Source organism: Phalacrocorax carbo, chromosome 7 (assembly GCF_963921805.1).
Source record: "Phalacrocorax carbo chromosome 7, bPhaCar2.1, whole genome shotgun sequence".
NCBI lineage: Eukaryota > Metazoa > Chordata > Aves > Suliformes > Phalacrocoracidae > Phalacrocorax > Phalacrocorax carbo.
The window spans coordinates 35,589,429-35,661,517 of NC_087519.1; positions in this window are offsets into that span (position 1 = coordinate 35,589,429).

Genomic DNA, 72,089 nt, shown 5'->3' on the forward strand with positions numbered 1-72,089 from the left:
CCCTTTGAGCACTACATTATGGGATGTGAAAGAATCACGTAGAGTTTACTTATAAGTAAAAGTTACCTTCAGTTCTCTAGTAGAAGTATAAAGCCTGTCTGATGCAAGTGTACCTCAGAATAAGACAGAAGAGGATGCTGGAAATGATCGCCCACTGTTCTGCAAGTACACCTATACCTATAAACATTTGTGTCAGTCAGTATCAGTAGGTTCATTTCCTTTGGGTGGGCAGAACTGTATGTCCCAGTCTCAGGGTCAGAGTCACAAAACTCTGAGATGTACGGGAATGCCGTGTGTGCCATGTGACGCAACAGCTGACTATGGTGAGGTACTGTTTGACTAGATGAGTTCTCATGAAGTTGTTGTACAGTTTTGTTACAAAGAAAAGAGAAACAAATAAAAAAAATCATGGAGTTAGTGGGAAAACACCGAGTAACAATGTGAAGAACAAGTATTATATTTATCCACTAAAGCAGAGAGCAACTGGCATCAGAGATAGAGATCACAAGATGTTAGATGATTGTGGACACTTCTATCTCCCTATCTCCCCTCTTGCCAGCTTGGCATATTGATTAGAAGTCCATCCTATGACTACATACTGTCCCAAGCTTTCCTAAGTAACACACACCAATTTTTAAAATCACTGACTGGTGCCCCGCTTCATAAAATTAACCCCTGGTTTGTGCTGGGGTAGAGTTAATTTTCTTCACAGTAGCTAGTATGGGGCTATGTTTTGGATTTGTGCTGAAAAAATAGGGTTGATAACACAGGGATGTTTTCATTACTGCTGAGCAGTGCTGACAGAGTCAAGGCCTCTTCTGCCTCTCAGCCAACCCCACCAGTGAGTGCGCTGGGGGTGCACAAGGAATTGGGAGGGCACACAGCTGGGACAGCTGACCCCAAGTGACCAGAGGGATATTCCACACCATATGATGTCGTGCTCAGCATATAGAGCTGGGGGAAGGAGGTGGAAGAGGGGACATTTGGAGTGATGGTGTTTGTCTTCCTAAGTAACCCTTATGCGCGATGGTATGCTGCTTTCCCGGGGATGGCTGAACACCTGCCTGCTGGTGGGAAAGAGTGCATGAATTCCTTCGTTTACTTTCCTTGCCATGTGGCTTTTGCTTTACCTATTAAACTGTCTTTATCTCAACCCACACGTTTTCTCACTTTTACCTTTCCAATTCTCTGCCCCATCCCACTGGGCAAGGAATGAGCAAGCAGTGGTGTGGGGCTTAGTTGCCAGCTGAGGTTAAACCATGACAGGTAGGAGTCTGAAAAAAAGGATAGAATTGCACATCAGTGTTCTGCTCCTCTCCTCTTCCCCTAATCCCCTTCACCAGCCCAACAGCAATGCTGACGCTGAGTGCAGATCAAGCTCCAGGGATGGGGTTTTTTTCTGTTTTGTTTCGGGGTTTTTTAATATCCAAGCAAGTATGAAGCAATTTTGCCTTTGTCAGATGTGCATCTAGTCTTTTAAGCCTAAGAAAACACAACCCAGAGCTTTACAGGTTGTTTTACTCCAATTGGAATGAACTTCTAATAAGCCAGTGAGAAGTCCAGTTTGCTTCAGAATGTTACATCAGATGACACCTTTGCACTCTTTTGGATCTGTTGCTTTAATGAGACATTTGCAAATATCTTCATGAAAAGTGTAAAGCAAGCAATAGCTAATAAACAAGTAAATTTTTCTCACCAAAACACTATTTCTTCAACAAGCAAGTAGTCGCCATTTGAGTGGGAACTTTTTTAGAAGCCAAAGTTATAGGTACTGTATACAGAAGTCAAGATTAAAGTCCAAAAATAAATCACATGTGTTTATATAGAAACACACTTCTTAAAAAAAAAAAACTTGTTTACTCAGAATTCCTCAGAAAATGCATGCTTATGCAGACAATATCCTGAAAAATGTGTGGTAGATGCTCTGATTCTCATACCAAAGCCAAATCTTCCCAGAAGATGACCTCCTGCTGTGCAAGCAAATAATATTCAGCCTTTATGGTGACATTTCCGTGCCTCCAACAGTATATCCAAGTATGTATATAAGATGTTCCTCTTGTTCTCTGAAAAAAGTTCAGTGTTTTTTATATCATTTTTGGTTCTTTCTAAAAATATTGCCAATAAAGAATCTAGCATATCAACAGCACAATAATCTTCCAAACTTCTCTTCTTGAAACAGAAATAACACTGAAAAGATGATTGGGTCACCTGATTCATTGCATTAGAGATGAAGTTGCAAAATTGGAAAAGCCTTAATCAATTTAAGTGGCTCAATAAAGTTTGACCAGCAGGCAAGACTGAAAAGACTATGAAAACACTGTAGTTGCAGAAAACAAGACAGCATTGATTAAGGTATTAAAAGTGGTGATTTCTTTCTCATAAGGGCAAAACTTGTTTAAAACTAAAGGCAAAAACAATATGGGATGTCAATTTCTCAGTTTTCTGCTTTGAACTGAATTAGGTATGTGTAACTTCTCTTTCTGCCCATAACACCTGCCCTTCCCCCTAACCTGGCCCTCTGCATACTGCTTCTCTTTTTGTAATTTCTAAAATACTTTGTCCTCCACACCTACTGAAGGTTCCCACTCTAGAAATCCAAACTTGCTCTCAATTCTCTTAATCTTTCTATAAAACCTATTTCTCTAAGGAAAATGCCTCACAGCAGAAATTGCACCTCGCTAATTCCCCTCTTTATTATATAACTGTCTTAATCCTGAATCTGCTTAGCTTTCCTCATTTAGGTGAATGGGAATCAGTTCAGTACAAAAAGTTTGTCATGCATGAAGCAGGACTATAAAGCAGCTCTTCATTCACAGATTGCGTTATTTCAGAAATGAAACATAAGTTTGTACTATGTAAGAGTGACCTATAAAAATATAATTTAACAAGACACCTTGGTATACACTTAATCTGAAGTAAGAATGGCCACACAGAACTACATCAAATGAAGGGGTGTATTAAAACAGATTTCATTATTTCTGTTCAAATGTTGACAAATACTCATTTTGGAACACTATTAGGTACATTTACAATGTTACAAAAACACTACTTGCCACCAAAAATTTGTATAAAAAGTCTAACTTTCTCAAAATTTAATTAAATTTTGTTATCGATTTTTCATAAGCATGTGTGAAGTTGCTTTCGGTCTAACAGATAAAGTGTACTGTTTCCTCACTCTTATTTCAAAAGCTAAAACCTATCGGAATGTACTTAGAGCTTAGATGTAGTGAATCCATGTTTATGAAAAACATACTATTTCAGATTTGAGAAGCCTACAAAAGCAGGTTTCTGAAAGTAAATAAGGAGTATATTAACTAGCTCAAAATCCATCAATATACATGTGATATTTTTAATCTTCTTCACATGGCAAGTCATAGTTAAAATTTAGCACATTTATTACACTTCACATGGCTGGTTATTCCACAGTTAATAGCAAATTCATATTTGTGCTTTTGGAATGCCAACATCTATCATAAGAAAAAGCTACATTACAAATTACTCTAACCACAGGGTTTTACAATAGATGAACATGGGAGTCATTTATAATGCATTTGCTGCTATTAAAAAACAAATAAACATTTACAGTCTGTGCTAATTAACTTTGCTGCTGAATTAGTAGTATTCCTTACTCTTCTTAAATGGAAGAAATATTGCAAGTATGGCAGTAAAGTCAAACACTTCAATGCAGTAAAAGCTGACACATTTTAAAACCTCCCTCTTGTCCTCCAAAACACATGGAGTTTTTGGACACCTAGAGACCTGCATGCACTGGGTTCAGTACTGATGCCCTCCCCAATGCATGAACATGTGACAGAGCAGTTTAAGAAGGACATTCTTATGTCAGAAATAAGTTACCATGGTTTGAGCATGGCACCTAAGTACAGCACCTTAGTAGACCTGCCTCAGCAACAGACAGCATGTATTCTCCAGAGTTTACAAATTATCTCCTTGTACAAGGCTAGGAAGTGAATATACTTAAATAGCAGAGCACATTCTGCCAGTCATCTGTCCATGTAAGTGGAAATTCAGCTTGGCCATGACTACAATCTTCATGAGTCGTCACAAAGTACACAAAGCATTTACATTTTGTATCAATAAATATTTCGCTGTTTGTGTTGATTTTTTTTACCTTGTCTTGCTGCTGCCAATCCCAGTAGTACTCTGTGGCTGGCAAATATAAGTACATGCCCAGTTTGATCTCATGAGAAAAAAACCAAAGCAACAAATCTAATGTCTTACCTTTACTGAAGTCAACAGTAACTTCAGCATCAAGCCTGTGTGAAAGCAGAAAAGCATCTGACACCAGAATCTCTGAAAGACCCATCAGAAAGGTTCTTTTTCCTCATCTTAGTAAAAAGACTATTTGAAGATGTGGGCTGTGCTCAGCATCTCAGAAAGTGCCTGTCAAAAGAAAGAGAAAAATGTGTAACAGTTAACTGAATGAGCTCTGTTCACCCTGCTCATTAAAGAAAGGGTTCCTTAACTTCTTGAATTCATTCAGCTCTCATAAATGCCACCTAAGTCATTAGTTAAGATATACAATGAGATTCTTTCCTGTTCTTTTCTAGGCAGAGTTATAGTCTCAATCTCTTGACATGAGAAGTCTCAGTTATTCATTAAAAAATTGTTACTTAGCTCTCAACTTAATCATACAGTAGTAAGACTTGCTTATAATGCCTCATCCACAGGTCAGCACAACTGTGGGTAATACTCAAGTTTGGCTTAAAAGTTGATTTAAAATACAAAACAAAACAGTTTCTATTACAGCCATGAAGTATTGGCTGGTAACCTTATCTGGCAGAAATCTGAAGTTTAGATCCCCACACCGTATCGTGTATTTGTTTTTAATTTTATGATTTAAAGGCCTCCAGTCAACCTCCTCCAAGATAACCATATTTCTGTTGTGCTACAAGGTAGAATGACATCCTAAGGTAAACACAAATACCACTGCTTATCATGTCGTCAAAACATTCCATGACTGGATTCCAGTCATTTTCTTTAATCAAATTATAATATTATAAATTCTCTCATTTGCAATTTTTCCAATTTTTTTTCAGCCTGTCTATCAGTACCTTTTTCAAACTCTGTCAAGATCACTGAATATTTTCAAGAGTTCTTTCTAGATGAGAAAAAGCATTTAATCCCAGCTTGCTGAGTGCATGATTCCGTAACTACCATTTCATGAGCACTGAAGACCACGACAGACCTCATCACAGGTTCAGAACCTTGGAGTCAACCTCTTGCTTGCGCTTTTCTGCTCAGTGTCATGCCTTGTAGAAGTATGTTATATTACAACTCTAACACTAAAGTTTGTTCCATTTACTTTTGACATAATGGTTCTAGGCAGAGCACCACAAGTTTTGAGGGCTTAAGTGGGACCTCAGGCCTTGTATTGGCCCTAAACACATAGATCAAGTACTTCAGAACTGCACCTGTATACATATTGCATAAATCCTTGTAAACGTTGACGGAAATAGACCTAGGTTTGCTTCCAAACCAAGCAAAGATGTTGCTATTACCAACACAAATACATTGCATTGAATATATACAAATGTGAGCACACACAAGCATGAGACAATCATCAGCTTACAAAATATTCTGTATATTGTGTTTTCTAGCAGCTTGACTGCAACATATACTGCCTGAGGAGACCTCCTGTTAAAAAGGGATACACACAATTGCCACTACTATTAGTCAGTGAAATGCTAGGAGAAACTGAAATTGGGCAATTTGCTGTGATCTTGTTTCTGAGCTAACCATGGTTATAAGCCAATGTAACTAAACTAGTATTTGCCACATTACTTCTGATTTACTCAAGTGTGAATAAATCTAGAGTCCTCTCCATGCGCCTAGAAGACTGATACAAAAATACCCCATGGACCACAAGACAGAGTGAATTGAGTCCCTTCTAGTGTTCAACATCACAGTTATACAGATGTAGATCGTGACTTGCTGCAAAGAAGCTGATCAATCCTTTAACTATGGTTAACAAACCAGAGGCAGATGGGTGACAGTGCAATAGAAACGTTCAAAATGCCCAGGCACAGTAAGCTGGCACCACTTGATCCTTCTAGAAGGTGGTAATCAATGCAAATCTATGCATTAGTTATGAGGTGTTTTAATTCCAATAATAAACATTCTGTGATTGATGAATTTTTCACAGCTGTTCTCTATATAGTTGTTTAATTAGAGCATGCTGGCAGAGTCTGTTAATTCTTCATCAAGTCGCCGACTTCAGTGCATTCCACTTTCTGCAAGGGAGGATGACAGTTGGTAGAGTGACTTGGGCGGCTGGTCAGGGGACCTGACATTTGGCAAAGGATCAACGCATTAGATGACAAGCCAAATTCCATCAGCTTCCTAAAAATACTAGCAGACTGACAAACAGAAAGAGCTTTAATTGCTGGTGATACTGTCTTTGATTTTCTGTTATTGATGGGCACTGGATCTAACTTCACAGGAATGTCTCCTTCATTATACTGTTGTTCCCAGAGAAAAGGAAAGCCATCCAACCATAACCTACCAGGAAGGAAACAAAATCAGCTGCCTTAAAAAAAAGCTGCCAAAAGTTCTGGCATTTGCTTTAAGTATTCAACCTTCTGAATACATGCAAATCCCTTGCTGGAATCTTCCATTTGGGAAAGGGAATCCCTATCTTAGGTAAGTATCGTGTGACATATGCCGAACTGGGGCCTTAGAGATGGAGAATCCCAAATGGGTACAAAATAGGGCGAGCCAACATTACTCCCTCATTGAGGCATCTAAGACCTGACTCAAAGAATTACATCCAGGGGTCAGCAGGATGTTTATTTTCATTCACCCTGTGTCTGCATCAAAAGTGCCAACAGGACTGCCAGTTGTGAGTGCAGCTCCTTTACCACAGATATCTGTCTGTTAAAAGCTGGGATTTCCAAACTTACTCCACACATGCCACCAAATAGTTTTTAGATGCTGTCAAGTTCAGCAATATTCACACTGATCACCTACAGACGGAGGGAGCCTATTAACAATTCCCAGAGCCAATTGAACATCTAGGATACTGACCTAAACAGAAAAGACAGCCACATTTAATCTACAGAACAGATAGTTACAATGCTTTCTACCATTAACCTTGGTTTTGCTTTATAGGGCCTGTTAGAAACTCTAAACTCTTCACAGTACCAAGAGGTTCAGAATGCAGTCACAAAACTGGGTCCCTGAAATCAGTCAAAATTCTTGTGACAAAAAAAAAAATCCCTTATTGTATTGCAGCTGCAGGGAAAATTTACCTTGCCAGTAGCAAAATCTTTGATACCAAACACCATGTTCATGTTCATCTGTTCATAATTACAATCATGCTGAAAAGTTTATTAAAAGTTTATGAAAAATAAAGTATATGTTTAATACCAAGCCATTTTTAACTTTTCAGTTCTGAGTGTTTAAATCACAATTTGACACTGCACAAAGTTTTTGATTTCAATTAAAACGGCAAAAAATAGCCAAAAACTTTTCCCACTTAAAAAAATATAAATTTCTTATTCCCTTTTTCAACAGGAAAATTACTTGATAAAAAAGTCATTATTACTGCTCATGGAGTCATGCCAATATAAAGAAAAATACTTGTTTAAAAGAATACCGGTTTGTCACAAAAGGCTTAAGAATGAATATCCGAACTGTTGAAAATATAATTTGAAACGCCACTGGTTCAGTATAACAATACACAAGAAGTAAAGGCGTTTACAAAAACTGAACCATTTAAAGTAAACTCAGACAACCTAGTGTCAGTCTTTTGATGTGATTTGCTCTAAGCCTCCATAAAATGTGTCCTCTAGCCTGGCATTCCAATACAGAAAGGTTACCACAAGTCAGCCTGCCACATTGAGGTTTTGGTTTTTTTCATTCTCCGTGAGAGTTTCCCTCATCAGGCCAGGTGATCTTTGTCACTTCTAGAGGCAAGAGTCCCTGTTCTACTCAATTGCAAAAGCCTCCCACTCCCAGCCAGTGTGAAATTACCCTATGACTCTGTGTACCCTACTTCACACAAAACGCCAGAATTACCCTCAATGGGTTAAGGTGATGCTTCAGTATAATGAATTAAATGACATACAAATCTCACCAAATCCTTACCCACCCAGGTATTAGACATTTTGTCCAAGGTAGTGACATAATACCCTCATTTTAAAGGAAAATAAATAATAAATGCAGAGTAGATGGTTGTCAGGAGGGGGTAAGGCGTCTCTGTGTGTGTCCTTCTCTCTCTTCTTCCCTCACCCCTAAATTTAAAACAAACAAGACAAAAAACCCCAATCCTAGATTCTAATCCTTGTGATTATTATTTTTAAAAAGGGATTTACAGCAAAAGGTCTTTTGGTTGCTTAGAGGTTCAGTAATCTAAAGGCAGCTAAAACAACTTTGCTCACTACTCTTCCAGTTTTCTATGAGTTTCTAACAGAGTTGTGGAAAACAAAATTCATATGATATGAAGAAAAGCCACAGAAGAACCTAGCAAAACCTGCAGAAACTGACAGTGGCAAGTCTTACACCATGCTATTCAGCAGCTCTGCTGGATGCCTTGCTTACAGCAATTAAGATTTTGCAAGGAGAGGCATGGAGCTTAACTTTTGATTTGTCATAATCCTTTCCTAAAAGGCAAATGATTGAGCTCACAAGCTTAGCAGAGTGGTTTTCTGCAGTTGAATTCTCTGGTGAACACTTTAGTGAACTTCCTACCAGAAAGTTAAAAAGAAAGAGGCTTACGACAACACAATTTTATAACCAAAAAAAGAGATAGCAAAACTTTCCCTGGTTTTAGCAATAGCAGGATTCTTAGGCAAAGTCCTTTAGCGTTTCATACCTGAATATGAATTGTACATATACATGAAAGCAGAAAGCCTGATCCTGTAAACAGTTATTCCAGAAGTTTAGCATCTACTCAGTGCCATCTGTTTACATACTTCATGCTTTTTGTTTTCTGAACCGTTGAGAAAAAAAGAAAAAGGAGAGAAAAGAAAGCTGGAAAAAAGACTCCATCAGGAATAAAAACCCATATAAGGAAAATGAAGGGGATAATTTATTTGCTAGGAACTGATCCCCAACAGGCAGCAGAAACCAGTTTCCTTGGTCACCAGGTATCCATTACAATATAAAGCATAACAAAGGAAACCTGTGAGTACAATGTTGTACATGCTTCACAATTTTTCCATTAAGATCACAGGCTACTTAGAGTTCATCCTCATGATCCCCATATTGTCCTACACATCATGTAATACATGCCAGTATCTTCATATCACAACTAGTTGTGCTGCATTGTTTTGCACTTCTCCCTACATAAACTTGGAGAATACATACATCTCCTGGCTTATTTAAATGACTTAGTAGACAGTACACTATATTTAAATTGAGTCTTGCTACCAAAGAAACCACTACTTAAAAATTAAAATCTATACTAGATAGATAATTCAAAGGATCATAACACTTCATACTACCTCTGCTGTTTTAAACATCCTCCACGAACACAGGTTTTAGAACTCCCACAGAAAATTTTAGGGTGGTGATTATTCAGAAGATATTGAAACACAGATCTCCCATCTGTCCACTGTTGCCTTTTAAATCTACATACTGATCACCTGTCCTGAAAAAAATGATTTTGCCAGAACACCAAATTTTCTGCATAAATAGGTGGGTGGGTGTAAAGTGTTTCTAGTAATTATTGCTGTATGAGTATGTCTTGATGTCTTTTATTTTTCTAACTAGAGAAGCATGAGAGTATTACCGATAGGGTTAGCTCTCAAGCAACAGCCCCACTTCCGAGATATACAAGTTACTGCTATGCATCACCAGCCCCAAAGGAGCCTGGGGACTGGCACCTGCCTGCACCCGCATCCCCCTCTTCATCCACTGGCCATCATCCCTCACCTTCCCCAGGCCAGAGCTGGGAGCAGCAGCAACATTGGCTTTCCCCAGGGTAGGATTGCTCATGCTGCCTAGGGCCATTTTGTCACCCTGCTCCATAGCATAAGCCAGAATCCTGTTACTTGCTACAAACTGTTCAAAAGCATGTCATTCCTCATATCCTTGTATCTCATTTATGTTATATTTTCACTATTCATCTAAGCCAAAGTTAGTGCTGATGAAAAACAGGAGAGAAAAAAAAGTTTGAGTATGGTATGTAACATTACAGAATTGTTAGGTGTTGATATTAGCTTCACAGATGAGGAAAGGGATAATACATGAAGAAGTCACTCTTGATTAACTTCATTTTCTATGTCTATCAAGATAAATAAAGGCCACAACAGTTTAGTTTTTAATGTAGTCAGGCCCTTCCCTACCTAGTAGCTTTGTCTCCATTGAAATATGAACTTTCTCCTCACAAAGCACAAGATTATAGCATTGCATAACATTGGCAGAGAACTTCAGGAGAGGAAAAAACACACAACAACAAAAACACCCCCAAAAAAGAACAAAACCACAAACAAACAGAAAAAGCCACCATTCTTGCACATCTCCTGCAACACACCAGGACAAGACACAGAATTTTTTAGAGAGTCTTCTTACTGCAGCCATTGAAAAGCAGAGCTGAAGCCAGTTTTGGTGCTCTGAACTGGCCTGTTTTTTCTTTTTTCTTTTTTTTTCTCTCCTCATTTCTGCCAGAACTATCCAGCTTTTTGCCCTCTCTCAACCCAATTCAGCGCATTTGTTAGGCAGGCTCAGATGACAGAAGATGTTCATCCATCTCAGTGTCTGTACAGCCATGTTTTCAGAGAAAACCCCATGGGACTACCAGTACAGCTGTTCCCTCAAGAAGTACCCTTCTGTTTTCAGTTTCCTTCCCTCTTTCAGAATCAGAAAGGAAACATCCAATAATCATCCCAAATTCTGATTTCCCACAGGAGGGTAAAACAGCCTCCGAGCTAAATTTATTAAGAATCTTATTTAAACACTCATAGATCCAGAAACATGTTAGTAACATTTGTGAGGAAAATAATTTCTGACTTAAAGATAGATTTTGCACTAGCACAAGATTTAGAAAATTACTGTTTGCAAACACCAGACAACAAAAATTCAAGGCAAAACCAAAAGCATGAGTTGATCCATTGAGGTTAATGCACATCAAAACATTATGGGAAATCACAATTCATATTTTTAACACCTTGAGACTCAGATTCTAAACCCTCTTGCTGGACAGAGAGGGCGAGACAAATTATTTTCAGTCGCACTTGTGAAAGACTCCACAGATTTCAAGCAACTTGCACTCTGCTGTGGGCCAAGAACCCTCTCCAGTTGCTATAATATATTAGGTATCACTCCCTCGCTTATAATAAAACATTGGTGCTCTGACAAGCAGTGCTTAAAAACCATAGATAACCAGTTTGGCCCTGGATGCCCTCTTTTATATTCTCAAAGCTTAGAAGATCCCTCTTTTCCCATTGGCATTGCTTGAAGTCACTGAGCTTTGTGAAGAAATCACCAAAAGTGTGTAAAGAAAGGCAACAGTGAAAAGGTGGTCACCATATAAATCTTGAGTACTTCCTTTTGCTTCAGTGGAGCTGCTACAGACTTAATTCAGTGCAAATTTGCTGTTCTAGAATTGTCATTAAACTAAAGCAGCCATTCCTATTATTCTCTTTTTTCTTCGGAAGGAGGCAGTGTTATTATTTTGAAATTTTTCTATACACAAGTCTCCTTTCCATAGCCAAAATATTGTTGTTCTAAGAAATCATCATTATAATTTCTGCTTAATTGAATTCTTCAAGTTCATGGCTTCTAACATTATCTAAAGTTACCTAACATATAAAAAAAAAGCCACTGGATTTTCTTGGTGGAATACAGAAGCATTCAACTGAGAAAATGATGATCACAGCATCTAAAGATGTCATAGTAAAAAAGAAAAAGGGACATATAAACAAAAGCCAGCAAGAAAGAAGAAAGCAACAGTTACTTCTCACAATTCACTATTATAATGGAACCTCAGTTCTAACCACTACCAGATGGGTATTACAAGCTGCACAAATTGGCAAAGTTGACACCCAAACATTCTCTACATTAGAGAAAAATGTTAACAGACTGGCATTCTTTCACATGTATTAAAGACTTCCAAAAAATGCTACTCTTCTCTAAGGAATTTATAACACAAAATAAATATATATTTGCAGGTTTTATTTAATGTAAATATATTTATGTAGGGTTATTAACATACAAAGGAGAAATAGAGCATTTACAAACGCTCATATGCACACATGCACGTATACAGACTTTTTATTTTTTTAAGTATCTTTTCTTCATCACTTTCCGCTGAAAGCCCCCTCTTCTTATATCTGGTTACAAGAGTTTAGTCTGAACTGTAGGCTTTCACCCATGCCATATAAACTACAAAGGCCACAAGCCAAATTCCACTCTCAGTTACACAGATTCAACCTTTAACGTCAGAAGATTTGCACCAGTGTAAACCAATAATAGATTTTGGCTGCCCTTATGGACCTGATTTTGGCAGGTGGATGGAAAGTTGTACTTATTTACTTCAGGAAACTAGAATTCACATCAGTTTAGAAGAGATTTGAAAGTTTTATGGTCCAAAAATGTAATCTCTAATGGAATTCCCCACAGCGTAAAATCACTATAAAGAAGAGTCTTGCACAATTCATTTTTATGCCCTTAATCTCTGCTCAGAAGAGGTCCAGGAACAAACAAGCAGGATATTGCAGAGCAGAGCTAAGGTGTAATTGTAGCAAAGGCACTGGGGTAGGACTTCAAGCCAGCACTACTTGTTGCTGGCCTCCCTGCTTGTGGAGGGTTGCCATTCCCCTGTGGCTTCTGACAGCACTGAATTACAGATACAATGGCAGGGAAAGGGAAGGGAGGTAAAAATAAAGTGCCCTTTGAGAGTTTTTAATAAGCCTGACAAAGAAATCATGCAACTTGGGAAGATGTAAATCATTACTCAGCTGCAAAGCTTGTTATGTATGCAATATATACAGCTATTTCAAAATCGCCATGGAAGTCACTGAGAATACAATTTTTAATCTGATAACAAATGCAATATATGATGTATATAAATAAAACATATAAAATTGGAGTGAAGACAGAATTTCAATGCCAACACGCCATCAAACTGCAAGTAACAGTCAAGTTCTATATTATCATCAGAAGGTGGGCTGCTTCTTCAAATTAGTGTTCCTGGGAAAGAAAATAACAAATATTCAAAAAGGAAGCTGCTACCCAGTGCATCCTAAAGGGTTTAAGATCAACCAATGTAGGCTCACTGCAGTGAGGCAGAGTTACAGCATTAGTGGAAACATAACATTACTTCACCAAAACAGATATTTAATACTTGATAGCCAGGGCCCCCTATGAAAATTGATATGTTAGGCAGAATAAATAATAAGCCTGTATTTTATGATACGAGCAGCAGAGCAGAAGGTATCTGTAGGACAGCAACACAGAAAATGTGCCTAAAAGGAGCATGTGGAATTAACAGGAGCACTTCAGAGCTTTGCTCTGAGTTGCAATTGGCAAGAATGCCATGCTCACAAAAGTTTAGTGTCTGGACTCATTTAAATAAAAAGCTAATTAGTAGTACTTGGATAGTGACTGTCACCCACTAGGCAGTGATGCATTGAGATTCAATGTTTAAGTTAAGAGATTCATGCAGATTATGCAGACTCAATTCTATTGAGAAGATGGTGCAAAGTTGTTTAAATGAGCTTCTGTAAGACACCTCCTTCACACCACAGGTAAGATTGGAAGCAGGTTTGCTTGGCAGGGTTGGGCACCAAGTGAAAGATGTTTAGCTTGTCAGCATCAGGGAACCTTAGTGTGATATGTCAGAGCTGTTTCAACAAGTGATCACAATGGAGCTTTTGAATTCATTTCCATATAGTAAGGAAATGCCAGTAGCTTCAAGCCACATAACTTACTAGACCCAGGCAAACAAGAACACTTGACAGCAGAGCCAAGCCAGAGAGCTTAGCTGGGATCAACGAGCCATTAGAGCTGACTATACAGATTTGAAAAAAATATTACATAAAGTGATCTGTATCTAAGGTCACTATGGGAGCCAGGAAGTAGTGCCAAGACATTCTTCCAGGCTTCTCCCTTCCTTGGCTTGCCCTAATTCACGGACAGGGAGCCCAGCCTGAGCCAGGGCTCAGTGCAAGCTTTAACTGGCTTATACACCTCTGATGACTAGTAGGTCATGTTGCAGAGTCACTTATATTTAGAAGAACAGGTGGGCAGCCCCCTTCCAAATTTAATCAAGTTAACACTTTGTATTTCTTCATGGCTTTTGTAATTCTAATTAGCTTACTGTTGCAAACAAGGGGATGGACTACCCCAACCTGCTAGAAGTTACAAACATAATTTATTTACAAATATTAACATTTTCTTCTCATTCCAGGCAGAATTTTTAATGCACAAGTTTTAATGCGCTTGGCTTTTCTTACACCACACATGATGATTTATCAGTGAAGAAAGCCCAAATTCATTTTAAAATTGACCTTTGTGGGACACAGGAGACAAGATTAGCATTCTTCTATGCAGAACAATGTCTTAACACCATCCCAAACACTGTCATTTTCCCACTTCAAAAGGTTCAATCCTTAGAATACTAGGGACACCATGCCCTCCATTAGACATCTCCACAAAGGCTAGGGAACCATCCTTGGCCTCCCAGCTCCCTGTATCCGGAGACACTCCCTGGAGATTCTCCCCATAGCACATGAAGAATAGACCAGCATTCCTCAACATATCATGCCACCAGGCTGGCAAAGGCTGAGGACCTCTGCACCCCCAGGCTGCCAGCACAACACCTTTCACTAGCAGAGCTCCTCCAACCCTTATGTCTTTCTAAGAGGTCCAGAGACAGATAGCATAGCCAGAAAGGTGGCAGACATGCTCCTCTCACCTGAGTGCATGACAGCAGAGCCACTGGCCAGCTCTGCTTGTCAGCATAGTCTAGGTCCTGGTTTCTGTTAGTGCAGTCCAGCACTAGGGGTAAATATTTACCTCACTCTAATTATTGGAACAGATTAATGGAGACAAAAGTGAAGCTAGAGTAGCCTTTTCACATGAAACTCACCATTTAAACATCCTACTCCCTATGGTACGCCAGTATTTCTTCCTGCCCCTGTTTGAGCAACATCTCTATAGAAAACAGAACTGATGGTTACAGCCAAGACTACCTTTCTGGTCTCACAGGTCTTTGTAATGACACCATCTCAGGTTCACTGTGGTAAATCACTTACAAGGGTTTCTAAGGCATATAAGGCTTGTGGGAACTGTGAGGTCTAACTGATGGCTACTAACATTTTTCTATCTGCATTTTAAAATCTGAGAGATATGATCTTCCTAAAGTGTTGATAGAAAACCACAGGTGATAGTGTCCATTTTGACTCATTATGTTTCATGATAATTTAAAATAACATACTGGTAGTAAATGTGTTCACAAAATGACCTGATGAGGGGGTAACTCTTCCCACAGCCCAGATGACAAGTAGGGTTAATGTCAGGAATGTAAAGGATAATTTATCTTATCTGTCAGTGCAGCTGCTTCACATAATTTTACCCTAATAGTGAATATCACATATCTTTGCCAAGTTAATTTAAAGGAGTAGAAACAGAATACTGCATTCAGATGTAGTTTGCTGTGATCATTTCCACCCTCAATACAGTGAATCCTCTAAATTAATAAATTTAGAGCTTTCTGGTCCTTTTTGGTTCCTGTGAAAGTCTGAATAAAGTTGGTAAATTTACTGCCTCTGGCGACAGGAGCCTCCTCTGGGCCTTCTAATAAAGGACATGGCCTTTGGAAATCAGGGTGAAGAATCTAAGTTTTCATTTGAGGTCTTTGCAGAAGATTTTTAAAGCAACACCCACATGGCATCCAGCTTGTTCATACACTCTGTGACACAGGAACTCTCGAAATCTCCTACTTTCGCTGGACAATAGAGCTGGACACTAATGTAGCCAGTGAAACTGATTTCTAGCATGAAGAAGAACAATCTCTAACTGCTCCCACCATCCTGACTGAGCTTCTCCTCAAGCGAGAGGAAGTTGCTCCTCTATAAAACACCTCCATGAATGGCAAAAGGGACTCATCCTCCTTTTTACCATACCAGCATTTATTAAGAGAAAGCTGTAAGAAAAAAAAGTAGAACCCTTGGAAAAAAAGCCTTTGAGATACAAACTTCATAGACCATCCTAAAAGGAGCCTGAAACTGCAGGATTCCTGATGACTGCTGCTGTTGCTGTTTTGCAGGAAGGCAGATACAGAGGATCCCGATCCCCATGTTCTCTGGGCCATCCATGGAGCCAGCTGCATATCACTTGGCAGCATATTTCTTTTCTGTTGCATAAGTTTGCAAAAGACTGTGGCTAAGTAAAAAGGAGAAAAATTCAGTGTCTAGGGATGCAGAGTAGAAAGAAAAAGTTTAGAAAGATCCAGACATGAGGAATATAGAGGAGGAGAAGCTAATGAGGATTTAACCTATGCAACTAAAGTAGCTCTGCACAGAACTACAGAAGTAGATGAGAAAGCAAGAAATTACCATCCAGGAGCCAGAAATAGAGCAGCACGGAAAACTGCACCAAATGCAAATCTATGACTGGGTGGCCTGCATCCAAGTTCATGGAAAGCGGCAATCAATCAGCTTTTGACAGTGGCATTTAATATTACTTAGCTAAGTGGCAGATTCATAAGCAAAACTAGCTTACCAAAAAAGTAACAAACTCAGACTTTGAAGATATATTAATTAAGAACAAATCTGGGAAGAATTTTCAGGGCAAGTCATGTTCAAAGTTGCAGCTTTGGGCATTGATCCTGCAGGATTTAATGCTGAGCCCATGAAGAACAATTCTATGACAATAATAAGTTTTCCCATAGGTATATACAGGTGCTGATGGGTCCAGGTCCAGGTGGGGACATGAAGCCATGTTCCCAGTGTGGTATTACTTCCACAATTGAATATAAGCTTGACAATTCTACCAAGTTATTTTGCTGAAACATGAAATTTTTTCAGCCAAAGAGCACAAGATCAGCTAACACCAGGATGTAATAATGGCCTGACTGGCTCTGTAGTTTCACAAGAAGTTTAACATGCAAGAATGGAGTTACAAACAAACAAAAGAAAAAAAGTATATGCGGGTATACATCTCCTGTTACTGAGAGTGGCAGGTAATGCAAACAGGAAGTTTGAACTGATGGAGGGAACTGCCAGATATACAAGAGAGACCAATTAAATGCTTGTAGTAATGCTACTGTGAAATGCCAGACTCAGGAAACTCAAAAAGTTGTTAAGGAAATACCTGGGCATGTCATTTGGCCTTTTAGAAACAACTCACAACAGTAGGACCTGTTAAATATATCCAAGGGTGTGTTAAGATGACAGAATTCCCCATTCCCCCCCTCAATTTCCAAGACCATTTTAACAATTCTAGTTTAAACTAGCAAGTACCTGGTACAGCTAATATTCCCAGGAATATTTTCTAAGCTAATTATTGAGACGCAGGTATTGTAAGAGTTGGGTTTCTTTGGGTTTTTTTTTTTTTGGTTGGTTGGGGTTTTTTTGGTTTGCCTTTTGTTTTTTAAACACACACATGCACCACAAGAAGTCCATTTTTCTCCCTCATCAGAGACCAACAGTTTTAATTATGTTCTGGTTCAGAAGGCAGTCTTTGCATAGAGAAATACTATCCTTCTACTTAGCCATGTGCTCTTATAATTTCTAAAAAAGAAATAATAATAAACATGAACAAACCTGTCTTCTAGAGCAGCGTTATGTTCTAGGCTGATAAAAAGTGTCTCCTATCCTCTACTGGTATCTGTGGATGCAGAATTCTGAGCCAGGCACAGGTGAATGATTTTGACTTTCATCACTGAGGCAAAGACAACCAGACCCTACATATATATAGCTGGGGACTTATCTAATATAAGACTACACAGATGGATAGGAGATATGAGAGGGACACAAATATGAGTGAATGATATAGGTTCCTTTTGCACAGCTCTCATGGCCAGTGTTTACCTAGATTGATGTACATGTATTTATGCTATATGCAGATTAGCCTGCAGAACTCTCAGACCAGGAGATTATCAGAAATTATGAAAAAAAGAGCTGTGGCATAGATAAGCACAGTAGCCATTATCCCTTTAAATATGACAAAATATATTTTTTGATGGGTATAATTTTAGCAGGTATGAAGATGCTTCTTCTGCAGGCACATTTCTCTACACATGCTCACTGAGATTCATTGGATGTTTCTAGAGATCAGTCTATACTTCTCAGAAACACACTGCTACTCTGTTGGATATTGTTAATATTTAGATGTCTCCCATCACAGCAATATTATAGCACCTGGCAAACAATCACAGTACCCTGTGTAATTGTAAACACATTGCAACTAGGAAATGAAGGACAAGAAGCCCTCATCCAAACAGGAAATCCACAGTGGAGTAGCAAATTGATTCACAGTATCTCAAATCTTCAGCTAGTTCTTAAACGTTGGATTACACATGCTCTAAGTTCTTGTGTAAACTGTGGTATTTGATTCATATTTTTTCTATATTGTGAAAATAATTTCTTTTTTAACTTCATATGCAACAAGAATACATTATCGTACTTTCATATTTAGAGCAAACAATAGGCTTCCAGAGAAAAATGTGCAAAATAAAAATTATTTTCTCAAAACTGGAAGCATAACACATTAGGAATTCTCCCAAACAATGAGAATATGCCATTGTTTCTCTCCTAAAACACAGCACTTACATAAAATAAACAGAAGCAAAAATGTGTCTGTGATTATGGAAAAACAGAAGTCAAAAGTTTTTGTCAGAAACCATCATTAGAACTAAAACATTATTAAAATTTTGTTGATGAACAAAATATCATGTTGGTCAAACATTTTTGCTTCTCAGTTTCACAATGATAAAATACTTTGAGCCCACAAAATAAAAGTTCATAACTGGCAGCTTTTGGCCCATGTATCTAGGGCAATAAAGAGGTGGCTGCTACTCAAAGTCATTACAGAAGGCAGCAAAATCTGAAGCATTTGAGATTTAGTTTGTCCACACCAGAAACCATGGACAGTCAGTCAGTCAGTGTGTCTCTCTCAGGTAGCAGTGGTGATTATCAGGAATTAAGAAACTAGATACAGTTCACAAAGCAGTTAAAAAAATAAGAGAAAAAAAGAAGGGAATAAAAGCAGTATGAATGATGAAGCAAGGTTTGTGGATAAAGTAGTCTGCGATCTCACAGAGGAAATACAGTTGGCCAGACTTGCTGGAATGCACACAGAGTAACTTTATTGCTTGAAAACTGCATATGATCTACCAACTTCACCTTATTTATGAAACAGAAGCAACAAAAATATGAGAATTTTTAGCAGAGCCAGACTCTGCTCTCTATGTCTGGAGATTCAAAAGAAAAGTGAATCTAGTAAACAGTAGAGACAAAAATTTCAAGTATTTGTTACATTCTTCCTTTGTTAGCAAGGATTCTAGACCAAACAAGACCTAATATTGCAAAGACAGCTCTAGAAAGATACCAAACATGAACAGAATTCACCATGAATCCATGATAACCAGGTAAAAATAAATATTGAGGTCACTGACTATGCAGAGGTTAGAAAGATATTTATCCCTATCTTTCTGCTATTTGTGATAAAGGAAAGGGAAACCTCTCTACTGAGTCTGTACCCCAGGAAATACTGCTTTCTTACATGGGCAACAGTGGAAGGAAAACTTTCAGCTTCTTCCTCTTCTACCTAAATTATAAAACATTATTGACACGGTTCTAACTTATCTTCTGTACTTCAGTTCAAAGCTGTTTGATATCACCAACCACAGACTCTTTTCTGGTCTTTCTATAAAGTCATGAATCATCTTTAGTCTCACTATTCACACAGAAAACAACTTCAAGAAACTGAGACCGCTGCCTTTAGGGAGTCTAGGATAGGCTCTTTCCATTGTCTTGCTCAAAAGGTTGACAGGTCACCAAGTCAGAAGACATGCTGTTGATCCATCTTTCAGAAGATAATTCCCAGCACATGTCAGAAATAATTTAAGATCATTTCAAAGCACATGGAAGAAAATTCCTATTTAATAGATGTGTCTGCACACATGGAGGAATAGCTACATTTAACCTTATTCAATGAGGGTGGAAATCCATGTGCAAAATTTAAACCTTTAGTTCACAGTTTATAAACACATACCACGTGTAAGAGGGGAAAAAATATATCAGGATACATGCTCAATGTGATTAACAAAATTAGATTTTACCACTTCAAAAATGCATTCTCTCAGATTCATTGCATTTGCTTTAATGTGCTTGGAAGAACCCTAATAGACCAGTTTTTGGAGAGTTTTTTTAAACTAATATCATATGTAAATTTTCTTGATGAACAATATGAACTGGCGAACTGTATACAAGATGTTCATAACTGAAATGGATATTTAGAGTTAAAAGATATATAAACTTTGTAAGAGGGCCTTGGGAGTTACATACCAAACCTTACATATTCACGAAAATAATTATTTCAAGGCATGGGGGAGGAATCACCTGAACAGAACATTCCAAAGCAGATGGAAACATACTAATAAGTCTGCTGTGACAGACAGTAAATAACTATGATCTTAGATGGAAGTCATGTTTTCTTTTCTGTCCTTTTAAAAATAGGTATAACGTCTAAACTCCTATGACAGGAATTGCTACCTGTCCACAGAAGGAGCACAGTCATCACAAGCTGCCTAAAAACATACAGAGAAAGGGTCACACCATTTCAGAGTTTCTTTTTCTTTTTAGTGCCCAGTTAATAGTGCCCATTATAATATTACTGTGAAAGACTTATGTGCCCAGTAGTCACCCTACCAATTCATATTACCTCCTGGATGGTCATCAACTTGCAGAAAGTTGTACTTACTCTTGAAGTGGTTTCATTGTAACAGAGGAAAGACTTGATATTCCCTTCAGAAATCTAAGAGATTTTTTAGTTTTATCATTCAGAAAATCAGTACCACAGGTGAAGGGTGGATTTGTGAAATACAACATTTTAGCTGCAGTTCAGATCATCTCCCTTATTCAGCAATGCATTTATTCCTGAGATCAACCTTTAGCATGTTCAACATGCTTCACTGAACAGAACAGACTTCCTGCAGAAGTGAGAGTAAAAGTATGCATGAAATAAGGGAAGAATTACTACCGCACAGATTGCTTTCAAATTCCTAGCTTAGTCTAACATTTTAAATCAAAGTTCTCTGAAAATCATCTGTGAACCTACCCTGGCAAATTGTGAAGTTCATTTATTGGAGGAAAAGGTTCTTAGTGATATGTGGGTATCAAATTTTCCAGGCATGCTCATACATTCTCATATACACACTTAAATGCAACCAGGCATTAGAAACAGTTGAGAACATTCTTAAGAAAAGCAGGTGGTTGTATTTCAGAGAAATTCTGCAAGCTTGGTGCATCAGAGGAGCACTACAGAAGTATTAGAGCTGACCACCTCAGTCCTCTCTACTATATTTTCCACAGATGTCTGGTAAGCCTTTTACTTTTTTTACAGGATGTTGATGAATGGGTATATTATTCCTTGAAATAAAGTGCTATGTGTTAAGGCTTTGAAAGAGCTATAACAGGTAGAGAGAACCTCCTAGAACTTTTTAAAAAAAGCCTGGAATAAAAACTTTTTTTAGAACCCTTTATAGACAACAATAAAATCTACCCAACCCCAATAGCATCTCCTTTCTGCATAGCCTATAGGATGTGAACACTGAGATTACAGTGCTACAAGTTTTCCCACTTCGAACAACCTCTAAACCCAGGAGTTACACTTCCTCCCTTGAACTCTGTTTTCATAATATCTGAGCGTCAGGCAATGCTAAAACTGTGATACTGAGGTGGGAAAAGCATAAGGAATCACTACATGACTGACTGTATTGGAATCCACTAGCCAGCTGGCAAAGTATAATCAAGTTTTTAAACAAAACCTCCAAATTGAAGTGTTGCCCTGAAACATATCTAAAGACTTGTACTGCAGGTCTTGTAGGGTAAAACTTTCCAGAGTTCTAGATAGCTGCAGGCAGGCCAGAAAAAAAGTTCTGCCCAGGTTGCAAACTGGCCATTTGTGTATGGTCAGCCTAGTGCTGAACACATGCTAAAATAACCTCCAGGATCTATTAATTAGACCCTCTGCTGCACTAACATACTTCCAGGCTTGTAATAGGATCAGTTCAAGCCTGAATCTTCTTCCAAACAACCATATAAAGTATACACTTTGTTTTAAATGTAAGTTCCACTGTAAAAAGATAGCAGGATTAAGCTGTAAGGTCCAGATTCCTAACAGCAATTTAACATCTAATTCCCCTCAGAGTTGCAAACATAGTGCTCAAAAATCTACTTTCAGATTATTCACCTCTAACACACACGGCTGGAAATGTCTGTGAAAAAAAAAACGTTTTCATGCAGGAAAACTAACACTTCTATTTCTGGTAAGACCAGAGACACCAAAGAAAAAAGTGTATTATAGCTGCATGGCACTTCATTTCAGAGTGGTACAAACTCTTTTACGGATAAACCAATCATTATTTAACTCACATCCAAACCTGGACCCCAAAAATAGATGGGACCTACCAGGTGAGTGTCCAGGGCCCTTCTCTTACAATCCAGTCTTTTTCCGTCAAGTAAAATATGATTACAAACCTTTCAAATATGTCCGCAGAAACTCTATAATTCAGCATGGATTGTGACTGTTGAATGTTTTTACAAACAGGCTGCTTTTAAATTGCCTTTGTTCCTTTAGCTCAGTAGTCTTTAAAATATGTTCCTTCCAAAAATGTAATCTCACTAGCAACAAAAAAATCCATGTGAAGCTGAAACTTGGACATCAGATGTTTAGATTGTGTTCACTTGGGAACCACTAACTCACAGGTTTCTCTGCTCAAAGATTCCCCACCCCATTCACCCCTTAAAAAATGCTGAGGATGCCCTCAAAATTGAGATATTCATATGTTTGGTTAAAACCTATTTCTGATTCCTGAATTCTTTGTTAAGATAGAGAATATGATACAGGTGCTTTCCTATGTGCAGGAGCAGATCTGGGGCAGGCATGACATTTCCACAGCTTGTTCCGTCTCAGGTATAGAAACTGAACTTAAATAAATGGAATAACTCAAGCTTGAATTCCTTGTATGTGAATATAGACCTAAATATGTTTCATGTGTTAAACAGGATTTTTAATCAGCAGGAGATGCTGCTACATTCCATTAATTTCTCTGCTGAGAAATATAGTCATCAGTAAGCTGCTAATTGAGAACACCTACCTCAGTTCATTTTAGATCACCCTTTTATTGTGGAATACAGAACCTTCTCCATATGGGAGATGAACTAGGAGCTACAGCTCAGACACCTCCTACTAATCTATAAAAAAGCTTGTGATACTTTGGGGTTTGTCTGGAACTGTGGGTTGTCTCTTGTACCCTTTTCTTTAAAGGGGAAAAATACTCAGTTGTCCCTACCTGGGGAAGTGGCTTCCCACAAGCTTCTGATGCTATTGCCCCCACAATGATCTCCTGTAGATCAACAGGACATATTGCCCAGATTCCTGAAGAATCTGCACCATTAGCTGTGTTTTGAAAAATCTTTAAAACCGTTGAACTCTAACTGCTGCCTCAGTGGAGGATGTTTATTCCCAACCTGTTAGTTTTGACCCATTCCCTCAGGCATCCAGCATTTAAACAAAGGAAAAACTCTTCCATTGAAATCAAAGTACCATGTTACAAGTGAAAGTAAAAGATTACAAGTATGAAAGACACAGTTAAGGCAGTATTAGCCTTCACTTGATAATAGGAGTCCTTCCCAATTGCTACAATATTCATCATCTCAAATACCTAAAGGCACCTCTCAGATACAACAGCCAGGGAGACAAGCTAGAGGAATTCACCCCATCCCCTACACATAGCTTCCTATATTTTAAAGGCCTTCCATCCTCATTTAGCCTACTTAAATTCCTTTGAAGATTGGTTTTGAGGTTAATGCAGATAATCCTTTAGCAACATCGAAACTCTGGTGCACCTAAATCATCTCTACTTAACACCTGAATAGCCCACATGGTCTGTCAACTACATTGAAGTAGATTTTTGTTTTGTGGATAAAACAAAATTTCTTCCTCATCACTACTCTTATGGCTGTAGGCTTCTGCGTAGTCAGTAATCAGATAAAATAAAAAGCAGTTACCAATTCAAGAATAATCTTAGGATTTATGCAAACTGCCATTTTATTACAACTACTTATTCGTTGCAAAATTTGCTTTGTATGAAAAAGTATGCTTTGTATGAACCAAATTTTATGTGCTAAAAATGGAAGAAATGCCATGGTTTTATATAAACCTATCTTGGCCTTTTCTGTTTTATTAAATTTTCACTCTTTAAAAGTTAGTTTTCTGTCAAAAATGGGACTAATTAGGAAAAATATTTTATGCCAAATTTTCTACAGCAGTACACCTGGCTTTGAGTTCCTAATACAATGGAATATAACATCACTAGAACAGGCTTCCTAGAAAGGTGGTCGATGCCTCAGGCCTACTGGTGTTTAAGAGGCATTTGGACAATGCCCTTAATAACATACTTTAACTTTTGGTCAGCCCTGAATTGGTCAGGCACTTGGATTAGATGGTCATTGTATGTCTCTTCCAACTGAAAAAGTCAATTCTAACATGATACCTTGTCCAACACTACTATAAAAAATCTGGTCTATACTTTACAAATCCTATGCAAGTCCAAAAAAAAAAAAAAATCTATACTGTTTTCTTGCTCTAAGAAGTACGATGAAATACATAAAACATCAGCAATCATTGGCTCAGTCCAGAGTGGAATCTTTTTACACCCAATAGATAGATAGCTTTTTCAAGCATGAGACACTACCTGCGAAAGATACAGAAGTATTTTAGAGCTCATAAGCTTCATTTTCATCAGACCTAATATTTGCAGCAGATGTTTGGTGAACTTGTCATTTACTTCTACAATGCAATGTTGATTAGTTTTTTACATTATTCCTTTGGAAAAAATAATATACATCTGGGCTTTGAAAGATACATTTAATGCACTTCAGCTTTCCATGTTCATTCAAAAATATTTCATCTAAACAATAAATTCTAAACTATATTCTAAAATATCTGCATCTGTTTCATTAATTGCCCACCTTGAAAAAGTCTTTGGTTTTTCAGAATTTATGTTTCTGTGATCCACTAGTATCAAGTGATGTTTATCTGTTTAACAGATACAACTGTACAACCCCAGAGGAAATTTACTTCTTTTTTTCTTTCTTTTTTCTTGGGGGCAGCTTTGTCAGAAGCCATAGCTACTGCAGTGATCTCATACAGTATGACGTCTCTTCAGCAGAGCACTTAAGTGCATGATTAATTTTAATGGCAAGTTAGCTTTCTATAGAGAACTGTCCAAGGTTTCCATTCATCTGGTGGAAAGGAAAGAAGTATTTGCTGTCTCAAAGTGCTTGGTCATTTCTATGATGCTGTATCATTGGAATATAGCCTTACAATTACAAATTATTTTGAAAGCTCTCATAAAAGTAAATAAAGAAATAAGAAACAGTATGTATGTATTTTTTTCCTTACCATGCAAAAATGTCCTTCTGATATCACATCTAATTCTCAACACACAAAATAAACCAAATAAAGAAACACAAAATAAAGAGACCAAAGAAACTATGCTGATTTATACCAGGTGAGGATCTTCTGTAATATCTAAAAGCCGACCTCAAAGCCACAGCTGGTAGGCTATTATCCTCAAAAAACCAGTTATACTCACATGAATTCTTCTACCACAGTTCATGTAAGTATTGGGTATTAGCCTCCAAGGGTAGCATCATACCATATTTCTTCTGTAAACTGACATGAATGCCTATGATACTACATAATCTGTGGGGAAAGGACCTCATGAAGCTAAATATTTGTGCAAAGCAGTGAAGTAAAATTATTTTGGATGACTACATTTTTCACGTAATAATAGGAATTAGTAGAGGAAATCATGCACATTAAGAATCAGCTGTTTTGAGAAACTGCATCAGAACTAAATACATTTCCCCCTCTTTCATGGAAGTTTGTCACAAAAAGCAAGGAAGATATTCATAAATTTTAGAAAAAATATGAAAATAATCTCATTTCTGTAAAAATAAATGCTTCATGATGTATTAAAAGTGGGGATATTTCCCCACATTTTCGCTTGATGTTTTTGCTAGGTGCAGTAGAATATATTTGAGGTATTTCCTAAACAGCATAGGGTTTTTTCTGATTTATTCTATGCTTTTATTTAAAAAGAAATAAAATGCCTGGAACAAATAGTATGCATCAGGTAAACGATCAAAACTAAGCACCATCAGCAAGGTGTTGGAAAGACCAGCATAAAGCTGATCCCCACTAGTTCCATCAAAAGACATCTACAAGCAAGACAACGGGCTAAGATGGATCTAAGTGTAATACCTTTTCGTTATTCTGTCTTTCTTTGATGATTAAACAGCATAGGATTAAAAATAGAATCAAGGTAAAGTTTTCCATAACATTTTATTTTATTTACCTACTTTTGACTTAAGAAGTTATTTACCGCTGATGTAAAGTAGAAAACTGTTTATCTTTTAAACCAGGGTACAGATTAAGTGCTATGTAAATGATTCCAAAAGTATCTCCTCTAAACCCACAGCATTCATTTTTTCTTTTCCTCTGGTGCCTACATGCTGACAGATGGAATGACATGTTTTGGGTCAGGGGGCTTTTCCACCAAGCAGAACAAGTCAATTTACTTTCTCATCAAGACGTAGCAGCTTGTGTTTGAGTTTCCTTTATTATACTGGTAAAGTATCCCACTTCAGAAAATACAAACTTACCCTGTTAAAAGCAAACACTTTAGCCTTCTCACATCTTTCTTTATAAGGCTCTAGGCTAGACCATCCTAACCAGAAAACTCTTATTTACTTAATCAAAAGTGCAGCTTGTTTGATGTTGTATAAATTCCCACCTAGATCCTTAAAGTGAGTTCAAGTGCAGCTCATCCACATCAAGTGTCAAATTCACCCTTCATTTATGCTTGTGTAATGCCACAGCCAAGGGGACTGCACAGGCATGAGAAAGGCTGTTTTCTGAGAGTACTGAAATTATTCATGCTGTATTACCAAGTGGATAAAAAACTGTACAGAAAATGCAAGATGCCAAGCAAAGAAGAGGCAACAAGTTTGTCTTAAAAAGCATACCATTAGACTTGTTTGTGAAAATACAAACTACAATAGTGCAAATATAAGATTATTATTCAAAAAACATTTCAATGAAGTGGTGAATCCTGAAAGTTATAAAGCAAGCCTGGAGAGAGTAAACTGGGCACGGAGTGGTAGCTGGCCATTATTTCAGGAAAGCTTCAGGTCATCGACAGGATTTCATTAGTATTTGAAGGGAGAGGGGCACCCACGCATGTAGAGAGTGGTGGGAGTGTCAGGACACAGAAGAAAGCAGTGAGATTTATTCAACAAGCAATATTTTAAATACAGAATTCAGTTCAAGATGTAAACTGCCGAAGGGTTACAACACATTTCTACACAGATCCAACATACCCTTGTGCTATCAAAGACACTTATCCTGTGAAACACTCATCAACTCAAAAAGAGAATGACCTAAAATATAGGGAAGATTGTTATAAGGAAATTATAAGGAAAATGTAAATTGGTAAAAGGCTGACAAAATTCTGGAGGCTGCAGGTGGCATGGATTATTAATTTCTTCTGGGATTCTAATACAGCACAGAAGCATTGTGATCCTACAGAGGAATTTACAGATGTTCCCGCTCCAATTATAAAGATTAAATTTCCCGATGACTTCATAAAACAGTATAGGATTCAGAATAAATAACATGCAACAAAGGTTTTTAAAAGGTTTAAAGAGTTGGGCAGAAGTTAAAAAGTACTTAGAAGTAAAAAGATCTCTCAAAAAATGGATGCTCTGTCCAAAGAATACAGAAAACAGCACCCAGTCTAGCAAGCCACACTGAGGGCCACAAAGTTTTGAGAACCTACATGTTAAAAGCAAAGCAACTAACAGAAGTTGTTGTTGTTTTGTTTGGGTTTTTTCCTAATGAAATATTTTAAGCAGGAATTCTCCTCAAACGCTTGACCTGACCTAATGGCAAGGTATTTTCATTGGTGCCTGCTACAGAGGCTATTGGGAGAGTTTCATATCAGAAATAAGATTAAACCTCTGTCTGACATCACTGTTACCATGTCAAGACCTAAATAGTCTGCTCAGAAAAATCACTGTATAAGTCAGATATACTTTTCATATCTATTAAAAATATTACTGCAGCCTAAGGAACCATGAAAGCACAAGCTGTGAAAGCCACTAGGTACACTAAATAATTGAGCCTATTTTCAACTTTCTGTTGCCACAAACACAGTGGTACAGCTACCTATATTTACTTCTCAAAGACCTACCAAAAACTTGTCACAAGTTAAAAAAGTTTGATCCTGTTTTACCAATGGAATCAGCATGAAATTTTGCTTTTTATTTTGAAGCAATCAGACCAATCTCAGTGCTCTTCCACAGCAACAGAAGTTTGAAGAGAATAGGTAAGGCCATGAAAATTCAGAAATGGACCTTGCAGATGAAATGGTCAGCCTGACAGGAAGGAGGTTAGCATGGTAGCCTGAGAAATCAGACCTCAGGCTTCTAGTCTTAATCAAAACAATCCATATATCCCATGCCAGGGGGACAGAATGTACAAGTCCACCCATCCTTTTGCCCACCATCCCCTCTCCCAAGCTACATGGCCCCTGCAGGAGCTCTGGTCCTCACAGGCAGGGACACCACACCTGCCCCAAACTTCCCCTGGGCTTCTGAAGTGTAGTCATTTAGTAATTGCCCAGCATGAAAATATGAGTCTCTGTAAAGCAAAACTGTGAGGACCCAACTACAGGCAAAAAGAAAAGTGAGCCCAGGAGAAAAATGCAACATACTTAAATCAACCAGTATGATTTATGTTGCAACCCAGAGCACTAGCACAAGACCCTCACTCCACAAAGCCAGAGCCTGATGGTCATTGAACAGTTTGACTGCTCCCCATGTATCACAACTACAGGAATACCTGTAATAAATGGCTAAAAGTCACAGCACTCAATAACCCTTAATTCTTGTGGTGTTTTTTTTTTTTAATCTGTGGGGGAAGAGTAACACATACACACTTGTTCGCAAGAAAACTTGCCTAGAAACAGTTGTTAAAAGTTTCTTTGCTTTCCCTGCAGGAAAAGAAGTTACTTTACTTTTGTCTCTCAGCAGATGTTTATTTCTGTTTTGTACTCTAATGCATTGAATTATTTACTGGGACAAGATTAGCTATGTAGAGAGACCTATTTTCATTTACTAGACCTGCAGGCTGTGTGAGACACCCTTGCATTTCAGAGGGGGCAGAGGGGAAAAAACCCTCCATTCTTTCCTCACATTGTCAAGGTTATAGTTTAAGGACATCTCCAGTAGTAAAACACTCATCTTTTACAGCCATTACCCAAATTTCAAATGCTGCATTGATTTTACAGTTTTGCTGGGGCAACAATTTTACACAGGCCAGGGAAAGCAGGGTTGTAGTCTGCAGTCTGAAACTCTGATAGTGCTACAAGATGACTGTGGCTTTATAGGGAAGTTGTAAGCAATCCGGTTTGCTGTGCAGCTACAAGTTCTTCCTTCATCTAACACCAAATGCTCATTAGTATGAAAAGATAAGCAGTCCAGGTATATTAATTCTGAGGTTCATCTTCAAGAACTTATCTTTCTTATATAAAACCTTAGACAGGGTTGATGGAAGCAGTGACACCGGAAGGAAGGACACGAGCTGTAGATGTGCCCATTCTCTTTATTTCAACTGATTCTGCACAATCTTCCAGCTGTTGACCCCACAATTCTGAGCAAAACCAAGATTTCTTTTTCCCCACTCATAATTTTAAAGTCAGGAGAATGCAATTCCAGAGACAAAACTCACCTGACACCTCCACTGAGTTTTCCCGTGGTACTCAGTAGATCTTATGCACTGAGACAGGTACAACCAGCATTCAGTAATACCTGACTTGTTGATTGTCCCCATGCAGACTGTTGGCTGACCAAGCTAACTCATAGTATAAACAAAGTTCATGAACCCTTGCAAACCTTTCATCAAACCTGGCTTTTATATCTCATGTCTGTAGCAAGAAGTGACACACATTTCACACTTCCATGAATTCATGTGTAAGTAAGAAAATGCACTTGTGAGAAACTTTCTCAGATTGTTAGATCATAATATTTTCATCTAAAAACCTGATGTACAAATCTGTTGTACAGCTTACTAATTGGAAAAAGAGATAATTTCTCTAGAAAATTCCCATAGGACAACCTTTTACTAAGTGAATGCAAAAGCAAACATTGTTATGTAAATATGAAATGAACCAGAAACCACGAACACTGAAAATAAGAGGACACAAAAGCCACTGGTTTTACGGGCACATATATTTTTTGTCATAAGCATGGTTATAGTAAAAATGTCTGAAATTACTTATGATTATGTTCTGAGACATCCCTGTCTCCAGGGCTCTTTTCACCCTTCAGCCAAGCTCCTCACCTCTCCCCAGATGCCTATTCCTCATCCCCTTTGACTCCTTCTAGCTTCAAGCTTCTTATACCACTTGGCTAGGGCTCCATCTTCCGAGGCAGCAATGTTCTCATATTTACCCCATTTGGTATTCACTCCATAGGACAACTGAGGTCTCTGTCTTGTCAGTACATACTGCCATGGTTCAACCCACAGCTAGGGCTAGTCCATAAGTGTTTAATTCCAGTATAGTGCTTATCTTTCGATAATTACTACTTTGGGGAATAAATTCAAAACTCTCTTGAATAACTCCCTCAGAGCAAAGAAGGGAATTATTCAATGAGAGATCAGAACATTCCTAGCATCAGTGTTTGCACTCCTTTGTCTCAACCTAGATTTTTACTAGGGTGAGTCTATTACCAGTTTTCACATCATTGCTGAATCTGGGCAAAAAAATATTCAGTCTAGCTGCCCAACATACTGCCTAGCCTGTAGTTAAAGGTAGTATTTCACAGTTCTAGATGACTGCCAAGTCTACAGTGATTACATATACAGAAATTTACCCCACCCCTTAAAAAAAAAAAAACCAAAACATAGATGTAGCTAAGCAAAAGAAAAAAAAATCATATAAGGTAAGAACATGAGGCCATTTGCAAAAGGGAGTAAATATTATAAAGCAGGTTCTGTATTGCCTCTAAACTGCAGAGACTATGAAGTAGGGGGCTAACACACAGCCTGCTGCAGGTTCACTTTTAAGATGATTCTCAGACCATGGAGAGACTTTGACTCCCAGGTGAGAAATACACAAGTAACATGAGAATTAGTCAAAATGCCAGCAAGAAAGCAACAACCAGTGATTCTTACAGCATTTGTACAGATTTGTACAGATGACTGTACAATTCATTTTGTGATTAAGCATTTCTGATGTTAATATATTTCTCAACTCCCTATGCAGAAGAAAACTCTGCTGGGGAGTCTTCTCCAGAAGACTGACTGGGGAACTGAGTCCGTACAAAGTAGGCAGGGAATGTTTTAGGTTGTTGGTTTTTTGTTTGTTTGTTTTTAAAGTGGTGGTGTTAGCTCGTCTTTAATGCACAGCAAATCTGAGGATTTACTTATGAGTAGCCCTGATCCAGTACCATAACGCTTATTAAGAATACCACATATTCAAAAGGTAAGTTTTTCACACTGCCATTTCTCAAGCCTCCATAAAAGCACCATGAGGGGCTCCTAGCAGATGACTTATTAGATCATTGAAAGCAAAGGAAAAAACATCTTTTGTTTCCTTTGTTCTCTGATTATTTTCCTCAGCTGCCACCTTCACTGTTCTAGAGTTACACAAGTGTCCTGAGAAGTGGCTCAGTTTTAATCCATGGAGCCCCAGCCCTATGGTTCCCCTTCTCCCACACATCCAAGATGCCTCAGAGGTGAGTGCAGCTTTCAGTCCCTGCCTACCTACATATTTATCTTATTTTTCTGCCCTTTGTCACAAAGCCCACAGAAGCTTCGTATGAAAATTCCTTGAGTCAGAGTGGGAACAAGAGGAATGCTGTCCTTGGTTTGTCTTTTAATGGTCTCCACAGATAGTTTGGATTCAGCACTCTTTTTCTACTATTTAAAACTCAAAAACAGAAAGAGTTTTAGCCCAAAATGAGTCACCTAATTCCACTGTTTGTAAGAGAGACACATTTCCTACTTGTAAAGTGCAAATCCAAGAGCCATTACATAGTACATACGATACAATGCATTACTATAACATACTGTTGATGAACAGTAAATATTTTTAACATTGCCAGAAAGGAACATGGTACACATCACAATACTGTGTTAGTTACTATGATATGAAAATTGCCATCCTGAATTAGTTTGAAGGTCCATCAAGCATGGTATTGACTGACATTAGTATCAGATGTTTAAGGAGGGAGTCCCTATGGGGGCAATTATATACTAATTTACCCATCAGGGAAATTCCTTTTTAAACTCCATCAATTATCCCCTGAGGCACAGGGATTTATATCTCTTATGTTTTTAATCCTTTCTAACATAACTCTAGGTTATCTTATTACGCTTATAAATGTTTAACCCTTTTTCAAAGTCTACTAAGCTCATTTCACTTAGTATAACAATTTTAAATTAAGCATATCTGTCTCCAAATATGTGCAGATAAACATAAAAATATATGTTAACTGGAAAACTATTAATGGGAATTGCATACAAATCCATCGTATGTATCATGGAAAATTCAACAAGGATGATCACTGAGAAAACTATTATGTAACATTCATCTTAATGTGTTCCAGTAAACTTGTGTGGATCAGATAAAAGCTGCATCTAGAATGACAAATTTGAGCATCAGATATAGAAAAATCAGTCTTTGATACCTTCTCAACAAATACCAGTAAGCCTATCTTTGTGTTTTTCCTATGTTACAGTACCCGCTATATCATCCAGCTTCTCAACACAGAATCACAGATGGAAGTCTGTTTTGTCAGACCTGTAATTCAGTGATTTCATGGACAGTAACACACAAGACTGCTGTGGAATTCAGCAAGAGACCCTGCGTTCACATGGAAAGCAGAGAAAATGTCTTTGGCATCCCCCCTCAGTGGCCCCTTGACAGGAAAGCTATACACAGCTAAATTTTCCTTGCTTGCTGCAGAGCTGCTGGAAATGGATTGAGGTAAGGAGGCATGGGAATCAGCTGACCATGTTAACAAGCATTTTCCTAGCTAGCCTTAGGAGCTGAACAAGAAAGGTTTATAAAAGAACAAGGCAGAGGTCCTGCCTTCTCTGTGCATATAACAGGACATAGGTCACATTATGGGATTCAGCAAGGAAAACTGCATGCACAATAGGACTTACTGACTGACCAAACTTAGTTCTGGAAAACTGTTTTATTCAGATCTTCAGAAAAATCTGAAATAGTCATATAATTAATCCAACATACACATTAAATAAAATATTTTTTTCAGTAGCTTTGAAACAGTACATCAACTTTCTAAAGACAGAAGAGAGAGTCTGGAGTCACGTTAAACCATTAGCAACTTTTTCTCCAGGTATGGAAGGCTACTGGGGTGGGGGAAGGGTTTTCTGGCAACCATTTAAATACTCTTCAAGGGAAAAGCTCAGCTCCCCTCTGACTGTCATGACTGCCAAATTTTTCAAGTGTTTCCTCCTACTTTCCTACTTTCACCCAGGGAACCTGACGGATGCACAGCTACTGTTCCTAGGGGCCATTCACATCTTCTAAACTGCCAGCTCTATAATAGGGCTGTTCTCTGCTCTCCTGTGCACAAACATAAGAAAGCGGAGCCTCTTCCCCATCCAAACCTCAGTCAACCTGTACCAACATCTCCTGACAGGCAGGCAGGCACAGCAGAGATCGGTTGTGAAAGAGGCACTTACCCCTCCTATGTCTTCTTACTGTGAATAAGTAATCCCTACACTCTGCCAGGGAGAGAGATCAGGTAGACTCCAGTCTTGTCCACAGTTCTTAGAGGCCAAAAGTGAACACAAAACCTCCCATAAAATGCCTGTCTTTCTAGCACAGCACCAAAAAAACCCCACCCAACCTCATGTGTGAATAATCGATGTCATTGCTCACTGGATAAAGAACCAGAAATATTTCACATCAGTCCCAAAACTGAATTTATCCTAAATTTTATGCAAGATGAAAGCATTTCAGGTCAAGAAACCCCTTCCCCTACAGCCAAAAATGTTTTCTTACTTGGGTTGGGCTTTGAGGTTTTTTTTTTATTTGTTGTGTTACATGGGGAAGAAAGGGGGACAGCAGTTAGGGCATTTTTAATAAAAGCTAAAGAACTAAATTCACCAAACAGCATTTGCCAGTGGTTGGAATGATCACAGTTGTCACAGAAAATCCAAGTTCACATTCCCATGCTCAAGAAAGCACAGAAGCAATCTGAGCCCAGGTATCGTATATCACTCTCCAGTATTGCATCCAGGAGTCTACAAATTATAAGGATGGAAGGATGTATCAGCAGTACCTCACACCATCCTGTCTGGCTCTGTGATAGGCACTCCAGTTCTGACATGCTTTTCTTCAACTGAAACCACATCCTGGATTAGAATATTTTCATATGAACCAACACTGGATTTTTCTAATGAACACATTATTAAGCAAAAAAGAATCACCCATCATGAAACTAAAACTGTAATTCTATAAAACTAATGGGCAAATTTGGAAACAACATTAGTGGAATAACATGCAAAGGATTATTCTGTGGTTTAAAGCTTCTAGGACAGAATAGGCCATACCAGCCCTGACGATGGGCTGAGCAGGGAAGCATAGAAGAAACTTCCTCACATAACAGACCCTCCCTCTGTATTAGGTACAGAAAGCCTGCTTATACCTGCTTCTCAGCACCTGGAGAGTTATTCACTGGAAAGAAAAAACTACTAAGGCAGCGCTACCATACCACCACTCCCAAAGAGAAGTGCCAGGAGCTGGGGGATGCACAACAGAAGCAAGATTATGGCTACCTGAAATGCCACAGGCAACTCCATACACAGATGATGTTTTGTTGTTTATCAACAGAATGCTATTCAGGTCAAAAAGCATTTTAGATGCAGCACACTGCAATTTCTGACTGCATTCCACCTACTTAAAACAGCTTCTGACAGTCATGGAGAAATTAAAAGAAAGGTGTCTGCTGGCACTCCAGTACTTACTTTCTCTAAAGCAGTAAGAATATTATTTAGGATTGTCATTATTGGCAACATTTCAAAGCTATTCAGTGCCAGATTTTAAAAAAATCCCGTGTATAATTAAATATCTCCCTTCCATGGCCAGCGTCAGAGACGGGGAGCAGTGCAGCCAGATTCCAGTCCCCTGAACAAGGGGTCACTGGCAGGCACAGTCCACCAAACAAACTTTTTCAAAAAAATCAGAATAAGCCTAAACATTATTCCTTAGCTTAGTTATTCTTTCTAGCAAACAGCTTACATTTTGTTGCTGGAAGACTCAAGATAAAACACCTTTCCCTATGGGATATCATCAATCCTAGCTGCTCACCCACTAGAAATATCCTTATCTTTCAAATATGTGACAGAACGTTGCATTTCCCAGCACAAAAATCCCTTTTTCTACTCCTAACAGGTTTCCAAGCACGCACATATTACTCCCTCTCAACGTGTTGGTAGGCTTTCCAATTTACTGCCTGCTCTGGTAGATGACCTACATTCACCACAGTTCCACCTTTTACTGCCTCTGAAGGTGTTCCCAGAGATGCTATGCACTGAACTAAGGCACCCAAGTCAGTAATCTAGTCACCCTAAACAGTCAAGGGAAAATCTTTTCTCGTGACACAAACCAAGTGGTTCAAAGGCAATTCTTTTATCCGTTCCTTACAGAAATACCCTAATGCACTGAGGATCTCAACTCAAGCTTCTCATTTAAACTCTTCAATTAATCCACAATGGATGAGGATCTGAAGTCATAAAATATATGCCTGTCAAAGAACATCGAAAGACCTAGCTGACAAACTATTACCTTCTAAGGAATTTCCAAATAAAAAATATAGTCTGAGATAGCTTTTTAGAAGGAAAGGGAAAACTTGCAATGCAAGCAGAAAGGGCAGTCAGGACACCTGGCAGTAGAGTGCAGAATTCTAAGGAAGCAAAGGCCAAAACTGTCAATCAAGGAACAGGGGGAAAATATCACAAGCATCCACAACAGGTCCCTTGCTCCCAGAGCCAGACTTGGACTGTCCATGTCGGGCAGGCATATGGGGAGCCTTTCATGCTGATGGCACATGTCTGAGCCTATCATGCAACGAAACCATGGCCAGACAGGCAGTCCTAGAGCTGCTGCTAGTCCACAGCATGCAAAGCAAGTGAGCTGGGGAGCATGTTACACATATGGCTACTCACTTGCATTCACCTGCCAGCTGCACTCTAACCAAACCCAAAGACAGGGTTTGAAGGAGGGACCTCCAAAGCCTAGAATGACATCTTCCAATCTGAATATGGTTTAATTTCTGGGATAACCTAGAGAAATCAATGAAGGGTTTGACTGATGAACCGTAGACACTGTATGTAGCTAGAGACTACTGCTGTTAGGTGTACACACTAACAGCTACAGACACATCCAAATCCCAGACAAATCCCCACCCATTTCACTGGAATCAAGTGTCTGCACTGGGATTCACCTCTCATTCTCCAGAGCCGATCCTACTGGGGAATTGCATAGAAGGAGATAATTTTCACCTGCTGTAGCACTGCCATCAGAAAGGGGGAGAGAGCATGGGTATGAGAGACATACCTGTAAATATTGCTTCCAAAACTCAGTACTTCCAGAAATTAAATCAGAGTGCCAAAATAGCCGGTTTGTTGGCATCTAGATCTAACCCAAAACCTCCCCTTCCAGGAATAACATTGAATTTTAGCAGACAAATGGTGCTACTGCATTGTTCATGTCTAATAGCTTTTCATCCACAGGAACACCAAGGATTTTGGTTCACTGGAGTGTATATTTCACAGTTAACTTCACACTCTATTCACCTGTAGTCTGGTAATATTCAGACAGTCATTTATTGCAGGTGTATTAAAATTACTTGGTCAGTGTGTGCTCAGCAAGGTTTTAATTTTAATAGCATGACATGCAGCCTGGTATTGCCCAGAATTATCAGAAGATAAATACCTGGAAAAAAGCTGCACAAAAGGGAAAAAATAAATGAAGAAACAGAACAGAAACTTCCCAGAACAGAAACCAGCAACTTAGATCTACACAGGGCTGCACTGCAGCTGAGATGCCATGTACCTATGCACTGAATGACATAACTTTCCATGTCTTCATTCCTCAAGACAAAAAACATGAAGTGCCATGATTTCAAAACTTCTGTTTTAGTTCATAGCATGGGTATGCAGCAAAGTTTAATTAAGCAGTAAGCAGGAGTGCTGGTCTTTTCTGAGCCATAACAATTTCCTTTCCATTGTCTGATTCTGGAAAGGTAGAGACACCACAAAGAAAAAAACTTCATTTCCAACATGGCACAGTGGTTGCAAGCAGGGCTAGCTCTCTTACTTTCAGACTGAGGCACAAATCAGTGTAACTGTTGCTGATTCTACTGCCATTAGCAAATGCAGGGAATCCAAACAGGTTCCTCACCCATCACACCTCAGGTACCTGTCACAGTAGCCTGTCTTCCTTTTCCATGCTTCTTATACCCAGACCCACTAGTATCAGTGCAATCTGTCTTTATTCAGGGGAATGGATCTAGTTTAATTAAATGGATGTATAAAGATGTTCATAAGGATGGACCGATTATATTAACATCTCCTACATTACTGGAAACTTCCTTTAGAACCTCTTTTAAATTCATCCCTCCTTTCAGGCAACTGAAAACTCATTCTTAACAGAAGCTGAACATGCTAATCAGTACAGTTTTTTTTTTTAATTCTTACTTTGCACACACAACACCTGGGCATTAGCAGCAACACAAAAGTTCTACATCCCAATACTTTACTTCCTCATCAGAGAAGCTGCTGAGAACATCAGGAAGAAAGGAGGTAAGACTCAAAGTTACACACTCCTACTCCAGCTTCAAGGCTGAGCACAAGCATATGGCTAAATACACTGTTTGTCGTTAATAGCCCAGAAATTTTAACAAAACGCTGCATTGATCTTACAAACTACTAAATATATCGTTAACTAAAGTGAAAAACACAAGCTTGAGAGTTCTAGCCTTTACAACAGTGAACTCTCAATTTCCTGGAAGGCGGGAAAAAAAAAAAAGAAAAGAAAAAAAAATCACAGGACAGCTGGATGGCCCAATTACTGCTGCATGAGCTCTGATTTCAGACAAGGCTTCTAGCTCTTGTCTGCTACTGTGAAACAAATAGCACTTACAGGTAAAAAGCGAAAGTCCACTGCCCCAAAAATGCCAGGTCATTCGAAATGAAGCAGGCCCAGCTGTCTTCCCTCTGGTTCAGAGGAAGATCAGTTCACAAATTGAATCTTCCCTTGCAGAGCCATAGCAAAAGTATAACCTCTCTGTGATAGAAGAAGAAGAAAAATGCTTACTAGGTAAAAGATGAGGGGGAAGAGATTTAGTCGCCAGCCACAACGTGGCCAATGTAGTGCTCGAGTTGCCTGCCTCTATCAAATTAAGAGAGAAATCTCAAAAAAATGATGCAGAAAAAGGGTCCCTGGAAAGAATTATTACCCAGCGAAAGATTAACAGGACTCAGATAATGCACCCAAACAAATTACTCTCTTATATTTCAGATGTCACACCTTTATCAGAAAAAGACCAAAATTAGAGGATAAGCACAAGGAAAAAAAACATTCTGGAATACTCTTACTTTTGCCACTTTTGGGTCTTGGCACACCAAGTAGCAAAATGTGATTTATCACAACAGATTACCTCACAGCAATTTAATTAAAGAACTTTAAAAAAAAAATCCAGACAGCCATCTCCTCTGCTCCATTTTCAGAAGCCTTATGTGAAGCTACAATAACTTTGGATTGTCCATCAATTATCAGCAGTCCTGGTCAACTGGGGAGGTCCCAGATGACTGGAAACTAGCGAATGTGACGCCCCTCTACAAGAAGGGTCGGAAGGAGGATCCAGGGAACTACAGGCCTGTCAGCCTGACCTTGGTGCCAGGAAAGGTCATGGAGCAGATCATCTTGAATGCCATTACGCAGCACGTGCAGGACACCCAGGGGATCGGGCTCAGCCAGCATGGGTTTATGAAAGGGACATCCTGCCTCACTAACCTGGTCTCCTTCTATGATAAGGCGATCTGCTTAGTGGATGAAGGGAAGGCTGTGGATGTCGTCTACTTGGACTTTAGTAAGGCCTTTGACACTGTCTCCCACAGCATTCTCCTGGAGAAGCTGGCTGCTCACAGATGGGACAAGTGCACTCTGCGCTGGGTTAAAAAGTGGCTGGATGGCCAAGCCCAGAGAGTGGTGGTGAATGGAGTCAAATCCGGTTGGTGGCCAGTCATGAGTGGTATTCCCCAGGGCTCAGTGTTGGGGCTGGTCCTGTTCAATATCTTCATTGATGATCTGGGTGAGGGGATTAAGCGCACCCTCAGTAAGTTTGCAGATGACACCAAGCTGGGTAGGAGTGTTGATCTGCTGGAGGGCAGGAAGGCCCTACAGAGGGACCTGGACAGGCTGGATCGTTGGGCCAGAGCCAACAGTATGAGATTCAACAAGGCTAAGTGCCGGATCCGCACTTGGGTCACAACAACCCCATGCAACGCTACAGGCTTGGGGAGGAGTGGCTGGAGAGCTGCCTGGAGGAAAAGGACCTGGGGGTGTTGATTGAACTGGCTGAACATGAGCCAGCAGTGTGCTCAGGTGGCCAAGAAGGCCAATGGCATCCTGGCTTGTATCAGAAATAGTGTGGCCAGCAGGAGCAGGGAGGTGATAGTGCCCCTGTACTTGGCCCTGGTGAGGCCACACCTTGGGTACTGTCTTCAGTTTTGGGCCCCTCACTACAAGAAGGACATTGAGGTGCTGGAGCGTGTCCAGAGAAGGGCAACAAAGCCGGTGAACGGTCTGGAGAACAAGTCTTATAAGGAGCGGCTGAGGGAGCTGGGGTTGCTTAGCCTGGAGAAGAGGAGGCTGAGGGGAGACCTTATCGCTCTCTACAGCTACCTGAAAGGACATTGTAGCGAGGCGGGGGTCGGTCTCTTCTCCCTAGCAACAAGCAATAGGACGAGAGGAAATGCCCTCAAGCTGCGCCAGGGGAAGTTTAGGTTGGATATTAGGAAAAATGTCTTCACCAAAAGGGTTGTCAGGCATTGGAACAGGCTGCCCAGGGAGGTGGTGGAGTCTCCATCCCTGGAGGTATTTAAAAGAAGGGTAGACATGGTGCTTGAGGATATGGTTTAGTGGTGGACTTGGCAGTGACAGGTTAGCGGTTGGACTTGATGATCTTAAGGGTCTTTTCCAACCATAACGATTCTATGATTCTATGATTCCTCTCTTCTCTTCCTCCCTGTGGGAAGGGTTATGCAGAGAAGCCCTGCTCCACTGGCAAGCAGGTGTCTGTTGGTGTAAGTCCCCACTGACTTCACAGATGATGTACAAATGGAAAAATTAATGCAAACAAAGCAGCAGAATTTCACCTCCGGTTTCATTTCAGCCTCCAATTTCACACAAGCAGACTTCATTGTTAGTAATAAAGACAGGAAAAAAAAAACTACTAAAGACTCTTTCTCCAGGTGTGATTAATACATCACACTTCTTGGATAATACACTTAGCCAGGGTGGTTTTTTTCAAGCTCCACTTTTATTAATGCACAGTCCAAGAGCTGAGCAGCTACACACAGGGTGCTGTATGGGGAATGCTCTGAATCTCTGCTTATCTCTGAATTAAAGTCTTGTGCAAAGGATACTATGAGAATAAGCCACCTCTTGAATTTCAGGGGCACCAAGCTCAGACTTCAGAAGAGCTGTAAGTGGTACATATGCTGTCTGCTGGCCTTCTGCACAGGGCAAGTGTCATCCCTGCAAACAGACATATGCTTGTGAAAAAACATACTGGCTGGGACAATACAGTTGATTTCCTTTAAAAATGTATCTAAGTCTGTGAAACTCCCACATTTCACAGATGGTAGATTTGGGTTTTTCATACTGAAACAAATATTCAGTACGGACAATCTTCCCAATTCTATCCCCAAGTCTCATAGTGCATTTTTTTAAATTTATTTTTAACTGCTGAGTTTTTCCATGACTGCATGGAAATCAAAATTGATCTTTTGTTTTTTATTTCTTATGCTTTTAAAGACAGTCTAACTCTCAGGGCCAGAGAACTAGTGATCTCCAGACCCCAGTGTACTATAAAACCTCAAAGACCACAAAGCATGTAAAAGGACTTCCATCTTTCTTTTTAAATCTTACGATTTTTAAATCCAATTTAGTTATGCTGCTAGCCAATACAGAATGCTGTAGTGATGAGTGATAAAATGATTTTTTTTAATAGAGAGTTTTTACCAGTCATGCACACTTAGAGAGAAATGGACAATCCAAGGGCAGTACTTTTTTATTAAAGTAGTACATTAGCTGGTCTGCACATGTGTATTGATTCACCTGTTCTAAATTGACCTGTGTCATTCTTCTGTCAAAGTGGTAAAAACCAAGACCAACTCCATGTAAGCCATGGCACCAAACAGTCCCTTGGTAAGTCTCAGATTTGGGGAAGAGGAGGGGCAAGTGCTGATCTCTTCTCTCTGGTGACCAATGATAGGACCCAAGGGAATGGCAGGAAGATGTGCCAGGGGAGGTTTAGGTTGGATATTGGGAAAAGGTTCTTTACCCAGAGGGTGGTGGAGCACTGGAACAGGCTCCCCAGGGAGGCAGTCACAGCACCAAGCCTGATAATATTCAAGAAGCACTTGGACAACACCCTCAGACACATGGTGTGAATTTTGGGGTTGTCCTGTGCAGGGACAGGAGTTGGACTTGATGATCCTTGTGGGTCCCTTCCAACTCAGGACATTCTATGATTTTATGATTCAGATGGATGCCTGTTTCCTACCTCAAGAACAGGGCCGCTGTCTAAAAGGGGAAGCTATTGGAACTGGGGAAATGGAAATAATTTCTAATACACAGGCTAGGTGATAGGTGCTCCTTGGAGCTGCCCTGCAGCAGGCAGTGCAGGCAGCAAAAGCAGCCTCCAGATTCTTTATGTGAAACCTAGAAGCATCTGGAAAAATCCACATTTCAGCAGTGCAGTAGAAAGGCACCATCATTCCTGCTGCTTATCTGCAGCAATCTCCAGGGATTGCTTCTTCCTGCATAAACTGTAATTACAGGAGCCTAATCAGTAAATTCCATGTTATATTTCATCTCATTAAATGTCTGTGTTACTTTCAATCCTTCCTTCTCATAATAGATCTGAGCGAATGTGCAGAAACAAAATAAGTGAAAAAATAAGCAAGGGCTCCCCTTTAAATGGAGTAGGCTTGTTTCCAAGGCCACACAGAGAAATAGAGGGACATAATATTGTAAATGAACTACAGTTTCAGTCACCTAATACATCTGCAGCAACTGTTTTGGCACTATGTCTTAGAGCCAACAAAGGTTTTATTAAACATCATTTGTATATACAACTTCTCTTTTTTAATGACCTACATAGAGGCTACTATGATATAGTGGCTGCAAGTGGACTGGGGAAAAGTTTCAATTATAGAAGCTCTCTCTATATTTAAAAAAATCTTTGTTAGTCTTCTGTCTGCCAGTCTAGTGAAGCAGCCAATTTGGAAAAGCATCTTGTATGAATACCACAGCAGTCTCTGAGCACTGTTGGCACCTTCCATCATTTAACAGGGCATAAAATCCCCAACTGCAAAACCAGCCCATCCACAACAGTATGTTATGCAATACCTGTTCATATATATTCTGCATTACGTTGAATCCCTGAGGAAGAGTCATCTCTACCACGTTTATCTGCTGCAGTTTGGAAGGCAATTCCTTCCAGCTCTCAAAAACAAAGTAGAAAGGGAAGCTAATATTTATTATGTTCCCTTACAGATATCCACCTTTCAAACAGAGACCCCCTCTGTCACAGTTCAACCAAAACATACAGCAAAGGAAGGAGAGGGAGCTGGTGGGAATTTGAAAGGGCGGGGCAAGTGTTTGGAAATACCTGGCCATTTTTCATGGAGTTGCATGTTAGAGTCTTGAACCCATCTGTGGAACAACCACTACTGCCTGAATAGATTTGAATCTACATCTTTCAAGTGAATGCTCCAATGTCTCCTATGAAGCTGTCCTGGGAATGTTTAATAGTCATTTTGCACGCGTAGCACTAGAAAAATTCTTCCCTCATCAGACCTTAAGTATCTGTGGCCCCTTTATTGCTGCCCCATGCTCATTCCCAAGCCTAAAGAGAACAAAATGAAGACAAATCTCAACCAGTCTCACAGCCACTCAAGGAGACATCCCGCCAACCCAAACTGTACCTGGAAAACAGAGCGACAAAGTGAGCTCATCCTTAGCAATTTGCATATAAAAGTGCTAAATTCATATTATGCCAATCACTACACATTTGAGTTGATGTGTACTTATGCTGACCTTTGTGCTTCTGATACTGTAGAAGTAAACACCTTCAGATTTCATAATGTTCAAGACTAGATAACTAGTTCAGATGACATTCAAAATATTCAGTGCTGTGATGTGCCAGATAAATCAGTTACTCATTTGTCTTCATCCAAATATAACACTTTTGTTGATTTTTATTTCCCCCATAGCTTTCCTTTCTCATGGGGTTCCCAGCTTAAGCCTATATATCCAGCTAAGCTTTGGCAAGAGCACACAATCAAATGTGTAGACATTGCAAAAATATCTTCCATTTCACTGCACTTTACATCCCAGTATTTGCTGCAACCCTTCTATGCAGCACAACATGAAGCAGCTCATCAGGGGATATTATAGAAATAGTGTCAAGTAGCAGAAAAGCAATCCTGACCATCCCATCAGATCAGTAATTTTGGAGCAATTAGCATATAGAAACACTCCTGGGTGTTTAGGAGCATCTCGACAATAAATCAGAATATCCCTGGCTGAACTGCTCATAGGAAATATTTCTGGAGTGAGAAATTCAAACACTTTCCAGAAATCCTTGGATACTACCTGGTTATTTATATATTTATGTATATCCAGTGCTTAGCCTGATATGAACTAGTAATTGCAACATACAGGAATCATTGTTCTGCTTTCCTTAATTCTGCATTTACACATTCATTGTTGAATTAAAAATGAAAAAGCAAGGTTGATCTAGGACTCAACCCATCTCTTCTTTTTATCAGACTCAAAGTTATTACTCCGTGATTTCTCTGAAGGACTGCAGTGCAGCTTCACGCATGCAGGTGGAATCCACACTTCTGAGGCCATCTCCATTGGCATTCAAATCAACAACCATTAGAAAACAAATAATAAAAAAGTATGCCTGAGGGTCAAATTCTGCACTTGGATACCTCAACAGATTTGAGGAAATTAGTCAGGATTAAACCCTGTGAATGCAAAAAAGAAACTGGCCTGTGGACATTCTGATCACAGTAACTTTCATCAGAAGCACAGAACTGCTATTTGGTTTTTGATTTGACTACTTTTCATGTTGATTACAGCTAGATTTGAAGTGGTAAGCATATAAAAAAAATAAAATGGAGCCAGAGTGGTAGGAAGTCTTCAAACAGCGACACAAAAGCACTAAATAAAACAAAGTTGTGCTGATGAATTCTTGACATAGCTTTCCTGATGCTGAGACTCACAATCATATTCTCCATTATATATGTATATATATTTCGCCAATATAGTGGCCACAATAACACGCACAATCTGCTTTGACACCAGCAATACATTTCTTGGCTTTCTCCCATGATTTACAACTAGAATAAGAATCTCCCTCACTTTCAGACATGAAAAACTTAAAAATCAATTTGCTCAAGCTTATTTGAACTGTGCTTAGCCACAAGCTGTCCTTTCTCACATTACATCATTCCAACTACCAGGCAGAACTTCAGATGCTTTCACTCAGCAATTAAGTCTCTTTTTTGTTGTACTATCATTTAAAATATTAACCATAATTTCCCTCCCAAACAGGAAAATGAAGAGACTCTGGCCACATCTATCAAGAGCCTAAATAATACCTAGGCATATTAAGTTGCATTTGTGTTCCATTTAATTTCATTGCTTTCCAGTGCTGCCATTTGCCAATAGGATGTACTTGAACAGGAAGATAAAACCCAGCAAACATTTCTGAATGTATGGAATGCATTTGAACATAATTAATAGATGAGAGCTATAATTAATATGCAAATAAATAATAGGTGAGCATCTCAAAAATGTATGAAGTATATTAGGCATTAACTTCATACCCAGAGACATTTGTTCCATTTAAAAAAAATGTTAGTCATGTTAGACCTGTGAAGGCTCAAAATGTCCCTGACAGTCCAGAGTATGATGGCTTCCACAAGTAGCACATGTAAGTGGGACCTATTTTACCACAGTAGCTTTATTATAAATTGCTGTGTCAAATCAGGAATGACATCTCCTACCAATGACCCCCACCCCCAAAAAAAAAAAAAAAAACAAAAAAAAAACCACAAAACCAACCACTAGTCCCTATTCAGTTTCTGTTCAGTACTGTGACTAGGATACAATTAGAGTACACCTGTGGACTGCAGGCTGACACAGGGACACTGGAGTTAGTGGTAAATACAGCAGCAGAGTACCAGAGAGCCTCTAGCTTAAGCAGCTCAGCAGTCAGTATTCACAGATGCAATGTCAGAGTGGCCTGACTGCTGCTAGCACTTCAGCAAATCTGCATGAACCAAGGATGGTGTTGCTCCCCAAATGCTGTAGTCTGCAATGGAAGAGTCCTAACTGCATCCCTACCCAGTGAGTTGCAAACTGAATGTTAGGTGTTAGACAGGAACAGAGTACAGGAAAAAGAATGCCAGTGTGCTACAGTGCAATCTGAGGCAACCACATCTTAAATATCCGTGTGGTGTTTTACACACGCATGCATGTACACACACTCAAAAAAGGTACAAGAACAGTGGAAAAGGCTCACATATTATAAGAATTAAGGCTGTTAAATGAAGCTAAGAAGTGGTAGGTTCTAAATGACAACAGGTTACAGATACATCACACAGTTTCTAATTAAACTATGGTACAGGTAAATTTCTGACAAAGGATGTTGCAGATACTAAAGTTTATTTAAGTTTAAGGGAAAACTGCACAAGTTAATGAAAGAGAAGCCCCAAAACGTTAAAGGTTACTAAATAATAGAAGCCACTTCTGCTTTGAAAGTCTCTGAGCTGCAAACTATTGAAGAGCTATGAAGTGTGTTTGGACAAAGTGTTCCTACATACTTGCCCTATTTGTAAAATCTTTAGGTATCTACTTTTGGTCATTGCTGCAAACAATAACTGGGCAAGGTGAACCTTTAGTCTGAAACCATATATCTAATAACATTGTAGGGCAGGCTATCATACATAGCAGTAGTTTAATCCAGCATGATCAATCAGAGCTGCAGAAATATGTCAGTATGGGCTTCAACACAGAGTTCATACCCAGAGTAAATTAGTGAGTGGCCAGGAAGCCAGGAAAACTACCCAGTGCTAAACTCAGTCCTGCTGTGACTAGATGGCTTCTGGCACCTCAGAAAAAAAGTGGTGGATTTCAGCCATAAATATGCTGAGTTTATGAAACACAGATCAGTAGGAAGCATTTTAGGTGTCCAGCTTTGATACGATGGAATTACAGCCCCAACCTAATATTCTTTATGAAGCATATGTGAGAAACTATAAAAAGCACAGACAAAACAAAAGTAGAAGTTAAGGCATAAAGGTAAAGTTTTTTGTTTGTGCTTGTTTTTTTAAAATCAGATCCTATCTTCAAAGTAGGGATTTAAGACACTGCCCATGCATAATTTCTGGTAAGTGTGCTCATAGCATCTTGTTGACATTTCACAGCTACACCTCAGCAAAAACTTTAGGCTGTTGGTGATTATTTATTGTTAGACATACATCAACTACAGATTATTTAACTTCATGAAATATTAGTCTGGGTAAGGAGAGCTGAACAGGGTCTACACTACAAAACACTACAGGTAATATAATACGGCAAGCAAAAAAGACCACAATTTCCCTCTGTGACTGGTTACTGCAAACCATTATACTCTGTGGTCTTTACATAGTAATGACCATGGCCATATATAAAACTGCATATTCCCCCACATCAATTCCTACCTGTGAAGATATTTACTAGTATTCAAATGAGTCAAAGGTTTAACATTCTGCATCATCATATGGATTTTGATCCTGTGTTCTGACATAAATGCTTCTGTAAAAGTCCATAGGAGATCTATGCCAGTTATCAAAGTTGCCAACCATGACTGTGGGGAAGGTGGGGTGGCAGGGGAATCACATTCCCTGGCACCACTCCCCTCAAAAATCATAAGCTTGACTTTTCACTCACACTGCTGCTTGACCTTCTCCATAATTGAGACTTCTGACTGCTTTCTTTGGAAAGATCATTTCTATATATATTTGATACCTCAAACTGTTTCTTACATTGTTTATTTTCAAAGAAGCAGCAAACAGGAACACAATAACTGGTATTGTCTGAAGATGAAGCTGTACTCTCACATAGTCAAATATAAAAAATGTGACTCTAAATTAATATCTATTGCTTACACATTATTCCTCCTGGAGGCCTACTCTGGCTTTCTCCTGTGCAATGGGAATTCTGTTATTGGCTTAATTGGAAGTAGACAAGGATCTCTTCGGCAGGATCCACTGGCCACTGAAGTAATCAGAAATCTTTCTGTTGGCTTGGGCTTTGTGTTACATCTTAGTGTCAACTCCTGACAACCTGTTTTAGATCAAAGTCAAAACAGTTTTGCCTGAACAAGACTGCAGGCAAACATATTCCATTTCTATAACGTACAACAGAATTATCCACTCCACTTAGGCCCATTAATTACTACAATAACTGATGTTAGAATCATTTAGTAATTTAGTTTATTATAGGATAATTATTACTGTAAAGCTAGCATAACCAGAATTCTGGCTCTGTAAAAGCTGTGCAAATCCCAGACTGAGATGGCAGCATCTCCTAACACCAGCTATGGCCACAAAGCAGACAGTGGCTTCCTGGGGGTAGCAAAGTCACAGCAACAGAAAACATCCCTCTAGCACAATCTTTCCTGGTTGCTCTGGGGTGTCGAGATTGTACAAGTTCCCCAGGCATGTGATAAGCAGCAAAGATGCTCATGATGATATTGCCCTGTGCCTGCTTCCACCTTCACCCTTCTGCTGCTGCCCTGGGAGATTTTGCAGCAGTAACCTGGGCTGACGGATGCCAGAGGCACCCATCCCTACATTCCCATTGCTTTGCCCGCCCTCCAGCCAGAAGCTCTTCCCTGGTTTTACACAGCCAGGCAAAACTGACAGATTTTGACCCTCAGGCAAAATTCTGTTCTCAGGCAATGCACCCTAAACAACCTTGAACAGCCTGGAGCCAGCCCTTATTTAGATATATCTTAACTTTTGGGTGCAAGATGTTAAAATGTACACAAAAGTTAAGCATTCTGATCTAAAATGGCAACGATGCCCCCAGTTAGCAGTCCACATAAAAACTAGACCAAAAACTGGGGGCCTGGCAGAGACCTTCAAAGCATAACCTTAAGATTAGGATACATTTGCAATCCTTGGCTGTCGTCTTACACTTGTTTCTAGCATGACTCCCCATAAAGAAGTTTCTGAAAATGTGGATTTCAAAATTATCTCCTGAGCTCTAAGGAAGAAAAGGCTCTATTATCTGCTCTTCCAAAGGCAATCAACAAAAGCACTGCACATTAAGTGCTTTACTACCTCCTGGCTAAAACTCTTCCTCCTTGCCTTCTCCAGCTCTCTGCACAAAGCAAGTGGTGACTATCAGGCATAGTCTTGGAAAACAAGAGTAGCTTTAGTAGCCAAAGCATTACCATTTCTTTTAGCCTTCACTGTTATTTCAGTATCTTTAACCAATTAACAAATGATGTCTATTAAGACATCCATTAACAGATACAGAAAACTGCACTCAACTGCTTGGACTTGGTTCTTCGCCATTCCGTACCAAAAGAAGAGAGAACTGTGGTTAGGTAGCAGGGAGTTCTCTTTAAGAGGGGGGAATTTTTCTTTGTATGAAATTACTGGTGTTTATGCCATGGATCCCACTCTTTGTTTTCCTACAAAAAAGAAATATTTTCTTTTTCTTGTACTAAATCATGCATGTACTATGCAACCTGGCCTTCTTTTCAGGAAGCTGACTGCATTTGCATAAACAATAACAGTCTAATGTTTGTCAAGTCATTAATTCTTCATGAAAGCATACAGCTGTATAAAAAGGCTTTTATCCTTAGAAAAATCAAGTATAAGTGTTATTAAAAAAGGAAGCAGTTGCCTGATTGTAGATCTTTGAGATTAAAGATCATCAGGACTAGCAAATAAAGCAAAACAGAAAATTTATGGAGAGAGATTTTCACTGATTTGTTACTTGTTCCTTACTGCACAAAAGTCGTATTTACATACAGATATAATTCCAGATCAGAAATAAAACTTTCTGTTGAATTTTAAAATAAGCCAAGTATATAAAAAATATTTAAATAAAAGACTTTCAGTGGTGTTATAAAACAGTAAACCAGTAGGAAATTCTCAAATACATGCTGGCCTGCAGCTTTTATAACTGAGTCAGTTTGGGTAGAAAAGCTACCTCTACATTTTTCCTCCATTTCTTATCAGTCTCCCCTTCATTATTATATCCTTCATATTCCAAAAAGGGTACCATGCTAAAAGCATATAGAAGAGTCTTTAAATATAATTAATACAAAGATTTATAACTGTATACAGATGAAAGTGACAGAACTTTTCCACAAACTTCATTCTAAAAAACCTTTAGATTTCTTGTTTAGCAATTTTAGGCCCTGGAATTTTACTTTTCTGTGAAATTTTGTGAGGGAAGTTGTTAGTAAGGGTTGAAAAAGGACTGAAAGCATATTATGCTTCTGCTATCAATTCCTACTTTACTGTTGAAGTTTCCTTCCTTGAGTGCCTGGGAGGCACTCACATATACATATTTCAAACAGTAACCTATATGATGTACATTATAGTGAGACAGTTGTGGTGTCTTTAATGCCTCCTGCCAACACACTGGCCTGGCATTTCCAAGGGAAATGGAGACAGTTTGGAGTAGAATTTGGATACTGCCAGCAGGAGACTGACGTTATCGCTCAGCACTCTGTGCATGCCTCCAACATAAAGAGACAGGTGAAGTTCAAAGAAACATGGAGGAAAGGCAGAGACAATAACTCCTATCCCACCAGCACCCCAGAAGCACTCAATGAAACGTACATAGAGAAATGTAAAGCGGTCCCCTCTTTCTCACTGTTAAACAGAAAGGTCTCAGGCATGTGCTAGAAGATTGTATCAACTTCCCACGCTGGTTCCAGTTTTTCCCCTTGATCATCATGTAATATATGTAGCCCAGATTATGATCCCCCCACTGATACTGAACAGCATCCCTGGGTATGTCAACACACACAATTCACAGTGGAATGGAGCTGGAGGTGAATATACAGCCCCACTGGCTACTACATTGCACTTCAAGCTTTTAACTGACTACATAAATATTCTGGGATAAGTGCTGCAAACTTTTACTCTGATTTAGCCAGCTTACTCTACAAAGGCTTCTTTTGAGTTCAGTGGGGCTGTACATGGAGTGACACTTCAAAGTCAGGACAGTAACACCCAATCCAATGCAATGAATACCTTGCAAAGAAATCTGTATCTCAAAAAAAATTCCTTAGTCTCCAGACAGTATGGAAAGTTTTAAGATAAGTGGAAAACACGGTCTTTCTTCCCTTACTTTATAAAAGGCACTAAAGTCTCCTCTACCAGCAATGAGCCATTGCCATAAATCTAAATGAAGAAAGCCTGTTCACCAAGCAGAGACAACGCAAGTTACTGTACATCACAGCAAAGGAAGGATCTAAAGATCAAAGGGTAAATGCCATTTCCTGCAACATATTTTTCCAGGATACAGCTTACTCAGCTTCTGAGTTGCGCTAGAGTAGAGAGGGAAAAGCTATGAAAGGGTAGGAGCAGTGCATGTTTAGGCTCTGGTAGATAAACACCCAGACACCAAAAAAGCCATGCTTGCATAGTGGAATCAATGTCTGTAGCCATATGAAAAGGCCTCTTTTTTCTGTTGTGTCTTTTTTTCTAGTATTCCATTTGATATGTTCCCCTCTCATATTAGCCAAACAAATGAGCAGGATGGCTAAGGATTCAAACTCCTAACTGCACACCTTGTTTTGCTACAAAGAGCAACATCTACTTGATGGCTCCTGACGGCCTGTTGATAAAGGCCACTTTGCTACTCTATTCATAGCACAGCATGTAGCTCTCTCCTTAAATCTAAGGAACATATTGTACAACATTATATGATGATGATGTACAGAGGAAAAAAAAAATACATGACAAAACCAGCTACAAACAGAAAAGTAATAGCAATTTTGTAAGAGCTTTTTGAAAGGCTTCAAATTCCAGCTCCCAGAGTTATCAAAGTAAAGCCTTTCTCCTCACTCCATCATATCCTTTATCTGTATTGATTATTCCTTTGCATTGCAATGTTCCTATGTTTTCCCAAGAGGTTCTTACAGAGCATTAGGGAGTGCAAGCACTATGGATTCTAGCAAAAATGCTGTGAAAGGGGGAGCAACAGAAGTGATCTGGAGTCCTTCTCACACACACTGAACCTCTCAACAACACCTCCCACAGAGTTGGTCTCAGGGACAAAGATACTTCTCTATTGCAAAGAGAAAAGATGGGGTAGGAGTAGAAGTGCTGCCACTGTGGGAGGGTTAAATACCATGCTCAGCACTGCTGGCTTTCAGAATAAAGACACAGCCAGGTGCTACAGCAGTTTGAGACTAAGCAGCAAGACCCTCCATATGCACTGCCCACATCACCAGTCCCATGTGAGAGCACCTGAGTAAGCGTTCCCAGAGTCAGGACAGTATAGGGAGTGCTGATGGACAAGGAGCTAGGAGGCAAAATTCACTTCTGAAGCCATACACAGTTAGGACTACACAAGCTGCTCTGTTTTCCAGATAAGACCAGTTCTGAGGTCAGAGTATCTCAGCTCAGAGAAAGACAGCAGATAGAACTAGTTGTCTTAGCCCACTCAGGTAGGTGAGGTCTACAGGTCTAAAAAATACACAAAGCCCTGCAAAAGCCAGCCATAGTCTCTCTCAGAGGAGACAAACATGATTAAGGCAGTCTTTCATTCTCTTTTTTTTTTTTTTTTCTCCTAGGAGAGAGGAACTGAATGTACATCTGCCCTGGCCTCCAAACAGCAGTCAGAGAGGGCCACAGCTACTGCTGGGGTGAGGCACACACCCCAGCACTGGTCACAATTCAGAAGTTGTCATGTAGCCACAGTTCCCACCTGGCAGACAGATATATTCCTGTAAGTATGGGGAAAATAGCTATTGCCATGTAGTAACCTCAGGTGAAGTCTAACTTTTTCAAATGGTGACTACCACAGCCAGCCCAGAGCTAAGGGGGCTCCTTTGTTTTTACCCCAAAGCAAGGGCCTGAAGATTTTCTGTATTTATTTGTTTTTCCCTGACAGCTAGGGACTGCACTTCTTTTGTTCTGGAAGCCAAGGACTGGTTTGTTTTACATTTCCCTGACAACCAAGGTGGGTTTTCCCAACTCAAGAGGCAGACCAGTTATTTACTTCAGTGAAGAGAAACAGCTTCAGGGATGCCCTAGAGTGAGATACCCCCTGGTTTAGGACAATATTTGAGGACAGTATTTATCCTCATTTGTCTTTGTCAGAGTAGCTAGCAGTGGTACAGACCCCTTCTCGTGTGTTCTTCACCTTATCAACTGTCCAAACACTTAGGTTTGCAAGTGGCCTACCTAGATGCTACCCAGAGAGTCATTGCAGACAGACAGCACAGTCACACATCTGCACATCTGCTGTTCCCCTCCTGTGATCACAGTCAACATGCACAAAGAACAGGTAATCCTCTCCATCACTCCATTTTAGCAGGCCACAAGTTAATGAGTCATTTCTTTCTGTCAACATAGCATATGCCTTTGCCTCTAGAAACACAAATGCACCCCTCTGATCATATCGATAACATCTATGGAGATGGACTGACTTCATTATCATCAGCCTTCCTCTATATTCATGCCACAAATACCTTGTACCAGAACAGGCCGCTGCCGCCGCCTCCTCTCCCCTGTGCAATAAATACTAACAACCATTTTGCTGCTAATCCAGAAGCATTGCTTCACACTCCCAAAAAGCTCCTTCAAACAAGTTATACTTTATTCTCATTCAGGAAGAGTGGGATAGTTTCTACTAGTATTGACTGTTCTATTGTCAAAATGGAAACCAGTTTTTCCTCACATTAAGCTACATCAGTATATTTAAATATGTTCTACCACGCAGAAATCTCTATTATTTCTTAGTTTTATATAGCAGTTTTCAGTCCAGTGGTTTTCATGCAAAGGTTTTATTTTAAAGGTTCAAAAAAAAACCCAAAAAATCACAAAAACTAAGGAAAAAGACAGTGAGATTGCAGATATATTGAAATTACATCAAGTGAATGCAAATTAGTAACAGGCAATGCCATTGTACATTGACATTAAGGTGTCTTTTTAAATCTGTTTTAGCACTGTTTCCTTGTCCGAATCCAAGGTTTCTCCCTGGTTTTATTTTTAGTATCTTTTCTGAGCATTAAACAATTCAGCCAACCACTTAACTCTAAGCACATGAGTAGTCCCACTGACATGAAAGTTAAGTGCTTTCTGAATGTGAATTATCCTTAGTTCTCAAAAAGTCATTCAAATTGTATTTAAATGTAGAGAACTTTTACACCTGCAAAAATCCAAAAGTAAACAGTTTACTATCAAAGTTTATAGCAAGCACTTCAACTAGGCACTAATGTTGACACTCATTGGCTTAGCTCTTTATTTTATGGAGAAAATGCACAGAAAAACTCACTCCATTTACCAACCCTTTGGGAGATTTTCATTACTGGCCTTATATAACAGCAATTGAAGATAGAAACAAAATATTATTTAACAAGGTTTTATATGACAACTTAAAGAGTGACTGCTAGCTGAGTGTTGATTCAGACATATTTCTGCCAAGGTCACTTCCCTGCCAAAATATACCTCCAATAACCATACATAAATTTTATTTTTAATAAATAACCACTAAATGGTTGTATAAACAGAGTAAACTGTGGGTAACTGTAGTTTATAATGAATATCTGTTGTAGCAACATTAACAAATACCTCGCACAGACTGACTGCAAGTCAGTGCCACCATCACTAGATTGTCGGCTGGTGGCAAACCAAATGATGTTGGAACACATCGGTGGTTTCCCTTAGTAAGAAATCTACATCCTCACTACATCAGCTTTCACACTCCTGCAGCACCCCTCATGTTTGTACTTTTCAGACATTTGGCTTTGGAAAGCCTACAATTTATAAAGGAACAGTCACTGACCCGGAAAGTCACTGTGGCAAGACTGTTCCCTATACCCTGCCCAAAACATAAACACACTTACATGGAGGTTGTGTGGTCTGAAGTTTGAAATAGGAGTCTGGGATTAAAAAAAGTCAGCTACCAACTCCTTGTGTGACCTTGGGCAAGTCTTTCAACACCCTTAATCTTCAGTCCCTTAACTGTGTAACTAAGAGAGTGATGGAGAGGGCTTTGTGAAGGTTATTGATTGATCACTGTTTGTAAAGCCTGCTGAGATGCCACTGGGAAAAGCATTAAACTGAATGTGTTTAAAGGATCGATGTACGTTATTACATTATTATTGAAATAATGGTAAATACATTGTGAAAAAAACATTGAGGAGGGAAGAAAAGAAGAATAATTGCAGACCAATCCACAAACGAGAAGTTATATTTGGTCCATTATGTCTGATCTTGTAGCAGCAGTTAAAGAAAGCACGAGGAGACACTTTTGTAAGAAAGGCAGACCCTTTCATTAAAGGATAAATGAGCACTGACCCAGTAGCATGTGGAATTCCAGATATGCTGATACTAATGGAAGAAATAGTTAAGATGGCAGGAAAACACCTTGTTTTCAAAGACATCAAATGCATTTGTACTAGTTGGGCCTCTTCTTGGTGAGAATCCATTAATTTCCTGGGTCTTGCAGGCCCATGTGGTCCATTTGCATGATGCATTTAGCCCAGTGCCTGTCCCCATAAAAAGTGATCAGGTCATGCTTTTGTTAATTTATTCCATCTCTCAAGCTTCCTCTTACATCTTAAAATAGCACTGTCATTCCTACCTCCCTGTGGCCCATGAACTGCCCCACCACAAATTATCAGTATATTCAATTAGTATTTTGTTATTGTTGTACTCTGGAATTATTCTTTAATCAAGACTTACAACAAGATACATAGAATACAAAAGGTACCTCTTCTCAAATATTTCTCTCAAAAACAAATAAAGAAGAAAGCCACCTTGATTCCCCATGACCCAAAAATTTGCAGCAACTGCTTTGATAGAATAACAGGATTCCTTTCATTTTTTTACTGTTATAACCCTCATGAAATATTGGTCAAGGACCAGGTTCTGGTACCTTTGACAGAAAACAACATTGAAATCTGAGAATCTTCCAATTGACTTTGACAACTTGCAGAGTAAGGCAATTAAATTAACCAAGTCACATTGTGAATTCTAAACGAAGACCCCAACATATCTTCTGACACCTTTGCCACTGCCGTTAGAAAATGTATTTACTTGTTAAGCTTAGAATAAGCTATAAAACTAAATGTCTAACAATAATTATGAAAAGTTGCATCTACAATTTTCAAAAAACTACATAGCATATATTTCTATAGACTAAGATATTAGCCAAGATGAAGGCATTTGCAGCATAATTGTCCCACTAAACCTATAACATCACCTTTAAATGGAGCTGACAGTTCATCCCATCTGTGGTAAGAACTCAGCCTGCTTAACAGTAAAAGCTATGGTAAAAAACTCACACCCCTCCACCTGTCTCATACAGAAACAGCCAAAATGTGCTCCACTCACTTACAGTTTTGTTAAATGAAGTAATGTCCATCGGGGACCGAACAGAAACTATTACACCTCCTTTGCACAGGACCATACAGTTGATATGTGGCCTAACATGTTTTAAGCTAGAGCTATATAAACAAAGCAGAGCAGCCAACTCCCAATATTTGACCTTGATTTTATATAATGTATCTAAAGGTAGAGTCACAGAAATTGTGCAAGGACTTTGCATTCATTTTGCCTTTTTTTCCCCAGGTCACTGTAGCAGCAGACTCAATGGCTTAGCTAAGTTTAGAATATTGTGTTCTCTTCCGAAGCATATTGGCTCTTTCCAATTCCAAGCAAACTGCTGAAAGGCTTCAGGAAGCTCTTCAGTATTAGAGCACATGCAGCTAATTTGCAACAACTGAAAAGAGTTTTGCATTGCATGTTTGATGCAGACTGTAGGCTTTGGGCAAGGCCAGGGAGTTGGAGGTTTTTTTATTATTTATATATGTTACTTTAATATGCAGGGATTCTTTCTCACAGGTGATATTTGAAAAGCTGCCTAACAATCACCAGGAAAATGGCAGGTAAGATGAAGAAAAAAAGCTGGAGACCAAACTGCAGCAATAATTGACAAATACACATCCACAGCGAGGCCTGTGCAATTGCTAGGAACATTCAGCCGCCCAGGCAGCATCCCTCCTCCTCGGGGACACGTTGCACTTTCCAACTCTTGCCCACGGTCCCAGTCTGTATGAACTCCATTTCACATTCACTATCTATGTATAGCCTCTGAATCCTTCAGACTCAGGCTTAGGGGTGTTCCCCTAGCCCCCACCCCACAAAGGGAGAAAGCCCAGCCCTTCAGTACAATGCTCTAATCTTATGTTTAGTGTAACATAACAAAGGAGACTCTACTACCTTGTAGAGCAATGGAAAAGTTCCTGCAAGGTTTTGAAAGCATCTCTTCCACATCAGCTTTCACATACATGCTCTTCCATCCCCCCAGGGTTGCAGTATGCCTGCCTGTCACTCACAGCTGCTTTCAAATTCCTGAATTAGAACACAGGTGGAGCTCAAGGCACTATACCATGATTACTTCAAACATTACACCCTGCGTGGGTTTTAAACACTGCCACTGGTCCCAGAAATGACCGTTAAAAGTACTAATGACTGGGATAAGGCTCTTTAAGAGACAAAAAAGCACATTCATGTCTTCCTTTTTAGAGTGTTATTTTTTCACTCTGCATATTATTCAGTTAAAACAACTCAAAGTCTCAATGCCTAATAAGCATCAGGCAGAAGGAAAGGAAATGATATGAGAGGTTAACTGCAAGCTGCTGCAAGTTGATTTCACACCAAACTAGACAAAGCAGAACAAGTCTTAAGGCTCTTTGAAAGGACAGAGTTTATCACAGGTTGCAATTTGGCCCAGTTGGCTGACATTTTGACTCTTCTGAACAAGCCTGAGACTTGGCAGACAACGCAAGTTTCTTTTTTTCCTCAGTGAGGTATCTAATTTTCTTTCAAAGTATTCAAACAATTGGGCCTAAAGTTCACTTCTTCTATATAGACATGAATTGATTTGACAAGATAAATTACAAGAAAACAAACAAACAAAAATGTTCTAAATTTAAAGTATGATATGAAGTAAGTGCTAAAGCTGAATCACCATTAATGTTTTCCTCACAAGAAAGTTATTTCCTGAAGGCAAGAAAGATCAGGAACGATCTTTGTGGCAAGGCCTCAGACTCACCTGTGCACAGACAGCAAGGGCCGGCAGCACCAGCACCAGGCACTGGCGTAGGGACAGGCCAGACAGAGCTACAGCAGAGCTGGAAAGCAGTGCTGTTATGGCATTACTTAGGAAGGGAGTTTGAGCCCTGGGCTGGGCTTAATTAGGGCTCCTCAGCCCAGGGGCAGGCATAGGGAGGCCCCAGGTGAGGCTGCTCAGGACAATTAAGGCCCTCAAGCCCTGCCCGTGGCAACTTGTTACAGGGATTCCAGAAAGCAGGTGTGAAATATTGGGCTGAATCTCACCTTCAGCTTCCACATCCAGCAACTATCTCCTCAGAGTTTCCAGTCACTCCCAATTTTAAAACATTTTTCCTCTTTTATCAAATGGCCTTGCAATTATGCCTGATTTTGTAGGTGTTGTTTAAGCCTGTCAACTTGCACATGACTTTGACACTGAACACAGATAAAAGAAGTGGGGAAATGGAAAATACCTCTTTGGTTATACAGTGCATTTCTCACTAATGGAGAGGCGTTTCCAAAACTTTTCTGTCCTTTTAAACCATTCAAGCCATGAGACTGCCACCAGCTCCCTCGGGAGGTAATTCTACACAGTATGACAAGAAGTTTCCCAATAGGCAGCCTAAATTTTCTCTTGCTCAATTTCATGCCTCTATTCCTAATAATACATCCTTCAGCCATCCTAAAAATCCTCTCTTAACGTTTGGACCTTTGCAGTATGCTAGACAGTTCACATATCCGCTTTAGTCATTGTTTCCTCATTCAGATATTTCTTTTGGAAAATAAACTTGGCAGAGACCAGAAGACAGCTCTATTACCATCAAACCTCCTGTGAATGCAACTGGAAAAAGAAAAGCTCCTCAGTTAAGTACTTCAATGTGCAAATAACACACTTTGGAGTTAACAGCAATCTACAGAGTGGTGATTCTCAGAAGCTCTGTACGCGGAAATCTCACTCTGGGACAGAGAAGGAGCTTGAACCGGCTTAGGAATTGAGAAGATAGTGTGTTCTCATCACTGAAGTACATGAGTTGGATTATCTGAAGCTACTCCTGGCTCTGCCATCAAACTACTGTGTGGTCTCCTGTGTCTTTGTTTCCCTATCTATCAAATGGGTTTATGGAATTTGGCTTCTTTTTTTCCTCTTAGTCTTTCTTTTGAGTCTCAGATTTTTAACCCTGGGGCAAGCAAAAAATTGAGGGGAGAAGAGTACCACAGAAAAAAGTTCCTTGCAAAATGCCTTGAGCCCTAAAAGCATCAGCTTATGTACCATGTATACAGTTCAAATACTGGAGGAATTAAAAATTTTCTCCTGCTCACTTGATGAGGAGGAAGAAAAACACTTCCCAAACTGAAGGAAGAATTTGTGACAAAGGTCTGTCAAAGATCTGTAGGGTGGTTCTGACATTCGAGGTTTGACTGGAAGTAAACAGGAGAATAGAAATCTGTCAAATTATATGATGGACTGCTTCCTTGCTCTCCATCCAGCACACAAGCACTGATGTAAGTGGTATCTGGGGTGTGACTAAAGCACCTTCTCTGGAAGCATTCCTGGTGCAAATCTCAGCACTGCTATGCTATGTTGGTATGATACTGACAGACTAGTTTAGAGGAGATGAGAAGCACCATTTGGTTCCCCTAGTTATGGGGAAGAGCAGCCACAACATTCGCCAGAACCTAAACCCCAATTTTGTACTGAGTTTGCAGCATCCATCCCTGCTCATTCATCACTTCCTACGGATAGTATGTCTACTAACCACTTCAGCATCAGCACCCAAAACCAGCTGCAGGTTGTTTTGTCATGATGCAAATTACACAGTGGGATTTGGATGAATTGCAAGAAATTGCAGCTGGATTTTCAAACCTGCATGGAAAGAAAACCAGAACAACTTTCTGCAAGCCAAAGGGAGATTTCTCCACTCTATTTTCCATAGAATAGAAACTAGTTTTTACAGAGATGAACCTTATGAGGTAGAGGCACAGGGACACCCCATCCACTACCTCCAGTCATCATCTTGAGTTCCTGCTCCTGGCCATTCACAGCTAAACATAGGTACCAAAATGTTTTTCATGAATTGAGTACTCTGTGCCAGAACTGACTAATTTTTGAATGAGTTTACCACCCAAAGGGGATGGCCCTGTGCTTGAGAAAGTATTTCAGAGACGACAATTCTTCCTTCTCTGCATCAGCCTTCCAGGTTGTTTTGGTTCATCTTCAGCCGATCTTTTCTAAGCCTATGATTGATTAGAGCAGCGTAAGGAAAACCTGGCAAAGCCATACCTCATCTCCTCACTGACAGCCCTTGCACCTCTTTGTGAGTTAAAACAGTACAGTACATGTAATCTAAGTTCATCTACAGGTTATTTTCTATCATTACTGAAAGTGAATCATCTAATACCATGTGATGAAAGCTAAGTCAGAGCCAAGTCCTCAGTACAGTCTCTTCAACCTCACAACTCCTCTTCCTGTATTATTTTTGTCTTTTTACTGCATCCTATAAGACTAGGCTAAATTTTGCAGAAGTACACAATTATAAGGATGAACTGGACAACATCTCTTGCTCTCATACTAGTCTTCCTCCAGTCATTTCATAAACCATCATGCAAAAACTCAGCAAAATTTGCCATCTTTACCAAAAGGACTTTCAAAATTAATTCAATATTGTCGTTGACTAGCCTGAAACTCAATAGCAGCCCACTATAATGAACAATTGTAACACCTCTGCCCACACTATGTCTATCAAAAATATTATTATCCCATAACTTTAAGTTTATACCCAATTGTTTATACAAAGGGAGTAAAACCATGAAGAATACCCATCACTTTTTGGCAGATTTTCAACTGGAGACTGAGTTCTTTCTTCAAAGGAATATGTAGGAAGAAACTCATTTGTCTCCTGTCTCTGAGAAGAAAGCACACATGATTACCCCCCTAATCAATCATGTCCTTTGTATTTATCTAGTTCAGTATGGCTTGTGTTTTCATGGTATTCTTTTTATTGTAAATAATCCAGTCTCCTATGTGTAGTCAAATCTAGTTTTTCAACACAAAAAAAAAAATACTGATATCAATCAATAGCTTGTCTAAAGAGGCAACAATATTATTACTATTCCATAACCAGTAACATTAAGTGAATGAGGAGCATATTTCTCCAAGTTCTTCTATGAAACTAGTTAGATTTACAAATATTAAAGTACAATGGCAACATATTTTGAATCGGTAAATCAGAGTAACTTTGCTGGACCTATACCAGTTCGTATCATGGGTGGTCTTGGCCCACAGAACAGACCATGAGTGCTCTAAATACACCTTCCTGTCCTACTATATGTATAAAAGATGCTGTATTATCTCATTATGTATCATCAATACTAAAGGACTTTGTGATATACATTCTATATAAATATATTTCTATTGCCATTAGTAGAACTACAACAGCAGAAAACATGTATAACAAAGGAAAACCAAGTTCCATATGGACACATAAAATTTCAATGAAAATTAGCCTTTCCACCTAAAAAAGTTAGCTGAATCATCTGTAAAAACATTATGTTTGAAAAGTAATAATTTGAATGAAGAAGGGAAGATTAGAACTGAAAACAAACAGTAGTGAAAGCAGTAAATTGAGCTAATAAGGTCCAGCAAAAACATGAATCACCCAGCCCAGCAGACAATATCTGAAAAATAAGACTGAGTGGGAACATGCCACAGAGACAAGATGAGGCAAAGTAAACATGTCATGTAGAACAGATGCTGCAAAACAAACACAAAGGCAAAAAATGTTAGTCAAAGTCTCAGGAGAAAAAAAAAATCAATATATTGGCAAGTTTCAAAACAGCTGCATCTCGTTTTGGACAACAGAATTTGCACTTGCAAAAAATCCCACCTGCAAATCCAGCCACAGAGAAGATGCAGATAAAACCTATGCCAGTAATTCATACATGGGTGCCTCCAGCTACCTGGCTGATAGTGTTTAACTCAGTTAAGTATCTGAATTCATGAATCAAAACATTCACCTATTCATAAATAATTTCCAGGTGCATTATTTGCTGCCACAGTCTGCTCATCAGAAGGGTCCTACTGCACTTACCTTACCACTCTATACTTTCAAGTTCAGAAGACCAAAGATAGCTACTTAGTCCACGTTCAGTCTTCAATCTTCCTGTCTTAGAAGAGGTTACAGAAGCAATGTTAAACATGCACAACGAAGGAAAATTCTCATCCAGTAATAGATGAGAACTAATCCATGAGGCCTGAGCAGTACATATTTAAGTAAATGTACTGATTTTGGCTGGGATAGAGTTAATTTTTTTCATAGTAGCTAGTGTGGGGCTATGTTTTGGATTTGTGCTGAAAACAGTCTTGATAATACAGGGATATTTTTGTTATTGCTGAGCAGGGCTTACACAGAGTCAAGGCCTTTTCTGCCTCTCACCCCACCCCACCCCACCAGTGAGCAGGCTGGGGGTGCAGAAGAAGCTGGGAGGTGACACAGCTGGGACAGCTGACCCCAACTGACCAAAGGGATATTTCACACCATATGATGTCATGCTCAGCATATAGAGCTGGGGGAAGAAGGGTGAAGGGGAACCTTCAGAGTGATGGCATTTGTCCTCCCAAGTAACCCTTACACGTGATGGTATGCTGCTTTCCCGGGGATGGCTGAACACCTGCCTGCTGATGGGAAGCAATGAATGAACTCCTTGTTTTGATTTGCTTGAATGCACAGCTTTTGCTTTATCTATTAAACCGTCCTTATCTTAACCCATGAGTTTTCTCTCTTTTACTTTTCTGATTCTCATCCGCATCCCACTGGGCAGGCAGTGAGCGAGCGGTGGTGTGGGGCTTAGTTGCCAGCTGGGGTTAAACCATGACAGTAAGAAATCAGCACTCAACATGAGTAATGATTCCAAAAATGGAATCTCAGAAGAAAAAAAACATTTGAACAGTGCAAAATTTTCCCAGTTCTGTTAAAGATGTTAACAAGTGTATAGGTGTAAACACAAAATTTCAGAAGCTCTGAAATTTAAAAACACATTCAGATGGTTACAGTTATGTTCCTTTATGATTATGAAACACAGCCAAAGTAGAATTGTTGTTCAGTGGGGCTTAACTCAGTTTCTTTAGTTTCTGGCACCACAAACTGGACTAGCCTTCAGCTCTGATGCAATGTTAGAATTTTAACCTGAGGAAAAATTTTCACAATGAGAAAAATCAGCCATTGGAATAATCTCCCCAGGGAAGTGGTAGATTCCCCAGCATTGGACACTTTTAAGATTCAGCTGGACAGGGTGCTGGGCCATCTTGTCTAGACCGTGCTTTTGCCAAGAAAGGCTGGACCAGATGATCCTTGAGGCCCCTTCCAACCTGGTATTCTATGATTCTATGAAATAAATTCTCCTTTTGATAATCCTGCTGTGATGATTATGTACACTAAACTATAAATAACAAATACACAGACCGCATAACTGGAAATATAGAAGACTGAGGTCTGACGCCTCCTACCTGAGGAGCCTGAAAAAAATTTTCCCTCCTAAAACTGAGTTATTATAAAACTGAGAAACAATAATGAGAGAGTTGTGATCAAGCAGAAGCATTACAATACATGCAGCAGACAATTCCCACCGGGGATTAATGTTCCTCAGAAGGTAGAAAGGATTTTTTTTTCCTAATTTTTTTCTGCTATTAGAATTCAGCTTCCCTCTCTTTTTCAGAAACCATAGAAAAACGGCTTTCGCTCAGCTTCACAGTCACCGTGGCAGAGGTTCAGCCAATAAAGGCAAAAAGTAAGTCTCATAGTAAAAACACAGCAAAAGGCAACTATGGATAGTTCAAAGTAGGAAGGGAAAAAAGACTGGGCCAAACATAGCTAGTTTAAAGACAGACTCTGACCTCCAGCCATAATGGATCTTGAATACTAATAAGGGAGAAGCTAAGCAGTTCATACAGCAGGAGAAAAAAACATAATTTGAGCATGCTTATGCTCTCTCTATATACATGTACTCATACACATGCATGCAATCATATTTGGAGAGAGCATTAATGTGACCAGGATTTCATTACTATTCTAAGCTGTCTTTAGCAAAACTTTCACAATGATAAAAATTTTTTAAAAAGCCACAAAACTACAGGCCAGTCAGACAACCCTGTATAAAACCAGAATCAACCCAGTAAAACACTGAACTTTGATGTGTTTAAGTGCTTTGCTGAATTAAGGTAGAAGAAATCATTTAAGAAGCTTTGAACCCTATTGTACTTTTAAATGTTGTACTTACAAGTGACTGGCAACATCTGAAAAATTAGATCCCTATTCACACTTAAAATATTGTAAGTGGCCTGGGGAAACACAAATAAAACTAATTAAATGCCATAGCTAATTTATTTAGTCACTTCTTGCAAGTGAAATGAAAGAACACATTTAGTGCATGAGCTCGTACATGAAAAGTCATCTCTCTGTAATAAAACTTTTTTTTTTTTTAACCTCCTGAGCTGGACCCAGCTGCTTTTCATACATCTATAACAAAGTTCGTGCCAAATGAACTGCTTATATATTTTTCTAAACAAGCCCCACTTTACTTTTTCCAATCAGTCCAGACAGATGGCAAGTAAAGAAAACACTTTAGTGTCAATCTGGTGGAGACCGTCACTGAAGTGCTTTTGCCAAGAAAAAACAGACTAAACATGAATGAGGCCAAATAGAGAAGCTTGTTTTACAGGCTGGAGGTATTAGATTTCTCTGGACTTACAGAAATTCAATAGTAGCTTTAAAGTGCTTGCAAAGAAACGCTTCTCCACTTTCCTGCAGCATGTAGCAACCATATTCTAATTGGGGTAGCAATGTCCAGTCCACACCAGCAAGAATGGGTACTACATTTCTAAAAACACTGGCAAGGAAATGTTTATTTTCTTTTTTTTCTCTTGATGTACACAAAAGTTTTGGCACCCCTTGTAACAAGTATACTTTCCATCACAAAGAATGAACTTTGTGGAATTTGCCTACAATGGACTCCTATTGAAAGATCTTACTGTTAATTTTTTGAACAGTATCTGAATTGATACCTCATTGGTACACATGTATCAACTCCAGCCTAATTTCTCTTATACCTGCTTTTGTGAATGCAGCTAATAATGCCAAGAAAAAGGAAAGGATGTTAGGGAAGAGCCAAACTAAAAATTCTATTTGACAAGGTGCTAGATTTTGCCTACAAGATATTATTCAAGTTTGTATCATCTAGTATGCCTTGCACCTGAGATGCAATACCCTCAAAGTACAGCAGTTTCATTGCTTATCACTTGCTAAGACCTAACCAGATACAGTAATCATTGAAGAAAAATTAATCTAAGTGTATCATGTAAATCCAATACTGCCTTAGGAGATTTCAGACAGGTTCGTTAGATCCTCGGCATTCAGGCTTCATCAGCAGTGAAAGGATCAGTTAAGCAAGAAGTAGAGTGCACAATACAGTTTTTAAAAGTGAGTCACAGTGACTTTAACACAATCAACAGGAAAACTGTCATCAGTTATATGTATGCCTCAAACGTGGGGCTTTTTGTAGAAAACAGAATATCTTAAGACACTTTTTACTGGTAAGTCTGAGATTCTCTTTCCTATGAAGGGAAAGTCTGCTTGAAATTTGTAGTTCTGTTTTAAATGCCTTTAAACTGCCACAAGAAAAGAGGAAATACAACAGGTCCATGTGCTATTCATTAATATTGCCTTCTCAGTAACTGGTGGAGCTGCTATTGTGTCAGGATAGACATGTAGAGTATTTTGAACTAGCAAAGCAGAATTGCATTGAGCAGTTTCCAATGGTCAGAAAGATCCAAAGATAAAATGGGCTCACTATATCACATTTCTCACAGCTTTCATCTTTTCTGCAGTTTTTCTTTTGTAATGCTCTTTCTTCATCTCTTGTTTTTAATACAATGGCTTGTAAGTATTTTCCAATGATACCTAGCCATTAAGGATGAACTGCTAGGTTCCATTTCCTTTTCTGTATATCTTAAGGAGTGGTCCAGATTTTCTAGGAGGCCAGCATGTTGGACAGGAAACATCTGGACATCCAAACTCCTGTGTGATGAGCATGCTGAGATTGTGGCAACATTTGGTGGAAGAGTAGCTCTTTAGGAAAGTCTTTCCCTAATAATACTAAAAATTATTTTTAAGTCTAAACAACTAAGAACAGACTGAATTATTTGCCCTTACCAGCTTATTATAAACTGGTGTTGATTTGCCTTAATTCCACACAAGAGTGTTTAGTTTATCAGTGTATTCACGAGATGCTGTAATTTTATGCCAAAGCAGATATAAGTCTAAAGAAAAGGATCTAAAGATATAGATATAGATAAATAATCAGGGATCAGTTTAAAAGATACATCCAGAAGACAAAGCTTCAAAAGATGCTGTTAACTAGATTGCTCTGTGGTAAGGACATTCAGTAAACAGATTATCTCTAATAAGCTTATCCTGCATTAAACCACTAATGAGTCGATGCTGTGATAAGACAGTTCTCAAAGGCAATGAATCATAGATATACAGTTATAGGAAGGGAGTAGAGCAAGCTTTCCCTTCACCCACAGTGCTACTCAGTGGCTCCCTGGACATGCTATAACTGCTAATGAACAAAGCTGTGTGGGCTGGTGCACCCTCTAAGTCACTCTGGTAAAAGCTGATCAAATTAAGCATTAGAAAATTGTTAGGACAGACCTCACTGCTCTCAAAGCCACCTGTAGAGTTTTCAGCCCTTTCACAGAAGCATGGGAAGAGCAAACCCAGTGAAAACTTTACCTGAGAGCAGAAGTGTTTTCATGCAGGTATTTCATTATGGAACAGTGACATAACAGTTTCACCAAGAAAATCTCAGACATCAGTAACTGTATAATGATAATGGCAATAACTGCAAAACTCATCCAAGAATTGCAGTATGATTTTCCTTTCACTAAAATCTTAAAATCAAGAGAATGAAATGATCATGAGTGAGGGGGCAAAAATGACATGAACAGAAGTTGCTAAAAGGACTGATTCAGTCAAATCTTTTACAACAATTTCTTTGAACAGAGAGATGCATTAAGATTTGTGTAAGTCATGAGCCAGAGTCTAATTTTCATAATGGAAGAGGTCACACTATTTCTGGGACTACCAAGGGTTCAGTTTGCAGAGAACTCCCTAGACATAATGCATTTGAATTCTGAATACAGAAAGTATCATCCAATTTGTTAAGAATGTTTCTACGACTGCAATAACAAAGTCAGCATCGATATAACATCATTTACTGCAAGCTATAAGGAAATTATTCCATCATTTCCAGCACATGCCAATGCATACTTGATTTATGAAAATGTCAGGGAGCAAAGAAATCCTCAAAGCAGTGAAAAACATGAAATAATCAGAAGGATGTCTTACTAATAAAAAAAATCAATTACAAATGCTGAAGAGCAGTAGGCAGGCACAGTAAAGAAAGGAGTCTGGTGAAGGAAAGATTTGGGAAAGTTGAGGCAATTGCCCATTAAGAAGCAAATTCTTGAGTCATGTTACAAACCAGCATGTCCTACCAAATCTAAGTAGGAATGTGCCAGTTAGTAGAGCAAACATTTCAGTTCTGAGAATATCTGGCTGTAATGCCATATCTTGGAAGGCTAAACCGCACGATTCAAGCTGTGGACTCAGATGATGATACCAGAGCTCCAGCCAATTTTCAGGGTTCCTTTTCAGAGTCTGATTAGGCCCACAGCTCTAATAATGGTTGAGAGACTTGCTGTCATGCAGAGGGGTGAAAAACAGCTTAATTTTTCCATAAGTTTTCACTATGTATTTTTCCACCCGCCAGAAAAAGCATGTTTGCTAAACACAAACCATGTAACCTTGTTGTCGTGGATAATGCATTAATTATACAGTTCTACAATTAGCAGCTTCAAGTTAAAAATAAATAAAAAATTCACAGGTTTGCAGGCTGTCAAAAGAAAAATCCACAAAGTGTTTCTTTCTGTTTATTTAATCTGCTTGTGAAGTTGCTGGGGAAAGAGAAAAATAATGATGCATAGAAAAAAATCCTCCTGAGACTCCAGTCATTGATTAAAAAAATGTTAATTAAGAATGCATGCCTTCAGAATGATATCTAATTTGGCATACAGGGAAAAAAGCATCTAAGAGAGAATTAAAGGCAAGTCCCATGATAAAGATGCTTTGGTTTGGATTAAACTGCTAAAAGCCTCAGACTTTAAACACTGTAGAAAAAAAACATACCTACATATACCAGAGGGAGTATTAGCATTGTAGGGAAAAAACTCTATACAGTGTGATAGCTTATAATTGCAAAGACAGTCAAAATAAAAAGTTTAATAAATCACTTCTCTTCCAATGTGTTTGCCTTTCAGAGTTCTCTCCTTTTTGGCTAAGTGCTTACTTAAACTTAAACTGCAGCATAACAAATCTTTATTCTGCAAGCTTCACTGTCTGACAAGTTTTTGGAGAATGAAATCTTGATCTATAAATTAACAAACTCAAAACCTATCTATCTAAAAGTACAACACATACCCACAGGCATTTAAATCCCATAGGTGGTAGGTCAGACCTAATTGTTTCCATCATATTCTTTACCTTGAGCACACACAGGACTATATGAACCCCCTTCCCCATAATGGGAATATATCAATAAAGACTGTCAAGGTCCATGAGCTGACTGTTTACCCAAAGAGTGTAAGGAAAGGGTGAACATGCTGGCACATATAAGAAGTAGATTCAGGCTTGTGACTGCATATAAAGGATCCATATAGGCAGATAAGTACTACAAGCTGAGAGTGTTTGAACAGAATTTCACTGCTCTCTCAAATCTTACATTAACACAGGACTGTAACAAGAAGATTAATAGCCTCCTGCACACATTGGTTACCACATACCACATCATACTGACAATCCATACACATTGCACAAGCGAAAAAGGAAATGGCTGATGTAGAAAACATTCCAAGTGTTTCATATTTGTGGAATTTCTTTTTCACATTAGGCAATTCCTGTATTTCAGTAATTCACAAGGAGGTTACACATGCATCCTGAAAGGGCAGACTCAGCCAAAACAAAATGCTCAAGTGAGCATCTTTATTTAACAACCTAGATATAAAAACATTTCCAACCATGCCAGCATATGCTCAGTATCAAGTAGAAATGCGCCCCAGATTTTTTTTACTTCCTGAAAAGGGGGCAACATAGCCACAGAGAGGGGCTGGCCAAGCAAAGTATGCAATGTATTGATTCCATGTATTTTCTCAACATGGGTTTCTGTGGAAGTCGTATCAGCAGCTCTGTCTGGTTTCTCACAGTGATTCATCACCATGCTGGCCCAGGAGACCAGAATGATGTAAGCTAAACTGGGACTTTCAAGAAAGCATAAGGACCATTGGCACAAAGCTCTCATCAAATTTCATGTATTGGCTAACTCGCTTAGACCCTTCCAAAATCCCCAACATAAACTTCACATTTTAAGCACAGGTAAGCCTTGCCTGCTGATCATTAACTATTGCCAAAATAACAACTGCTGCATATGCTAATACTCCTTTTGAGGGTACCAGTGGCCTCTGGGGAAGCAACCAAACAGAGATGCTGATATTGTTTATAAAGCCTGGAAGCAGCCAAACCAAACATTCTGAATCCAGATAACCCTAAACTTTGAGCTTAGAAAAAGAAAAAAAAAATTTATTTCCAGGTCAAGATCCTTCCTTTAGTGAGCTGAGCCCAAACCAGATTCAATTGTCTCCTTTTACTGAGAGCAGATCCTGCTGTAGAAGCAGGCCCGCCCCTAAGAAGAGTGAGGTTTCAGAATTTGGGCAAGTCTCTGCCTTTGAGGTTTTGATTTCTCAAACAAATATAGTGACTTAGTAGGTCTGTAGGTAGGTATAAAAATGTCTCATAACAGCGCTTAAGGAAGTGAGAAGAAAACTGTTAAGATAAAGGGCACTTTTAACTGAGGTGCATGGAAATAAAGGATCTTCAGCCCAAGAGAATATAGCTGAAGCACTCTTTAATTACACTTGTCATGGAGGAAAAAAGTGGAAAATCCATATGCAAATATGCCGAATTAAAAGTTTTCTGGGGCTGACTCTCATATACACCTACATTCTTTTGCAGTATTTTGAATATATACAGGAAATTTCAGTGTAAGCTCAGCCAGTATACAGTCCTTCAGTACTGCCACAATACTAATGATTTTCCAAGCATCCAAACTAAAACTACTTGACTCATTTGTTTTCAAAATACCGTTGCCCCTTCTTTCTCACTGACAGCTATGAAACAGAGGTCTAAGTTTCCAGATTCTTCTACTAATGAGTTGTGGGCATAAAAAAATTTTACTTTGAACATATGGCAACAGTAGGGAGGAAGAGGGACCGCACTCATAAACCCCCCGAAATGTGTCAAACTTTCCGTAAAAAGATCAGACATGAAAAGCATCAGTAAAGAAGTTTAGAGTATGAAATCCTGACCCTTTCTCATTTTTCCCTCAGTTAAGGTATCCAGATCTCCAAAGAATATTTTATAATGCTATTTGTGCTACAATTTCTTTTAACGCTCCTCATCACAGGTCTTACCTCATCTATGTTCTTATATTGGCAGAGACACAACTGTAGGTTACAATATTCCCTGAACACCTTAGTACTGGATACTTTCGAGCAAGCAATTATTTCTTCACGGTTTAAATATATTCAAAGAAAACAACCTTAAAACTCCTTTTTAACTATGCATTAGTTCATTTTCTTTAATTCATTCAGACGTCTAAGAATAGCATACGGGATAAATTGATTCAAATGTATGCAAATGTATATATACATATTTACACAAATACAGCTGAGGTTGGGTAGATGCAATCCAGCGGAATGGATAGGAAACAAAATATAGCTGCCAGCTTCCCCTGCAGTAATAGCGCCCAATGGCATAGGAAAAACATGAAGTAGTGCCATCTTCTCCAAATCGTGAGCATCATTTGTGGTTACATGACCCTGAAAACTGTCCTTTTTCAGTGCCAGGACACCCACTGCACCAATATCAATATCAAGCTGGCTTCTTAATACCTTGCTTTTCTGACTCATCTCACCTTATCTATTAGAGCTCACTGCTGAAGAGAGGAAGGACAGCTGTGTGGGTGCCGGGGCCTGGGAAGGGGCAGCAGCAGCCCCAGGGTGCCGCTGATCCTACCTGCCTCCACTGCCCAAAGGAGGCAGTCCCAAGGTGTTCACACTGAGACTGCTGACTAGCTTTGAAACATGTTTTCTCTTAAGAGTCAAAGTCCTCCACAATTCTACAAACAAAGGAGAAGAAGAATACAAGGATTTGTTTGGGACTTTATGCTATTTAAGGAATTGTTTTCTTTTACAAGAAAGATTAAATATTAATTTTTTTAAAGCGGTGTGGTTTTTCATTGTTACAGTTTTGCTCATTAAGTTCATTTTCGGTTGCCTCCCCATAGCTGGGGGACAAGGGACTACACCAGCTAAGAGCCCAACAGGAATCACAAAGGCTTGATCATGGCTTAAATGACATCTGCTAGCATAGGGAAGATGCAGTTCAGAAATTTCTCTGGTACTTAGTGGAAGACACCACTACTCTCACTCCTCCGTGAAAATCCCACATGCATCTGCCACAGGCTTATTTGCTGGCACCCCTCACACCACTAGCAGCTTTGGTTTGGTTTGGTTTGCATCTTTCTTTACTGCTGCTTTTTAGACGGACCATCTAGGGGATGCCTTGCTTGTGACTGTCATTATGCTTCTAAAGTCATTCTGAAATCAATCATTCTGGAGCCAAAATAATTCAGACATGGTCTTTTTTTGTATGTCTAAATTGATTACCTAAAGAGCAAATGAAAACCATTACCTATAACTTCTGTTGCTCTGTGGAGTAAGCCATACAGTATCGCTCATCTCAGATCCAAGTGAGAGAAAATATTCTCATAGGATTGTTCTGTGACTGTTGAGACTCATGTACCAATAAGCAAAATAAAGGAAATGCCAAACCAATTGCTGCTTAGAACTTTTAAATTTAAAAACCATGATTAAAAGGAGGATAAATATTTGCATCTCCTGTTCTCACCATTCCCCTGCTTACCTTCTCCCAAACCTCAGCAGATTTGTCACAAGCAGAAACAGCAGTGACGTTAATTCTGTGAACGTGAACACACTGAGTCAGCAAAATGTAGTG